The 61061-nt window shown below is 28.6% G+C and overlaps 1 protein-coding gene and 1 non-coding gene across 2 annotated transcripts; one reads left to right on the forward strand and one right to left on the reverse strand.

The window, feature by feature from the left end:
- Positions 1 to 15999: 15999 nt before the first annotated feature.
- trnai-aau (transfer RNA isoleucine (anticodon AAU)) lies at positions 16000 to 16073 on the forward strand. Its single transcript has one exon. It is a non-coding gene; the product is annotated as a tRNA-Ile (tRNA).
- A 17475-nt stretch (positions 16074 to 33548) lies between these two features.
- On the reverse strand, positions 33549 to 60458 carry LOC100202458 (dolichol-phosphate mannosyltransferase subunit 1). The gene is made up of 9 exons (XM_065820593.1): positions 60200 to 60458; positions 59755 to 59854; positions 43984 to 44017; positions 43828 to 43904; positions 38951 to 38976; positions 38067 to 38162; positions 37318 to 37386; positions 33813 to 33927; positions 33549 to 33718 (listed from the first exon to the last, which is right to left on the reverse strand). Exons 1-9 carry the CDS (start codon positions 60298 to 60300, stop codon positions 33614 to 33616), a joined length of 723 nt encoding a protein of 240 aa, XP_065676665.1. The 5' UTR covers positions 60301 to 60458; the 3' UTR covers positions 33549 to 33613.
- Between the last annotated feature and the right edge of the window lie 603 nt (positions 60459 to 61061).

Raw genomic sequence — 61061 nt, forward strand, 5'->3', positions numbered from 1 at the left:
CAACCTTTCTTACTTTTCCAGTATCTATATCTAAAGGCGAGATCTTTTAGCAAGCTGACTTTTGTCAAGAACTCTCTAAGAGCTCCCATGGGACAAGGTCGCCTTGAAGACTGTCTTATCCTTTCAATGGAAACAGATCTTGCAAAGAAAGCTAATTACGGTGTTGTAACTTCCAACTTTCCTGCTAGAAAAGCTCGTAAAGTCTTGGTATAACGTCATAAAAACTTGATAACAGATCCAGAAATTTTTTTTTTTTATTGTGATTAATTTTTTGATTTGTGAACTGTCTCAAATACAGAATTTGTAAAATACTTTGTGAATACAAGAATTAATAGCTTAATTTTTCTTATTATTTTTATTTTGGTAGTGTTTAGGGAGGGAGGGAGGTCCAGTAAATTTTTTTAATAATATACCACGGGCATCATGAAGTCTTTGTGCGCCCCTGTGTATATATAGGGTATAAGGAGGCAGTTTACAATAGAGGTAGTTTTGAATGGTTATAACACCGTTACGATACCACGAAATGTTCAAAAAATACAAACTTGTCAACCAAGTTAAATATATATGTCGATTGGAAATATTTTCACAGAAAAGTGTCACAAGATTTTTTTTTACTAAAGCGATTAGTAAAAAAATTAGATTAAAGCTTCTTTACAAACGTTTTATGATTTTTGATTTACAATCAAACTTACACTCCCAAATGATCAATTTTTTACATTTTCAGTGAAAGGGATATGTTCTGCGAGATAAGAAATTCAACGATAAAACATAAATTCTTCACAAAAATTTTGTGGAATGTTTCCTGAGATCAGAAAACATTCCACAAAATGAAAGAAAAAAAAAAATTCTTTATTATAAATTGTAATTTACAATTTATGCATTCTGATAACATATTACGATTTCTTATTTACATGTTGTGTTTCTCAATTACATTTTACGATTTCTTAATTGCTTGTTGTGTTTCTTAACTACGTATTACGATATCTAAATTACATTTTGTCTTTTTCAATTACATATTGCGATTTCTTAATTACAATTTTCATGTTCTCAATTACACCTTAAAAAGGTGTAGATAATCTTACCGTTGGATACCTTAATTTAATGGTTTATACAGTCACCATTGTTGGTGACCGTATAATTAAATTTTTCTCTTTTGATTAAATTTTTTTTTAATCAAAAGAGTTACTTATATTATTATTCAGATCTAAAATAATGCATGCAGTTGAATATTGCATTTGGAAACCGAATTGTTTCTTATTTAGAATTTTATTTTTAGTTAAATATTCGTATAATCTGTTATAAATTATTCGTTCAAGAAGCTTGGAGAAAGTCGAAAGTACGGAGATCTGTAGTTATTTAATAAGTATAATTCACCGCTTTTAAACATAGGTACAATTTTAGCTATTTTTAATTTTTCGGGTATAACACCTTATTTTTAATTTGTCTCTTATTTAACTACTTTTAATTTGTCGTGTATAACACCTATTTTAATTGATGACTTAAATATTTCGAATAGAGGTTTTTTTATTATTGTAAAGAAGTTTAATACTACATTGCTACAAATATCATCTGTATCTGATATATTTATTGGAAAATTAATAACAGAGTTATATCAATAGAAGTTTTTAATTTGATTATTTTTACGCTTGAACCAATATAACTTTTTTTTTTTTAACTGTTAATATTTAGCTCTAACTTTTAAGGGCATTTTCAAACAATTGGCGCGAACAGAAATTTATAGTATAATAAAGTCATTATAAAGAATGAAAGGTTTTTTATCTATACCAATTGGTACTTCAAAAACGCAAAACGCAGGGCGTTGAGGCCCAATACACAGCAATTAAAAATTTGTTAGATTCTTTTAATCTTTTCTATTTTTTCTATTCTTGGCTTTATTTTTTACGTTGTTACTTGATCCCATTTTATATTGCATAGACATTTAAATTTATGATGGCCATTTGCAGAGTGTTTCCATTTTTCTTCAAATACATTTTTTTAATGTTGTTTTGTTCTTATTGCTATTTTCATTTTTGTTTTGCTGATGTATTTTTCTTTACACTCGCATTCTATTAGATATACTCTGTGATAGCTATTTGATGTAAGTTTTGCTTTGTTGTGTTAAATTAACAAATATTTGAGATTCGCACTAGATTTAAAGTCTGTCTTCTAACCTGCATTCCTAAAGATTATTCAAAATTTTGGTGATAATATTGGGATCCGCGGTAGTAATAAAGTTGCTTAGATAAAATTGTTTCGCTGTTTGAGTGTCATTTTTATAACAACATTTGCAAGGTTTTGTAATTTTTTCTTTTCGTATCCATTTTCAGTAAACATATCTATTAGGAAATCGATTTCTTTATTTAAAAATTTTTCAGAGCAAATTGATAAAGCTCCATGAATAAACTCTTTAAATATTCCTTCTAAGATTTTTTGATCGTGGTTTGAATTGGGCTTAACCGTTTTCTTATTGCTTTTTTTCAATGTATGTTAAATTCATAAATAAGGTTGTTAGTTATTTGGATATCTTAAAAAATTAATATTTTGTTTTCATCTTCCAATTCAATTGTGTATTTAATGACATGATGTTGAGTATTTATTATTTGTTGAAAAATGGATGAGATTATCTTTATTTGTAAATCTTGCGTGGCTATCATCTACGTACCTCAAAAACAATTTTATTTTTGCAAATGAATTAGAATGAAGCGTCATTTCGATTGCTTTATTTTCAAAAAATTGCATGACCTTTTCCATAACTTGGTGTCCCAATGGTTGAAACAACATAGGGTATGATTTTTCTAGTTTCTAGAATCCAGCTTTCCTTCAATTAAGATACCTGTGTGTCTGCCTGGGAACTGATGGACATGGGGTGTCCAGTGATGTAGTCTCCAATTTTCGTCAATAGCATGAAAAGTTCAAGAGATATAGCTGTCCTGAGCTCTAGAAGTCCAAAGGTCAGAAATAAATGCAGCACTTTTTAGATTTGGCGTAATCTCCGTTATTATGCTCTTCATTCCAGGTTGAACTTCTCTTAACCGAATTGAAAGCTTTCTTGAATATGTTGTTCTGTGATGAAGGCTCAGTTTAGGGTTTGCAATGTCAAACAATTTCTTGAAACCTCTTCCTTCGACTGCTGAAAAGGATGCCAGATCAGTGCAAAAGTAATCCAGCATTGCAGAGTGAAACTGTTTTTGAATGGAATTGTCTTTGTCATATTTGGACTTTGTTTCAAGCATTTCGACCATGGTTCGTTGTTTCTTCTTAGGAGGAGGAAGAAGAGAGTCGTCAGTTTTTTCAGAATACTCAACGTAATCTTGGCTGTGTTTTTTTTCGAGGTGACGATGAAGCCCGCTTGTGTTTCCATCTTTTGTTTTCAAAGACTTTTTGCACGCCTTGCATTCAGCACCGTCACTTGTTTTTTGAAAATATCTCCAGATTTTGTTTTTTCTTGGTGACATTTTTGATTGTTGAAATGAGGCAAGAATATTTCTTTTCAATATGAACAATATGTGTCAAGTTGAATTCTACTGGTAAACTAATAAAATTAAGTCGAAAGTGCACCATTTTATACAAAAAGTTTTTGTATTTAAAATCTAATTAAAAATATAATTAAAATTTTAATTTGTTTTTGTCAAAAACAAATTAAATTTTAATTAGATTTATTACAATCACGGAGTCAAAATATTAATTAATTAAAAAAACAAATTATTAAGCATTTTTTAAATTATAACAATTTTTAATTTGGAAAATAATATAATTTTTAAGTCTCGTTCTACTTCTCGCGAGAATTTTCTATTTCTCGTTTCTCACGAGAAGTCCAATTTCTCACGAGAAACGAGAACGAGACGAGATCTCGCTCATGGTTACAAGATGTCGTCATTAAAAATATACAAGATCTCTACAAGATGTCGTCAATTTAAAATGATAAATGCCGACAAGATGTCGTCATTTAAAAAATATATGTATATATAAATATATTTCTGAAATAAGCTTTTTGTTGATATTTTTTTTGCTACGATTTGTCAAATATTTAAAGCCTGTGTATTTGATATAAATCATTTCAGGGCGGAAAAAGTTAAGTAGCTAAAATGAATAATTGAAATAAGTGGTTTTTAATGACTTCTGTTAAATGTTAAGTTAGAAATCTATACAACTCTATTTAAAGTATGCATATGTATATGTAATGCATATATATATATATATATATATATATATATATATATATATATATATATATATATATATATATATATATATATATATATATATATATATATATATATATGAATGTATGTATGTATATAAATTACTATTTTAGACATTCTCATATCTGATTTGGTCTATTTACGTGAAATCAGAATATAATAAACAAAGAAAATATTTCGATTACCTAGTTTCACTTTATTCAATTATCAGCATGCAAACCACTCGTAGGAATTTAGTTCTTCTTTTTGTAACTAATTTATTTATTCTTTTTTTGATGATCAATAACAGTCAGATTTATAAAAAAAAGAACTTAACTTTCAAAAATGCAAATCAAGCAAACGCATGCGAACCATATTCAAACTCACGCGAATGTTTTCGAGATCATTTTAAAACAGTTCTTTTAATTATTGTTTACAACTCACCTCTTTACAAATATTTGCCATTGCTTCAAAAACTATACGCGTATGGTTTTTTAAACATAAAATTTTGCGGACCAAAACACGCAACAGCACCTTCTTGGATATTAAAAAGTGTAACATCTAATGGATATTTTACGTACGAAGAATGCACTGCTCGAGCAATTAATATTTATCCTAATTATACAGGATATTTAGTGATAAATGATGATTTATTTTTAAACTACTTAAATTTACAAACCTATAACTTATCAAAAATTTGGGAAGGTCCACTTTTAACCAAAAGCACTGCTGAATTCTTAACACCAACGGAATGGTATTGGTGGCGAACTCCGTGGGGCGTAAAGAAATGTTTTAAAGCATTAAAAAATGTACGCTCACTAAATAAATACGATAATCTTCTGAAAAAAAGAAGCAGTAAACCTGAGAATGTTAATTGGTTAAATTACGCTTCTGGTCAAAATACATGCTACGGTGCAAGGTCTGACATTTACTATATTCCTGTCAAAATGGCGAAAAACTTTAGTGAGCTATCAAAAATTTTTAAAAAAGAAAACGTGTTCTTAGAAATTGCGGTACCAACGATTATAACAATTCTTTCTGATGACGTCTTAAGGTTAAACGGCGTTTACATGCCAAGAAATCTCAAACTAGATGCTACTTATAAAAGTGTTTTAAAAAGTTACCATTCAGATTTAGACTTTATACATCCCGTAAAAATGAACTATGCTAATGAATCTTTTGGGAACATACAGTTTTTGAAAAGTTACTTGTACAACGCCTCTGTAAGCATTAACTGTTAGTTATTTTAAATAATTCTTGGTTATTTCATTTATTCATCTTTAATGACTATATTTTGAAATACTTTTAAAAAAAAGAAATTTATATAAACACACTCTTTTTGTTTTTGTATTTTGTCATTTTTTATTTATATACATATATATGGCTTAAGTTATATTTTATTATAAAGTTATATGGTCCTGGCAACAAGATCATTAGATCTTCTATCAGATACCAAGTTTTTATTTAACCCAGTTCTTTCTTTTTTGTTATTCTTATTTTTATTTTTGTTGACATGGTGATTATATTCCTTACCATAATTTGTTAAAAGTTTAAATATTTGTAAATGTAAAACTTCATATTAAAAAAACAATAAACTTTCTAATCGTGAGATACAGTCGAGAGAAAACGTAAATGAGCGTTTTAGGTTGTGGAGATTCTAAAGTAAAAATTTCTCAATTCAAATACCCTCAGTTCTTGACTTATTGAACTTCGAAAAACTATTAAACGAACCACCGATTTTTTTCGATTTTTTGTCTTTACTTTGTCAAAAAAAATTTTTTTTTCCCTTTATGTAATGGGATTTTTAATTTCAAATGGTTTCAAAACAAATTTTTTTTTTAAAGTGTTAAACAAAGGAATCGTATTAATGTGTTGTTATCGTGTAAAAATATTGACTTTATTGAATTATAATCGATTTACACAGTAAAATAACATTTTACAATCTGATTCTCCATAAAATAGTCTTTTAAATTATTTATAAGCTTAAGAGCTTATGTTAAGTTGTTAAAAAGAGTTAAAAACTATTTGCTAATAGAATTTGATTTATTGAAATAAAAGTTTTCTTATAAGTCTGCTTCGTATTTGTCATAATCATCAACAGCATCATCGAAAACATCGTCAGCAACAGATTCAATGCTCTCCCACTTTGTTTAGTTACACTAATTTAAACAATTTAAAGTTGATTTTATATGCAAACAGAGTTTAGTTTCACAACCAGCTGTTAAGTTACACTTTATTAAGTTCCGTACACTTTTTAGCGTTAGTCAGGGTTAGCGCTGGGTTCATCAATTATTTAATGGTGACTCTTGCTTCACTAATTAACCTAAATTACTCATACGGTTAGTTGCATTTTGTTCATTATTTCTTTGCTCGGCAGCGTAGCGCTTTTGTTTCCGCTAGACTTAGATTTTCCACAGACCATTTCTATGGCATCTTATAGAAGTTTTTTTATTATTTTATTCAAAACAATATGTTATTAATGAATAATAACAAACAAATTATGTTGCTATGTCATGTACTGTCCATATTTTAAGTTCCGACATTTTATTTTAGCGACCTAATAATTCTTATCTCTCCAAATCATTGTAACACAAAATGCTTAAAACTGAATTGGTATTTTGATCATATTTTCTCATTACCACAGAAACACTGTACTTATAAAACAAATATTCTAAAAAGAGAAGCTTAGTTACCATTCTATGACTTATAAAATATTGCTAAATAATTACCCAGTCAACATTGATAAAGGTAGTATTTTGGTTGTTATCTGGGACCCATTTGGGATTCCTTTCGGGATCCTGCTTATTTTTAACATTGGTTTCCATCCTGTGCTCATATGGCTTAACCTGCCGAGTATTCTAAATGAGTTCCAACAAAATACCTTTTGATGAAACTGTAAGTAACCCATATAGATTTTCAACTAGAATCTATATGAGAAACTCTCTGGAAACCCGTCGGATTTTGGCTTGGTTCACATGCGGAACAATAAGGTTTAACCCGTACGAAAACCAATGCAAATATTGTAATTTAATATTGTATATTGCAAATATTGTATTTTAAATTGCCCAACATATAAATTATATAATTTCTTTTGTTTATTTCAAATTAAATAATCAATAAAAGTATATTTTTTTCGGAGAACTTATCAAAGAACTTAAACCATGCATTTTTTGTCTTCACGGTTGTCTCGCAACTTAAATGCTTTGAAATCGTTGTTTAAACTACTTCTTTGAGCACCACTTGATTGATCACTTGTGATCACCACTTGAATTTTGTTTCAATATAAGCTATAAAAAGTAACTAATTAAACTGTTAGTGTTGAATTTTACACATCATATTATGTTTGTATTTTAATATGTTATCAAATTTTAAGTAGCTTTGAAAAAATACATTTTCTCACAATATTTTAATTATGTGTAATAATTAGGGGGATTATTTTAACCAACCAATTATATTGCTAATCCTTTAAAAGGATTAAACATATACTCATATGAGTCACTGACTATTTATCATTATTATTTTTAATAAAACTGCAGACATATTATAATGGCCGACGCAAGGGCTATGCGAATTTCGGAGTCGCATAGGGCGCCGCGTTGACGTAGCCTATATTTTCCCCTTGTTTTTTGATTTAAAAAAAATAAACATAATTTTGATTTAAAAAAAAACAACTGAAATGTAATTTTTGACGTCCAACACGTGTACAAATACAGAGTTGTTTACATATTAGGGGCGCCAAAGTTTATATCCTAGACTGTACATTAGGGTACATTTTTGCTCAGCACTTTAAGAAAATAATAGTTATATAGAGGATAGCGTACAACTTGTACGCTAGGAGTAGAAGACGTCAGAAGAAAATTAACAGCCTCAAGATTTAAATGACATTTCTGTTGAAGCAGTAGAAGCTTTTTTTGTTTAAGAGCGCTTTAATTTAAAACCAAGTACCAATATGAGTACGTCAAGTTCACCGATTTTCATTAAAGTTTTATCCTTTTCTTGAAAAAATAAATTTTATACAAATACAGTTCACAGTTTTGTTTTAAAACAAGTTTATTTTGAGTGTACTGCAGAAAACTTTGTATTATTCTATAATTTTGGATTGCACTCCTGACGTAAGTTGTAAGGAAAAAATGACACTTGTAGTTCGGTTTGTCTATGCAGTATCAGGAAAAGAATAGAAAGCAAGGAAATATTTTCTTGGATTTTTTTCTCAGATATATTTAGGCAAGAATTGACATCTCGCTTGCTAAACAAGCTTTCAAGGAATCGCTTGTTAGACAAGCTACAAGAATATCCTAATAAAACTCTGCTGTTTGGTCACTTGGTATGGTGTCTTCAGGTGAAAACTGTTTATCTGCAGAATGCTTAGAAACTTATTAAAAATTAGGAGACTTATTTAGAGAACATGAGATTAGATTATGGAGTGTATAGTGTTATCACAGGTGTAATGAAACTGGCTGAAAAACTGGACATCGATCCAAAGTTCTTTGATGAAGTTGTGACCAGGCAACTTTTTATGAAGGTAAAGATGATCCTGTGAAGTCGGCGAAAGAGTCTTTCAAAATAATTTTTTTTTGTAATTTTAGACACTGCAATTAATTCTTTTTTAGAATGATTTTAACAGATGGGTAACCACATCAAACATTTCAAATTCCACTCTAACATAAAAAAAAGAAAAATGTGAAACAGCAATTAAAGAAAAGTGCAAAAACCTGCATTCCGCTTTGACAGCTGATGGCAAGTGTGACGTCAATTAAAATGAACTGTTTGTTGAAATTGTAATCTTAGCTTCAACGTTAATGAACAATAGCTGCCCCAAAACAAAAATGTCTTATACTACCGAAACCGTTCGGTTGACATCATTCCTGATGTGTATGTAGCATTGGAAATTTTGCTTACCCTCCCGGTATTAGTGGCATGTGGAGAAAGTAGTTTTTCTAAATTGAAGATTATCAAAAAGTACCTTTGATTAACCCTTATGAACGTCTAAGTGGATAGTCACATTAGCAGCTGAACACCAGTCTTAGTACTATTGAAACCGGTTCGTTTTTGATAGACTTTGCTAAACTTACGGCAAGAAAAGTTTGTTACTTGATGATATTTCATTGGTTTCTTTTTTTGTAAACTGCACAATAAAACTGCACAATATAACTGCACAATATAACTGCACAATATAACTGCACAATATAACTGCACAATATAACTGCACAGTATAACTGCACAATATAACTGCACAATGTAACTGCACAATATAACTGTAAAATATGTATTTGTTAGTTTCTTTGATCAAAAAAGTATTTTATGAAGCTAACAGTTCTCTAGTCAGTTTTTATGTAAAGTACGGTAAATATTTAATAGGATAATATATTTTTATTGTATTTTAGGGGTTTTAATAAACATGCGCAATCTACCAAAACACGTGATGTGATAAGTTATTAATATACATTCCATTATATTTTGATTTTATCATAATTACTGTCGTGAAAAGTTATAGATTTATTTATATAACCAACTTTACTAATATATTCGATTGTTAAGTTAAATCTTTAAGAAACAGTCACATTAACAATACTTTTCCAATTATTTAAAAACTTTGAAAATATCAAAACCTCAAAATATTCTTTTAGAATTTTCTAAGAATACACTTTTTTTTATATTAAGAGGCGCCAAATCTTAATCTCGCATACACCAAAAAAAGTACTTGAATTGGCCCTGCATATCATCAGTATCCAAATGACGGTCAGTGTGCAACTATTGCAAATCATCAGACATACTCCTAATAAGTATGCTACAAAATAATGTAAAAAACAAAAAATATCATTATGATTTATCATGATATCATGATACATGTTATTTTATATTGTTTAGCCCACTTGGAGCTTAACTTTAGAAAATCATTAAACCTTTTGGGCTTGAAGGTTTGTTATTTTATAATTTTCTTGTTTGAATAATATATATTACTAAATTTATTAACTATTTCAAGTAACTTTTTACAACTAGATGACTGTAACGAAGAATTAATACAAAGAACTCAGTGTTGGAAAGATAGAACTGTAGCAAAAGAGTTTAGGATTAAGGGTAAAGGAGCTGTAGCTCATATATGTTCATTCGAGATGTAGTTGTATAAAAGTTTCTTGAATATTGGCGTAGAAAATATACTTTTGGTTAATAAATATAAATGAATAAAAAATGTGGAAAAAAATGAAGTAGTTGAGAAAACATAGAGTGTGTTGATAAATCTATTATCTATGTTATCTTGGAGAAACAATTGAAGGGTGCAAGGGAAAAATAGGAATATCGGTTTTTGAAAATATTGAGATTTTTTTATTAACATGTTGTACAAATCATAAACTACCTTAAGTGTTAAATTTGAAGCAAATAAACAAAAATTAATGGTCTAATTTAGTGATAAGAAAAGGAAAAAACATAACGTACGGAAAGTCTTTGAAAACTAAATTTGATTTATCTCAGTTTGCAAAAAACTGACACCCCCTGTTCTTCCCTTGCACCCTTCAATTGTATGGTGCAGCAATCAGTTAGTGTAACAGAAAAAGTCTTATGGGAAAAAAAATGATAGGCCTGGGCCCAACAGCAAAAGGTACACTATTAAAGATTTTTTCTTTGCTTTAGCAAAGAAAAGTTATACCTTGATAGGAAAGGAAAAAACGTCAAGAAATATGGGCTTGTGCAAGAACAGAAACATGTATGCTAAAATAATGATAATGAATGGTAATAATGATGAATGCACAACCAAACGTTTAACTATTTGAAAAAACAAAAAAAAAGCTGAATGCTTTTATTATAACTAAGAGCTTATTATTTTTTAAAGCTATACTCTAAATTTAATCCAAATTTTATTTATTTATTTATTTTTTTCGATTAAACCTTTTTTTTTCTTCTTTTAATTTCATCTATATCTGCCAAGTTTTAAAATTATTTATTTTTCAGCTCTGTATAGAGTTAAAACCAACATCAAAGTTATATTGGTTAAATTTTTTACCTTTGGTTTTGACGACATTGAGTACAGTTGTTACGGTTTTTAAGTGTATAAATCACATAATTTTTGGGGATTGTTCATAAGAATATAAACATTTTGATGCTTAAAAGTAATTTAATACTAAAGTAGACTACTTTATCTTTTGTTATTATTTAAATCATTATACAACCTTTTCTAATTTTTACTTGTTTAACTATGTTTTCATTATATACTTAGTCAATAAAGTTGTCGCAGAACTTGTTAGAATTCATTATGCAGAACTTGTTTGATGATTATTCATTTTTACTTACTGTAGTCAAATTCAAGGTGTTTTGTTTTCATATACAATTCTTTTGTAAATTTTAGTCCAATCTACATTGCCTGCCACTGGTAAGTTTGCATATTGTAATTTTCGGCTACGTTTTTAGAAGCAGATATTTAAAAATGTATACTTTGGCTTTATTCATGTATTTTTAATCTCAAGTCGTCTCTTCAACGACTGTGGTTAATAAATTTAAAAGCTATTATTTTTTAATTTCTGGTAAGATTTATTGAATTCTTCTTACGCAAAAAAATATTTCAAAAAATTATTTCTAAAAAATATTTTTTTGAAATATTTTTTGGCGACACGTGTTTATTTTGTGTTTATTTAGTTAGATTAGTCGGTAGTTTTCAGAAATCGCATAACAAGTCATCTTGCTCAGGTCACGTGGCCAGGTTACATATGAACTTTTTATTTTAATTTTTATTTCAAAATTTTTTACTTGCAAACTAAAAGTTCATGCAAGCAATGAATCATTATGATAACATGAACATACTAACAAAGTATTACTGCTTCTTGACTGATAGTTTTGCAATAACTTAGGACTTTCAAAACGTTCACTATCTTGCCACGCGATCTCCTTTATATAAAATAATTTTATCTTGTTCATTTACTTTAAGAATTATGTTAAATTTTTTTCAAGTATTTTTTTTTTTGCCTTTCAATGAATGTTTTTTTTTTTTGCACTAATGCCTGTTCGCCCTTATGCCAATGTTTGCAAATTCTTTCGGTGCACTTATGTCAGTTCGTACTTATGCCGATTCGCACTTATTGCAATTGCTTTGCACAAATGCCAGTTCTTTTTTTTTTTTTTTTTCGAATTTTCATGCTATATTCTATACAATGTTTTTATCCGAAGATATTGTTGGCTTAACATAGGAACAGCCACAAATAGTCATTAAGACTAATCCAAAGTAGCGTCCGTTATTGACCAACATTTTTGCGTACAGAAGTACTACTCAAGCGCTGAGTTGGCGGTGGCTGGATTTGAACCCGTATCGTACAACAGTCCGGGTTAAGCATAAGATAGTTCAGTTCCAACTTAGCTATCTTAAAAATTTCTTTGTCGGGGGCTGACTGTAACTTTGTGATTTTCTTTGTTAACTTTCTTTGAAAACTTTCTTTGTTAACATTTTTTTGACTTTCACATCCTATACAACCTCTTAGACTAAAAAAGGTATTTCTTTAATGCTATTTTCATATGATGTTCCTAAGAAATTTTTTAAACTTATTGAGTATTTTTAATTGCAGTATCTTTAGAATTACACTTCTTTAAAAACACTTCTTTAAAAATTATAAAAAGGAGAGCCTACCTAATAAATTCCAGGGGAGGGGTTGACTAAAGAGAAGGAATTAAAAAAATATCTAACGTCTCTCCCCTCTCTCTCAAACCCCTTCCTCCTTTTCGTATATACAAAACGTTGCATGGCAAAATATAGCATAAAATTGAAAAAATAAAATAAAAACAAATAAGTAAAAATCTGGCCAGTAGCGAACCCAGCTTTAGCCAAAAACCAATGAGTTCCAAACCTAGTGCATGGGATAGTCCTAAAGCAGATAATGGCTCAAGATATGTCTTTTATAAAACGATATGTATTTTATGAAAACCTTTTTTTTTGAGTGAACATTTATAGTTGTGCTTAAAAAAAAGTAGTTTTGTAGTAAAAGTGCTTTAGCTTCCCATTGTAAAAAAGAGGGATGTCTTGCCTCATATTTGCCTTCCTATTGTAGTGCAGTATTACGTATTGTAAATCGTTTAAGAATTAAGACTATGTTATCCTGAAAGCATGCTTAAACGTTTTAAAAAGAACTTTGTATCTTTGCGATATCATAGTCTTTAGAAATGTAGATTTTATTTCTATGGTGAGATTAAACTAGATTAGAATCATTTGCAACTGTTTCCACAAACGCACAAAAGATTTTATATCGTTTTTGAAGATTAAAAAAATGATCTTCAAAAAAATTAAACGAATGCTCAAGAGCGAAATTACGAGATCTTAGTTTTTGCTTGATAAAAACAGTAACTAATGCGAAGAAATTTTTTTCATTTTTATAGAACCTAAGTGGTGAAAGGCGGTTTATGCTTCAAGTGGTTATTTAGACGAAGCTTTTCTGATTACGTATGCACCTAGTGGCGTAAGCGAAAGATCGTTTTTTGCTTTAAAACCATTGAAAATATATCTTCAATCAACAGCAACTAATAAACGCTTGAATTATATTATGGTATTACGTATTGATAAGAATCAACCCTAAAAATAAGGTCTCTTGTTAAATGTAAATCTCTCCTTCTTACCAAGAAAGGTTTATCCAGAGACGTATTTATGTTTTTGGCGCCCTGGGGGCACTGTTCCTTAAGGCGCCCTTTTTAAAGAAATATTATAATCAAAAGAGGTACACCAAATTTTTATTAATTGTAAAATAATATTGAAAAAACAAAACAAAAGAACTAATAAATATCTCTTTATTAAATAATCTATATTATATTATAAAAGTGCCGGGTTTGACGATATTAAACTTACAACTGTTTCTAAATCAATCTCAACTGATATCAATCGTTTACTAGTTTTGTTGAATCTTTCTAGCATATCACCCAATAATGTAGCCATTACAACTGTTTCAATACTGTCCAATTTTAAATGAAGTCCATTAGCTTCTGATCTTGTTAATGACTTTTTTGATTTATCATCTTGATAAAAGACAGCACATTAATTATTTCAATCCAACTTTTGTTCAAACTAATGCTTGCATCAGATCTTGATGACCACCTAATAGTCTATATCTAATAGTTTTTTAAGAGATTCATTTTCTGTTTTAATTAAATTTTTCTGAAGTATTTCCCATCTAAATGTAGAAGCACTGAATAATTTATAGATATTTTGAAGTAGAATGCTTTTTATTTTTTAATTAATTTGAATTTTCATGCTATATTTTTCTATATAATGTTCTTATATCCGAAGATATGGTTAGCTTTGCATATAAACAGCCACAAATAGTCATTAAGACTAATCCAAAGTAGTGTCCGGTATTGAGCAACATTTTTGCGTACCGAAGTACTACTCAATAAAAAATTGAGAATAAAAAACTCAGAAGCATTTCTACAACAGTCCACAGTAGGGTTAGAGCTATTTTAATTGTAATGAAAACAATAACAGTAACAATAATTATTGTTATTGTATTAACTTAATTTAGAAACAATAACAATACTTGTGATTTACAACTGTTGTAATCTGTAATACAATAATAATAAACATTGTATTGCAATTCATCTTTATAAAACAATAACAATATCTCCAAAAAAATATATTTTAATGACCCACTACAATAACAATAAACATTGTATTGTAATTCGTCTTTGTAATACAATAACAATATATTGTTTTGTAATAAAAGACATTAACATTTTTATTTAAGAAGAATTATTATGTTTAACTGTTTGTGTTAATAAAGTTAATTTTCATATATATTTTAAGTTCCTTTGCAGCATTAAAATCAAGAGGTAAAAATATAAGGGCTGAATAAAATAGTTTATGAATTTTATTTTTCATAATAGTAAGGCTATCATGAGACAGGCAATATTTTGCGGCCATTTAGAGCTTAGAAATACATAACAAGATAGGTGATGCGAAATCTAAATATGTAAAAAATAAAATTTGCAATATATTGCAAATCCGTAAATAAAAAATAGCAAAAATAATAGTAAGTTCGTCAGAGATGAATATAAATACGTTAAAATACGTTAGCTTTTCTACTTTAATGTAAAGTAATACACTATAATAGTTATTGTAATTGTTTTAATCAAAACATTACAATAGTTATTGTAATTTTATTTCATTAAAACAATACAATACAATAGTTTTCGAACTTTATTGAAGAACCAATACGGATGGAAAAAAATTAAGTTTTTTTTATTTCTACTACCATTTGTTGTATAAAATTATGCGCTATACACAAAATACAATTATAATGTTTATAAAGATGAGTTTCCAATGTTTACAATCTCGTTTTTCAAAACTATGCACGCGTACACTTGTAAGCAGAAAAAACAAATAATTGGAAACTTTGCCGTAAAAAACTTGGAGATTTAGTAGTTCTATGAGTAGGTCTATGATTTAAACATGATAATAATATAAAGATTTTCATGATAATGATATAAAATAACTATTTTACAATTTTTTAAGATTCTACCATTCTGACGGCTGGCGCCCGATCAAAACTTAGCGCCCGGAGTTAAAACCCCCTGGCCCTCCCTAAATACGTCTTCGGGTTTACCCTAACCCGATCTAATTTAATAAATGAGCAGGCGCAGTGGTTAGAGTTCTGGTTCAGAACCCAGAAGTCCGGGTTTCGATCCCGGCTCTACCCCAATTAGCAACATTGGTAAGGAAGGAGGCGTGAACTTCTAGTTAAATATTCTCCCGCGGTGCTCCGTGATAAGATCGTAAGGACCGGGAGCACCTAAAAAATAAAAAAAAATTTAATTTAATGCTAAGTTTTTATAAGCATTTATACATTATAAATATGGCCGGTTAGCTCAGTTGGTTAGAGCGTCGTGCTAATAACGCGAATGTCGTGGGTTCGATCCCCATACTGGCCAGTATTTTTAGATTAATTTTCTCGAAGTTAATTTTTCTGTAATATTTAGTTTTAATTTTTAACACTTCTTTTTTACAGTGCGTCATTAATGTTTCTTTTTCCGACTTAAATTTTATTTTATAAATTATTGTATTATTTGATAAACAGGCATCAAAGTCTATGGGGCATCACATATGCCTTAAAAAAAAATAATTTTAATGATAAAAATTTAGCTGATAAAATATTTAAAGGCTATACAAACTTATTGGAAAAATATTATTTAAAAGATTAAACTTTGTATATATTTAAAATAGGATAATTATTTCTTTAAAAGGTTTTTTCAAATTTTCCGTTTGAAAGCACGCCTTTTGTTTGCATAATTAAGTGAAGCGCGTATTTAGCATTTCAGTTGGCAAGTTTTAAAGTATAGTTAACAAAGTATAGTTTTTTTTGTGTCTCTAGTTGGCAAAAAAAACCTACGACACTCCCCACCAAATATGAGAGACCTCTTCGGGACGGCCCTGTCAATGGTTCCGAAAAAACATCATCACCTTAAAAAAAAAAAAAACGGTTGGATTTTGTAGTTGATTGTTACATTGACCAACAAATATATAAAAGTGATCTTTCTATACAAACTAGACCAATCTCTAACGATCCTGCACTATGGATATCAGTATTAATTTCCATAGTGACATAGTTTCCATAGTGACATAGACATGTCTGGTATTGCAATATCAGTCATGTCTGGTTCAATGTCGACATTGATCAAACGACTATATATAGTTTTTTTCGATCAATTTTGTTTTATACATGAACTGAAAAACTAGATGGATGTTAAGTTTGAGAATATTTATATATAAATATTCTCAAACTTGACATCCATTTAGTTTTTCAGTTCATGTATATAACAAATGTAATAAACACGATTTTGATATAAAACTGATTAAGTAAAATATTCTTCTCGGCAACAGTATTTAGAAAACATTTCCACAAAAAAAGGTCCGCGATTTTGAATTAAATAAGAACTCAGTTTTGAAAAATTAAATTATTTTATATTCAATTACCCGGTAAGTTTCAAAACTAAATTAAATAATTAATGACATTATTTATTATCATTTTTTTAAACTTTTTTTTTTTTTGAACTTTTTAGTTCATTCTTTTGCTTTTTTTTTTAATTTGTTTTTTGTTTTATTTAATTTATTTATGGTAGTACTTTTAATCAAGACGATTTTATTTTAATGTTAATATTTTTGTAATTATCTATCTAATTTCTTAGTTTATACTTTATACTCTTGGAAAAAGTTTTGTAAAAAATATATAATGTAACACGGTGCTCGACGATAAAACAAATTTATGGATGAAGTTTGGCATTTTTTTTCCGTAAGAAAAAATATTTTAGTCAGCGTAAAGCCTGTTGAATTTCTAAATGAAGTTTATGCAAAGGGGCTGCATTCAATATTTCCACAAGTGTATGTTTTACTTTGAATCTTTCTAACATTGCCTGTTTCAACATCTGAAGGTGAAAGATCTTTCAGCAAGTTAGTTATCATCAAAAATTATCTTCGTCCCACAATGGACCAGAAGCGGTTGTGCTACTTGATGATTTTTTCAATTGAATCACATTTAGCCAATAACGTTTCTTAGGAAGATGTTATTTCAAGTTTTGCCGCTAAGAAGTCCCGTCAGATGTCTACTAAGCATGGCTTACTTAAAGTATATACTTTAAGTAGGCCATATATTAAGACTTGGTTTTACCGTAGTTTGTTTTTGTGAAGCAAATTAAATGTGATTATTTAGGTTTTCTATAAAAGTAAACAAAATAGCTATATTACTTTATTTGCTATAAATCGTTATAAGACCTGAAGTATGAGTGGTGGAGTGAAGTATGACAGTGGCGTAGTGAAGTATGACAGTAGTGGATTAAGACCTTCCGGGGCCCGGGGCTATTTTTTATGGAGAAAAACTATTTAAATTTAGTTCTTAGATAAATATGTCAATAAAAAGATTGGGTGCTATGGGCGTAACTAAGTATACCTCTTAAGTCATAATCAATAAAATTAATTTTTAACTATTTATTGTTATTAAAACCATATTATGTTATACATGGCTGAAAAGTCAAATTTTATAAAAAGTTAGCTAATAAAATAAAAATAGATTTTTTTAATATAAATCGTTTTTTTCCATGCAACCACTATGTAACATAGAAGTTGGACATTAATAAATACTTCTAGAAATCTTTTTTATATAATGTATGAAGCGAACTAAACAAGTCTAAAAAAAATAAATCACCATTTTGTTCACTGATGCCATTTCTTAAGATTGATAGCAAGTTTTGATAAAGTATATACTTTATTTATCTAAAGTTGCTTTAGCGTCTTACCAGTTTATTGATGTAATTTATGTTGATTTCGCCAAAGTCTTTGATTCTGTAACTCACAACGGACATATTTTAAAATCTTTCGGAATAAACGGCAATCTTTTACAATGGATTAATTCCTTTTTTAGTAGGCAGAGAGCAGCGCGTTATAATTAAAAATACCAACTCTGTTTGAGTTGATTTTCTCAGTGGTGTTCCTCAAGATTATGTGACCGGCCCACTCCTTTTCATTTTCTACGCAAATGATCTTTCAAAACTTACTGAAACTTCTGGGATATTTGTCGATGATACTAAACTTTTTCTATTACCTTACCGCAGACTTATCTGTTGATCTGCAGGATCGTCTACGTATGATATAAGAGTCTACGCATGGTACGTCTACGCATATTATACAAATTATTTAACACTTGGTTACTTAAACATTTCAAAGTGCTGCGTTATTCGTTAGTATTATCAAACTAACCTTCATTGCGACCATTTATACAATGTTTGATTTATACTATAGTTAACCAAAGGGTTAACCACTGTATTAATCAACGCCTAAAAAGTTCTACTAAAGAGCGTGGTTTGGGAGTCATATTTACATCTTACCTCAGGTGGAGCACACATATTCAAACAGTTGATTCTATATCCTTACAAATTCTTCGTATGCTATTAAAAAAGACATCGACTTTCATTGATGAAAATATGGCTTTCAAGTTATATAAAGTGTTTATAAGACCACACCTTAAATATGGAGTGTCTATTTGAGCACCTTATTTAAAAACTGATGTAGTTTTGGTCGAATCTGTTCAACGCAAAACAACAAAGTTGGCTTCCAGTTTGAGACATCTTCAATAATGTGAAAGGTTAAGATGAATCTACCATTACTAGAGTTTCGGCACCTCCGATGCAACTTAATCCAACATTTAAAGTTAATACATTGTTTTGATAAAGTTTATGATATAAATCTACGAAAATTTAATAACTCCTTGTTAATAAATATTTTTTTTAGTCTTGTGGTTGCCATTCAAAAATATGGCGTGAGTATGTTCTAAACTGTCTTCCAAGAAACAATCAGTTAATGGATAAGCAAAATTCTGGAACGAACTACCTACTAACTGAGCAAACAACTTTCTACTCCACTGTAATTTCTAAAGTAAACTAGACTCCTGGTTGCGGAAAAAATTTGGTAAAAATATAAATAAAAATATATATGTAAATTTACAGCTACAACTATAATAAATAATAATAATAATAAAAAATAGAATAAGAATAATAATAAAAGGTAACTCAATTTTTTGTTGATTTTTAACAATTTTAATACATAATAAATAATAAATTAGGAAATATATTACAAACTAAAATATAAACTAAAATACAACAATACTTTGATGTTTTATAGTTTATATTGTTTTTATTATTTATCAAAATTTTTAAAACGTTGAAAAAACACTTATGTGTAACCTAAGATAACTTGTATTTTTTTTTTTGCGCCCCGAGGATTTGTATTGCTACAATTTCTTTTTTATTGTCGTTTCAACTAACGACAAATGAATTTGATAATGAAGGTAAGAATGTTCTATAAAGAATATACAGTTAAACTCCAGTGATTCAAACTTCTATAATTCGAAAGATCATTTAATTCGAACAAATTTTTCAGTCCCTTAAGATTTCAATATATAGGATTAAACTCTTACATTTCGAAAACTCTTGCTGTTCGAACATTTTTTGAGACCCCTTGAGGGTTCATATAACATGAGTTCAATAATAAACAAGAATGGCTTTAAGATATATGACTATTGGTATAATAAAGAATAATTTTGTATAAAATGAAAGGTATACGGAAAGAACAGCTGGAATGGCTTATCGACCTGTCACATATTACTGATATTAGAAGTTTTCTGAAAGTTTATCTATGGTAAATGTCTGTTTTTCCTCAAAATACTTAAACTTTAGCGTATGATGCTACAAAAGTTTCATTTTGTTTCTCTATCTTGATTTAGCAAAAATATGTTCCGTTTTAATTACAAGCTCTGCTTTAAGTTCCTAATACTTTCACAAAAGTTCAGACACAAACGCATAAACAATTTTTGGTAACTTGGTGCTGTTTTATATATTTTATTAAATGAGGATTTCAAAAATCATAGTGATTATGTCCTCTATGCCCGGTTTAATCAGTGCGACCGTGGCGCAGTGGTTAGAGCGCTTGCTTTATAAGCAGGAGACCAGGTTCAAAACGAGCTTTGGACATATTGTCGCGTCACGGTAAGGAAGAAGATGTGAACTTCCTAGTTAAATGCACGTCCGCGGTGCTCTGTGACAAGATCGTTAGGTCTTCTTGGGGCACCTAAATAACAACAACAAAGAAAAATTATGTCTAAAATTTTCTTTAGAATCAAAATTTTTCAAATCGAAGTAAAGTATCAAAATTTTTTTAATTCTTTCAAATAGTAAATTTAAAAATAGAAAAAAGTTCGTTTCTCATTGAGTTCATCTCAAATTTTATCGTCAGAAATTTAATTTTATTTACTTTTTAAACTTGAAAAAGGTTGATAGAGTTAAAGAAAGCAGCAGATCCAGGATTTTTTGGTGTTTAAGATAGCTTACTTCCAGACATGGAGCTAACTCTAAACATTTGTATGCTTATACTTATGTCAAATAATAAGGCTTTGCAAAAAATTGCGATGGCTGTGAAAAAAAAAGCCCTTTAACTTCTGTTACATTCATCGATAAATTTTAAGTTTTATAATATGATCTCTTAGCTTTCAAAAATTATGACCATATAAAGTTTAAACCCTCCTCAATTTTATGGGTTACAAACTTTATATGATCATAATTTTCGAACGCTGAGACATAATACTATGAAATGACTATAGCTATCTATATCTTAAACACAAAAAAATCCTTGATCCATCACTGAAAGAAAGAACAAAACAATTAGAAAAAAAATTTTTTTTTTATGGAAAGGTGTTACATGGCAGTGAAGTTGTAAACATTGTAAATTCTTCTTCTTTTTGTGTTAATATTGGACCTTTTGCTGATAAACAAACTGACATCTTTGATACGTGAAGTTCTTTATTTCACTAGGTTAAAGCTCTTCTCAACTTACTATCGTAAAATTGTACCCATATAAAAAAAAAAAGATGTGACACATTTTAAAATAATTGTCTGTTTTTATTTTGTAAAATTTTAAATGTTTGTTCAAAGTTTATATATCTAAAACACCTCTACATTTAATTACTTCTTCTAAATTAGTCAATAAAAAAAGAATCTATGATTTAAACTTCTAAACCATATGCACTATAGAACTCTATAGAATAATAAATATAGAACACTATAGAACTCTATAGAATAATAAATATAGAACACTATAGAACTCTATAGAATAATAAATATAGAACACTATAGAATTCTATAGAATAATAAATATAAAACACTATAGAACTCTATAGAATAATAAATATAGAACACTATAGAACTCTATAGAATAATAAATATAGAACACTATAGAACTCTATAGAATAATAAATATAGAACACTATAGAACTCTATAGAATAATAAATATAGAACACTATAGAACTCTATAGAATAATAAATATAAAACACTATAGAACTCTATAGAATAATAAATATAGAACACTATAGAACTCTATAGAATAATAAATATAAAACACTATAGAACTCTATAGAATAATAAATATAGAACACTATAGAACTCTATAGAATAATAAATATAGAACACTATAGAACTCTATAGAATAATAAATATAAAACACTATAGAACTCTATAGAATAATAAATATAGAACACTATAGAACTCTATAGAATAATAAATATAAAACACTATAGAACTCTATAGAATAATAAATATAGAACACTATAGAACTCTATAGAATAATAAATATAGAACACTATAGAACTCTATAGAATAATAAATATAGAACACTATAGAACTCTATAGAATAATAAATATAGAACACTATAGAACTCTATAGAATAATAAATATAAAACACTATAGAACTCTATAGAATAATAAATATAGAACACTATAGAACTCTATAGAATAATAAATATAGAACACTATAGAACTCTATAGAATAATAAATATAGAACACTATAGAACTCTATAGAATAATAAATATAGAACACTATAGAACTCTAGGAAAAGAACATATAGAGTTCAAAAATTTACAAATCTCATGAACATGCCAAAATAAATAACCCAAAAAAAAAATGATAAAAGAGATAAATTTGTTTTTAAAATAGCTTTTAAAATTACAGAGAAATTAGCAGGCTTGTTGTTGCAACTGATGTAAGACAACAGTAGCAAAATAAAAATGAGATTGGGGTATTAGTGTATCGCGGGATTGTGGATGGCAGCACAAAAAACTTTCCTCTTAAAATGGTGTGTTAAAAGAGCTTGCTAAAAGAGATCCACTTTTTTAGCTTGTTAAAAGAAATTCTACTGTTTATGCTCAGTGGAAAAAATTATATATTTGTAAAATAAACTTTATTGGTTTTGCAGTTGGAATGGAATGCGACGGATCTACACTAAATTTGTTTATAAAACAACCAATATTACAGAGAAACTAGCATTATCAAGTGATCAATTAAATAAGATAAATTAAATATGTTCACATTTTGGGTGATGAGATAGCAAAAGCTGCAATAGTGTAAAGGATGTTTATCCTTACACGCGACTAAACTCAAACGTGTTGTTCACTTTTAAAATCGTATTGGAACCCGACTTCAAAAATTGAAAAAAAAAAGAGAGAGAGAGAAATGACTTGAGGGTCATGGAAGATTGACAAATACAACGATTGATCGACTGCAAAACTTCTTTGGTTTGGCAATTTGACATACTGGTGATTTATCTGCTATGAAATCAGCAGTGTTTTTTTCTTTTTTTACGTTGCATCATCAAAAATTAACAACTGGCACTATCCATATTATATTATTCGAAAATTAACAACTAGCACTACACATATTACCGAACACGTGCAAGTAGTTGGTGTAAATTCAATAGCGACAAAATGAGTAAAACTAATACCTACAAGCCAGGTCTAAAATCAAAAAAATTTGTTCCATTTAAAATGCACATACAACTAATCTCAATGTGTCACCAAAGATTTATCATGCCATTTTAGGGGTTATAGCAATAACCGAAAAAAAATTTTTTTGCAAAAAATTTTATTTTTATTATATTGTTAGGGTAAACTGGGGTAAAGTGAACCGTTTTCGAAATTAATAAAAAATTATTTAGAAAAAAAATTCTACATCTTGCAGTTTTCAAAGTTTATACCATTTAAAGTATTAGGCATAACATGAAAAAAAAAATACTATTAATATAAAATATTAAATATAAACTATATAAAATTACTAAGATTAAAAATTATTATTACAATACTAAATATATATTCAAAAAAAAAACATGTTCACTAATTCACTTTACCCCCCCATATTGGGGTAAATTGAACTAGTTTATCTTTAACTCTTTTGTGTTTGTTATTTTTGATAAATTATTTTTTTTTATTTTGTATTTTGCCTTGCTGCTTGATCTTTCTTTTAAAGCCTTCATTTTCTTTGTCGTTTAATCTTTTAAACGCATCTTCTGAAGTAAGACACTCACTCCATAGCGTCTTTTTATTTTTTTCGTAGGTCGCTTGTTGTATGAACAAACATCACCCTTTGTGGCCATTAACTTTCCTTTCATTATTTCTCTTCTGATAATAATAGCTACATCTGATATTAATAGCTGATTTATTTTTTCATTGTTTAAGTCTTTTTCTACTAATATTGTAGTTTTCAGAGAATTGTATTTGTTTTTTGACTTCTTAATAAAAAAATGTTTACAAGTATTGTTTTGATCATTGCCATTGATGTTCAAAGTCATGTTTTGAGGAATGTTATTGTCACAAATATTTGTTTTCTAAGAAAAAGAGTGTTTATAGATTTCGGAAGGAGTTAACTTGTCTGATGATAACGCCGTTTGCTCAAGGGGGAAAATTCCAGTTTTGGTAATTGATTTTACTAAATGAACTGGCTTAAGAGAGGTATCATCAAGTTTTTTTAGTAAAGATAGAAAAATAGATTTCCCAACAACCTTCGGCCTTGACTCGGTATACCAGTTAGCCAAAATTTCACGCCATACATATTTAACTTGGCGAAAGACTTCCACATCAAGTGGCTATAGCAGATACAAACAGTGTGCTGGCAAACACAAAATAGTTACATAATTTTCAATTGCTTTTTTAACAGTTTCTAAAGAAATATGACTCATATGACCATCAAAGATAAGCACTTAGCTAAATTAGGTGCATATATTTGATTGTTTATCTACATAGAATAAGATTTTTTTTAAAATTTTTTGTTCTTTCTTTAAATGTTTTACAATATTATTCGTTTTACAATTATAATTATTTCAATAATATGATAGAATGATTAAAAGATTAATTAAGTTTGTAAGAGGAAGAACGCAGAATCTCGTAAAAGACCTTAAGGTCTTGTTGTCGAGAACCGCTTTGTTTTTCAACTACATCGTTACATTTATTGTGTTAAATATGTATATTCTCGTCGAAAGTAAAAATAAATAAACGTAAAAGATGTATAACAGTTCTATATGTAAGTACTAAGTATTGAATTTTAAAAGTTTTACATTATAAAAGTTAAAAATATAAGAGTATGTTATCAATAGATAAATTTATCTGTTTAAGTTTTCTTTTGAATGTGTTGTAATTCCACTCTTGAGTAAAATCAAAATATTTTAAACTATTTTGTTCCATAAAAAAGCTCCTCCAAAAGAGATACAAGATCTGTCAAAATTTGCATGCAAAAAAGGTTGTTGGATAAAATTTTCATTTGAAAGATAGTATTTGTTTTGTTTTTTTATGTGAGTATAAATTAAAAAAAGGTAAAGGGGAAGTGTTAGTTTTACATTTATACATAAAGCAAATAATATTACAGACATTAAGTTGGTATACATTAGGAATATTCATTTTAAGTAAAAGAGGCCTGGCATGAACGGTCTATAAAATTTATAAAACGTGATTATAAATTCTATAGATGTTGACGATAAAGAAGTTCTAATATACTTTTATTTACATCACCCCATGCAGTATAAGCATAATTAATATGGCAATGAATAAATGAGTAATATAATGAATTAAAGTATATTTAATTAAAAAAGCTCTTGATTTGTATAGCATTCCTATACTTCTAGCAATTTTATTAGTTAGATTTGTTAACACGATTTTATTATGTGAGATTTTCATCAATGCAAATACCCAAGAAAGTTGGGCGATAGTTATTGAGTTTATAAAGTTCACCTCCTTTACAGATTGGAGTAACACTAGCTATTTTAAGAGCATCTGGCAATATTGCTTGTTTTATTGAGTAACTAAAAATTTTAAAAAGAATATTTTTAATGATGTCATAAGAACCAATAACAATTTTTCCCATAATATCGTCTGGTCCAACCGCTTCATTAAGTTTAATCATTTTAGTAGGCGGATTCAAATTCTTCGAATATTGTTTCAAAAATATTTAGAGAAGAGTTTAATAAAGAGGAAATGTCACTTGCTAAATTAGTGACAATTGGGATATTTTTAGCTAAGTTTTGTGTGGTACGAAATACATTAATTTTGCTTGCTATTCTAATAGAATCATTAAGAGCTTGCCAATTATTTCAATAACTTTGGGCAGAGAGCACATTTTTATTTTATGATTACTGATGATTTCATACATTTCCATGTTTTTTTAGAATCATTTTTGTATTTTTCAAATAAGTTAGTGTAGTATTTGTAAGGTTTTTCTTTGTTTTTTAAATTGCTTTGCATAAGTTTTATAGAGTGTTTTATTTTCAATTGTTTTTAATTTTAGATATTTGATGTACAGTTTTTGTTTTATTTTTGAGGGTTTTCTTAAATCTTTTGTTATCCATGATGATTTAATACTTTTATTTGTTTTACAAATCTCTCATTTTGGAAAATTTGCATCGTAAATTTCATAAAATATTTAAAAAAATGAGTTGTACATTTTGTTTGGTTAAGAAATACTAAATAAGAGAAAGTTTTTATCGTTAATGATATTATGAATGTACAGATATGTGAATAAATATTATGAAAGTTTTTATGATTAATGATATTATGAATAAATAGATAAAGAAATTAATGAAAGTTTTAATCGTGTTTTTATGAATGAATAGATAAAGATTAATGAAGGTTTTTATCGTTAATGATATTATGAATGGATATGGATCTCAAATTAGATGCATATGTTTTCCTTCGAGATTTTTTTGTCTTAATGCAGTTTCTTGGCATTATTTCAATAAATTATATTTCTGGAATAAATTTCAAGAAAATTTCTACAGCAAATATTTATTTAAGCAGTAAACAATTTAGTTAAGTGATTACGATGTATATAAAGCGGAGAAAATAGAATTAGCCTCACCTTTATTTTTTGTTCTAATTTAACAAAAATTGCAGGTAAACAATTATGAAATCTACTTTATTTCTTGTTACTTCTACTACAACTAAAAAGTTTATAAATTGGTATGCTTAATTAATTCCAAATGGAAAAAAAAATTAAAAATATTCAATTTGTGGAGAAAATAGAATTAGCCTCATTAGCGTTATATACAAAAAATAAAGAAAATATTTTGTTTTTTTGCTCATTTAGTATTTAGTATAGCTTCCTGAATTTTTAATGACTTCAAATATGCGGTTTGACATACTAGTCACAAGATTTTGGATAGTTTCTATAGATATTTCATTCCAAGCTTCTCTGATACGAGTTTTCAGCTCCAAAGTGCATTCAAATTGCTTACCATTTTCATAAACCTTTCTAGAAAGTATTCCCCATAGATTTTCAATTGGGTTAAGGTCTGGACTACGTGCGGGCCATTCCATTACGTGAATATTTTTTTCTCTAAACCAAGCTTTTGTAAGCTTTGAATTATGGATAGTAGCATTATCTTGTTGGAAAGTGAAAGTTTCACCCATCAATTCCTCACCATGTTCAAGTAAACTTATTTCTAATAAGTCAATGTAGTCCTGTGAATTCATTTTTGTTGAAATCCATGCCAGTGGAAGTTTTCCAGCAAAGGAAAAAGCCCCCCAAACCATAACATTTCCACCCCCAAAGTTACGACTCATCCGAGTTTCTTTCTCTTTTCGAAGATCGTGCCAGTAATATTGATAGCCATCAGGACCATCTAGATTGAACTTTTTTTCATCACTGAAGAGAACTTGATGCCACTCTTCTTGCCAAGACATGTGTTCTTTCGCAAATTGTAATCTAACTTTTTTATGACGAGCAGTAAGTTTTGGTTTTGGTTTACGCTTTTTCCAAACTGTGTTTGGATCTTCATGTAAGATTTGTCTCACACGTTGAACAGATACAGGTAATTGTAAATCAGCACGAATTTGAGATGCAGTCATGTGCTGAGCAGCAGCACGACGTACAATAACTCGTTTAGTACGATTATCAATTTTACGTTTGCCACCACTTCCCTTATAGGCTCCATAATTAACGCCAATCTTGAAGTAATTGTTAACCACTTTTGGAGATCTTTTAATTTTCTTTGCAATTTCCCGATTAGATAAGCCTGTATCTTTGTATGCTTTGATTACTGCTAATTCTTCATTCGTTAAACGCTTACCACGTCCCATTTCAAATAAAGGTATCAAAAACCAAATGTTAAAAACTTTATGAGCACTGATTTCACAGTCTTTGTTTAACTTACAAATAATAATAAAAAACTAACTCACAAATGCGTATCACCAGATCAAAATATACAAGTAAACTGAAAATAACTATTGATGAGGCTAATTCTATTTGTTACCGCAAATATCAAGTATTATACATTTTATGGTTTTATCAAATGTTCCGCAATTTAATTATGCTATATTATAATCTAAAAAGTTGTTGTTTGTAACAGTAATTATATGTGTGTGGATACAAAAGTTGTACCGCACAAACTTGTTTACAGATTTACAAAATATTGGATCAGCACATGGTGAGGCTAATTCTATTTTCTCCGCTGTATATACAGTTCTACTAAAAGTATTTAATGAAAAAACATAACAAAAAAACTATTTCACCTGACCCCCATTAAACAGAAAAATGAAGGGTAAAGTGAACTAAATTGATTTACAAACTAAAATCTGTTTTATATCATGATAAAAACTACAACTTTTGCAAAGCTGCATTATATTATCTTCAAAATGTATATAAATAATATAACTGATATTCGCATTAACATCAACAAATCTTAAGTTTAGTAAAACCTATTGCAAAGTTTGATAACGTAATTGTAAAACTTCCACATCAAAACAAAAGCTATATTTTAAATTTAATTAAATTTTAAAACATATTAAAATGTCGCATTAAGCAAAAATAATGCTAAATTACTAAACAAAAGGTTTTTTAAAGGTGATAATTTTTTAATATAAAAAAATAGTTCACTTTACCTAAGTTTACCCTACTTTATGTCATAATTTGTTTTCTATTGTCTTTATTTAAAAATGGTCGTTGGTACCTCTCAATCTTAAGAAATCCAATTTTATTTTTTTATAGTATTTATTTTATAGATAATCTTTTTGAAATTTTCGCTATGTGCTCTTTTCTGTGAAAGACTTCTTCTACAAGAAATTAGCATTGCCCAATAATTTTAAACTGGAGTGATACTATGCATTTTTTTCTTAAGTGATGATTTTTCTTAACTTTAGAAGATATCTGATAATTAAAAAAAATTTATTGATTTCAGTGGTCACACAGACCGCTGAAATCAATAAATCAAGGCATATTTTAAGTTCTTCTGTGTGATTGCAGAAATCAAAAACCAGACTTTTTTTTGCCCAAATGTTTTTGTTCTATTACACAGTAGTACTACTTTGTTGGGTACTACCAGATTGCTGAAATCAAAAACCAGAGTTTTTTTTTGCCCAAATGTTTTTGTTCTATTACACAGTAAAACTACTTTTTTGAGTACGACCAGAATTGATAAGCAAGCGTTATGGTAATTTCATTACATATATTATGTTGTTACATATGTATAGTTATGAATGCACAATTATTTTACTTTTTATTTAATTTATCCTATGCATTGAGCTAAAATTACATCATCTATCGGAAGTCGGCAGAGGTATTGAGTCACCCTGCTTTATTTACCAACGTTACATATATGACCGAGCAAGCATCGATCTTTGGACCTCTTGACTCTAAAGCCAGTAGAGGGTAAAGAAAAAATTTGCTATTAAAAAAATAAAAAAAAGCGGAAGGGGCAGTGAAAAAATAAATTTTTTTGAGAACATGTACTTTTTATTGTAATTTTTAAATGTTAGATAATTAAATTTAGTTGAAATAATTTTTATAATATAAAATAGAAAACATTCAATATTCAAATATTTAAAATTTTACCGGTAATAAAAAATTGTAAATTACCGGTAATAAAGAATTGTAATAAAGAACCGATAGTTTTCTTTATTGAACATTAAAGCATGTTTATTTATTATATCTTTTTTATATATATATAACTATAAATAAAAAAAGGTTTTAAGCAAATAATCTGAACCAGTTCTCTATACAGTTCACACCCGTTAAAATGAATTGAAATAACTTACTACAGAGGTAGCCAGAATATTTTTTTACTTATAAAAAGTCGATAAGTTGCATAAAATTTGTATCAAATAAAAAAATGGCTACCATTCTAGTAACATGATTTAATCAATTAATGTTTATGGATTGAATTATTAAGCAAATTTATTTGCATATATCTCTGGGTTTTTTTTTTTTGCAAATTTCCCTGGTACACCAGGGGAAAAAAAATAAACTGTAAAATATTGTATAAAATGTTTCCCTTCGATGAAAATTTGTTTCAATGTAATGCTATAAGTATTTTTATTAAAAAAATATATTTTAAAACTCATAAAAAATCTATAATGGCGGGAAACAGAACAAAAAAAGCTGTATTTCAAAATTAGTGAAAGATTTATTGATTGAAGATTTACAGTGATAAAACAATCCGATTGACGCATGCGTTTTTAAAATTTTTTGAAAATTTCTTTTCATCACAAATTTATCTAAAAAATTGAAAACTTTACACTTCTTTATTAGCTTTATGGCAATAACTTTTTATCTAACCAAATTAAAATTAAAAAAACAAACATTTGTCGACCGGTGCATTAGTAATAAATAAACATTTCCTGAAAATTTCAGGTCATAAACTTGAATTTTACTTAAAATATCGTATGCAAAAATAGCAAGAAATAAATTAGAATGCATTATTTTTAAGTGTTAAAACTGCTGAAAACCATGTTGAGTAAAGAAGAAAGAACCATTATGTGACATTTAATTTTTAACCTTTATTTTTAATCAAAAGAAGAGAAAAATAACATTAACAGACTGTTTTTTAAATCAAATTTTGTAATATAGAAAGGTTTATCAAAACGAAACAACTATCAGCGAGTTTATTATGAATATTTTTAATACTATTCACAGTAACTAGTTTCTTAGCAGTGGAACTAGATGGAGCAACTGATAAAGGTAGAGAAAATAATGGATGAACAGTAGAATAATTTTTGTTTAGACGGCATCTATTCCATTTTTTATTTATTTTGTCTAGATTAGGGTTGCCAGATCTATGGTCGCCAAATGGAGGACATAGGAAAGCCAAAAGGAGGACAAAGGAGGACAAAGGAGGAAATACTTAATTTTAGTTATACCGTACAACAAATGGTATTTGAGATTTTGGGGCGCTAATAGCCACTTTTTTATTTAAGGAGGAGGGGGGGGGGGCTAGACTCCTACGCTCTAGTCACGGTTCTGACACCGGGTGAGAATAAACAACAAATGTAATATTCGTTATTGTTATATTAGAAAACGTTATATGAAATGCCAAAGTTGCTTCAGCTGCGTGGACTTTCTGCAAAATTTTTGAGTTTTATGATGAAAAAAGGACGTCAACTTATTCGATGACGTTGACACTTTGATTCGGTTTTTATGGCTGTTAACATGACGCTCTAAGTCAGTAGCTACTTTGTTAGCGACAGACAAGTAATTATTACAAACCGTACAACTTGTCTCATTCTAGTTACGCCCTTTAGCAAACCATAAATACTTATTTTTTATAGTGCTTGAGAGTTTGCGTTTTCTACTATGAAAACGCATGCATGAAAAAATAAAACGTCGAAAAAACTTTTAAAATTATACAATTTTAAGAATAGCTAAGTTTAAATAGGGAAATTACTTTAAAAGTAAAAAAGCATATTAAAAAAAAATTTAAAAACTCAAATTTATAAATAGTTTATAAATCTTTTTTTTCAAACGTTAAATATAACTTGAGAAAAATTTTTTTTTTTTTTTTTGAAAATTAACTTAACAGAACCTATAAAAATAAGGATCAAATATTATGTAATTATTTTTATTTTATTTATTTTTTGTGAAAAAGTTCAGAACCACAAAAAACTTTTTGTGCTAAATGCGGCGGAAACGTCTTTTTTTAATTTATTTTTACCTTTTTTGTTTAAATATTCTATTAATGACCTGAGTCATTACCAAAAAACCAATAAAAATGTTAAAAAAGTATTTAATTTCAAACAAAAAAAATCATTTCTTTTGAGCAGAAAAACTATTACCTATGAAGATCGTGTAAAAGTGGTGCATTTTCACCAAGGTAAAGCCGCTCGTGAAATTAGAAAAATAATAAAGCGATCACATAGTTCGGTGCTAACAATCATCAATAGATTCAAAGAGATGAAGTCTTACGTTGATTGTCATCGTTCTGGAAGACCAGGTTTGACAACACCCAATGATGATCGCCTCTTAATCAGGTTGGCAAAGAAAAATCGAACCATGCCGTCGCATGAAATAAGAAGGGAATGAAAGCGTTCAAATGGACGTCATTGGCATCACTTGTGCGTAGGAAACTAATAGCTAACAATATGTTATAAAAAAAAGCTTCGGTTATCGAGGTTGATAACCGAAACAACCAAATTATGATTCGCAGGCAGCCTTCAGAAAAATATAATCTTGATTGTATCGCTCAAAGAACAAAACAAGGTAGCGGGTCGGTTGGAATATGGTGCCGCATGACTTATTATGGTCTTGGTATGTTTAAATTATTTGATGGTCGACTCAACTCTATTTATTACTTCGATATTTTAAATATTAACTTGTTACCATTAATTGATGCACTTGAGCAAAGCGTTCTGTTCATTTTTCAGTAAGACAATGCACCATGTCACAGGGCTAAAATTGTCTCTGAATGGTTTTGAAAGCAAAAATATTGAGCGTCTAACTTGGCCACCAAATAGCCTAGATCTAAATTGCATTGAAAATCTTTGGAGTTGGCTTGATAAAGAGATTGACAAGAAAGCACCAAGGAGCCTTGAGGAGTTGCGCAATATTTTACCAACAATACTTGGAAATGTTCCCAAACATATTTTAGATAATTTAATAGACTCAATGCCAAATCGTATGAGTGCTTAAAAATTCATGGTAGAATTACGCTGTATTAGGTAAAATTATAGTTTTTTGTTCTGCGGCTTTTAACTTTTTCACAATTTTTTTTTAAATAAAAATTACCTATAAAACTTTAAATACATATTTTTTATTTGTTTAAAAGTTTTTGTCATTATTTTTTATTTCTATTTTGTTTGTCTATTTTCTAAAATTTATTATTAGTTTTTTACCAGAAAAATATATACGATAAAATAAATTAAGATTTGTTTTTTGGTGGTTCTTAAATTTTTCACAATACTGTGTGTATATATATATATATATATATATATATATATATATATATATATATATATATATATATATATATATATATATATATATATATATATATATATATATATATATATATATATATATATATAAAATATAAATTTATTAAAGATAATCCTAGAATTCGCATGAAAAAAAAAAGACCTTATGCATAATGAATTTACTCAAAATAATCCAATTAACAGATTTTGTAATAACTATTCTTATTAATAAGCTTTGCATTAAACTCGAGATAATAACTTATATTTCCTATTCAGATAATAATTTATACTTCCTACTCATTTTGCATTCAGCATCTCGCATTCAAAAACTGTATAAATTTTATTTAATCTATGCACCAAACATATTGCGGCATCATCAGATATGTATTTTATAAATCTTGAAAATGACACATATAAAACATAAGAAATATCAGGTAGTTGCAAACAGATATAAAAGTCCTTTAACAAACTGGTATATTTCGTTTCCACCTAGTTTTGATTCCCCATAGAACCGATCAACAAATGAAATTGGTACCTAAAGGAGATTAAATGAAAAGTAAAACAAACAAAAAATTGTAAATAAAAATAAATTGTCACTACCTAGAAAAAATAATCAAATTATAATATACCTCCCCAATAGTATAATTGAATTGACGTGCTCTAATAATCATCTCCATCTGAAAGATGTATCCTTTAGAAACACATGATGATACTAATCGAAGCAAGACATCTTTTTTGTACAGTCTAAAAATTATTTGTAAATATTTCGTCTTCAAAGAAAATTTGCACGTTTCATTATGAAATATTTATATATATTATATAAATATGGGCGGGACGAGTAATTTAAATATAATACTATAATTATTTTGTACTTTTACTTTTTTGAAATGATTGATTTTTATAACTTAGTTGAATTGATATTTACAGTGCACTCTAAAACTAAACCAACATATGAACTCCATATGTAAAACACATAGAAATCATAGAAACAGCATGTAATTTTTATTGAGAAACCTATCTGTTTTAAAAACACTAAAATCGTAAAAAATAAAAAAAAAATAAAAAAAAGTTTTTTTAAACTATTTTTGAAGACAATTAAAAAAATAAAAAACGTGAAAAAGTAAAATAATTTGCCTAAAAAAGTAAACTTTTGATGATACTTAAAAAAAGTTAACACCTTGCTAAAACCAATAGTTTATAAGATTATTTTAAAATCAGGCTAATAATATTAAAAATCGATAACATACTCTTTTGTTTTTTATAACTTCTATACAAAACGGCATTGATTCAATCCATATCTGAATTTACAATTTAGATATTTCATGTAACACTTGTTTAAATTGATCAGTATTCCAATTCCTTTCAGTCAAATGGCCTCGCCAATTGCTTTTAAGCGGTTCGATTAGGTTTTAGGTCCAGTGAGTTAGCTGGCCATTTAATTAAACTGATTTTTATTGAACCAGGTTTTAAATTGGTTGAATGTTTAGGGCCATTGTCTTTTTAAAAATGCCATCTTAAATGCTTACTACTTTATTAGGTATAGGCTTTTTTTTTAAAGTATTTATTTAATGCTGTTACGTATATTTCTATTTATTTTTAAATCTTTTTACTGTTCTATAAAATATTTGCATCGTAAATACAAAAACATATATTTATAGTTTGAAATCTTTTTCTAAATGGTTAACCACTTACTGCCATTTGCTATATATTTATGTGCATGAACATAAACGTAATTAATATTTTATGATGAAAATAACAATGAGAATTAACGTCAACCTATCCCCACCTTTATCAACCTCTTTACTGTGTTAAATGTGCTAAATGATTGGTGCATGTTATTTATTGTTAGAATTAGAAGATTGAATCCCTCGACTACTGTTGCAAATACTGGCCATATCATAAGTGCTTGTATTTTATTTGAATAGCAAATGGTAAAAAAAAAACTGTTGTCTTTACCATGTTACTATCACTTTTCGGAAATAAGGTTAAGAACGGTTTTTGAATGTGAAATGGGAAGAATAACTGCTTCTCAACAAGATCTTTTTAAAAAATGTCTAACATAAACTAATTAAAATACCAATTTTAAATTGAAAACAAAAATATAAAAAATAAAATAAGTAATGCTCCAATTTCTAAATGTCTTTTGAAGCAATTAATAATTGAAATTAATAACATCATAGAGATGATTATAAAAAACTGATTAAACTTTGCTTGATATATTTGAGACGTCTTCCATCACAGGTCATTAGTTTTTCAATTCTAGGAGTTTACCACCACACTAGATAACTAAAGAAATTTATTCTCTTAAAATATATATTTAAAATTAGATTTAAAATTATTAATTTTCATGTTTAACAAAAGATGAAGATCAGTCACAAAACCTAATGCAAGTAGTAGCTGAATGTTAAGCCAAACATCCTAGTATCATGTAAGTCACTTCAGGTTTTCGAAAGTCGCCTTAACAAAACCTTAAACAACTTAATTTTAATTTTAAATAAAATAGTTTTTGTTTTAGTAACTATCAAAAAAATTGATCTGAATGATAAACTTTCTCTCCTATTTTTCTTTTCCTAACTACACTACAATAAATAACTTGGTTCATATTTTTCTTATCATACTACAATAATACAAAAAATAACTTGATTAATATTTTACTTGAAAACACTACAATAATACAAATAAATAATTTGGGTAATGTTTCAACATTTGTAGAGCTAAAAGCTTAAATAATATAATTTACTTTCTATAACAATAAATTCTAAAGATTACAAATAGTTTTTGAATAATTAATCTATTATAATATTAATTTTCAAATAGTAATTTTGTTTATTATTTACTACTTTATTTATTCCATTTTTGCTTTGACTAGAGACTCCCAAATCTGATAAAAAAATGAATTTTTTTTTAGTTAATTCACCTCCTCAAGGCCGAGAAGACCACTACAGACGAGGAGGCTACTTATTTGTGGTTATAACCCTCTCTTAATCTCTATAACTCTGAAACACGAACCTTGATGAACAAGGCTGCTGCACGGAGAAACGAGTTGAACATGGCACTACCAGGGACATGGTGGGGATCAAACTCGCAACCTCTCGCTTATGAAGTGAGTGCTTTACCACTATACCACTACCGCATGTCTTGGAAACTATAAGTTGTAGTTGCAAATTAAACTATAAGTTGTAGTTGCAATATAAACTATAAGTTGTAGTTGCAAGTATAAGTTGCAATATATGATACAATTTGAAGGTATTAAACCAGGGAACAAAATGAGACCTGAACCATGTTTCTAGAATAAACCATTTTCAAATTATAAAGAAAAAACCATAAAATCACAATAAAGACTGAAACATCAATGAGTATTGTCAGATTGAGCTAAAACCTCACAATCTATGTGTGCACTCAAACAAAATTGTACAAGATAAAAGAACCCCTTAAATTAGCTCAATGCAAACAACGCTGAAGAAAAAAGAAAAAAAAAAAGGTCAAAAAGGTCTGATATGTTTTGAGTAAAACATTGTAAAAATGAATAGATTTTATATAAAAGTTTAAAAACATAACTATAAATAATTCAAAAACTTAAAAAAAGACTTATCAGTACAATACTGTCTAACATTCCTACAAAAATGAATTCATGTATGCTCAACTTATAAGCTCATCTTTTTACTGTTTCTGTAGTATTATTTACTATCTTCCAACAAATTTTTTTGATTCCATAACACTGTCTTCATTAATTTTATTGTTACTTATGAAAATCGATAGAGCATCTTTAAAATTTAAAATAAAAAAATAATTTTAACCTAGAGATATTTACGGATATATAAAAATAAAGGAATAATTTTAGTTTTTTTTTAGTGTAAGTTAAAAACTTTTTTTTTAACTTACACTAAAAAAATTGTGTAAGAATCTATGTATGACCCTTTTAGGTAGATACTTCTTGCTAAACTCTAACCTTTAGACAATGTATGTACTCAGACAATGTATGTACTTAGATAATGTATGCACTCAATATATGTATACCTGCATACGGCTATTTTACTAAGAAGCTATTAGTGACATTCTATAAAATAGTGAAATTTTATAAAATATAATAATTTTATCCATATCTTTTACATTGTTTAAAAAACTATTGTTTACCTAAAACTTCCAGTTAAATCTGATGCACCTGGACGTAACAGAATTTGAGTGACATAGTTAGCACCACGACTAAAAATAAAATATTTAGTTGTTGTCATTAATATTTGCTTAAACAAGCATAACAAATAAAAACTAGATAAAAAGAATACATATATATAAAAGAGGCAAAAACATGTTGAAAATAAAAAGCATAAAATAAATAAATATCAATATCTTTGAGCATGTATATATTACATGAACATGAATATTTAGTTTAAACTTTAGCATTTAGTTGAAGCTGTAACATTAAGTAGAAACCATAACATTAAAATTAAAAAAAAATTATTACAAAATGTAAAAGAAAATATAATAGAGTCCTGGTAAAAAAAAAAAAATAAAACAAGAAACTTAATTGAAAAACATAAGAAAAAATTATTGAAAAATCTGAAAAGTTTAAAACTTAAACTATGAAGAAAAAAAGTTTAACAGTCTTATGCACGAGGGAATTCAATTAAGAAGTGTGAGTGAAGCAAAATGAGGCTCTTTGATTAAAATGCAAGCAAAGTTCCTTAACTATGAATGTAATCAAAAAGTCTTGAATCCAAAGGAAATATATTCATCAAGTATGCATGATAAAATTAAAAATCTCATCTTGTTAATTAACTTATTATAACCAAGAAATTCTTAAAACTGAAGTATTTTTACTATTATCTGAAATTATTGAACTTTATTTTAAAATCAAAAGGTAACCATAGCAACAACTGTAGTACCTTATAAGTTTTCTTTTAAAATCCCAACCATAGACACCACCATCACCTGCATATCTTGTACCAGATACAACATCGTAATTATGCTTAGCTTGCAGACTAAAAATTGTTTATTTAGTTTAAACTTTCAAATTTAATTCAAACTTCAGTAAATCTTTTTAAATTACCATGCAGAGGCAGCAATAGGATTACAACCATAAACAAAATAAAAAAAAATGTAACATTTAATCAAAAATACAGACAATCTATTATGCCACTAATTGCACACGAATGATGTGAGTACCAATTATGTCTTGTCCAATAAAAAAAAACATATGGTTGAAATTTTTATATTATTATTTAAATTAAGTAATGTTAGAATGTTGGATGCTTTAGTTTAAATAATTTGAATTCAAATCATCAATCAAAAATGAAATTTGAATCAAACTCTTATTTCGTTTTTGATTTTAACAGCTTACAAGGCAACAGCAAAAATTTATTAGCAAAATAAATGACTTTTAATCCATTAAATGTGTCACAATTATAAACTATATTAAGAAATAAAAAATCATTTTTTACATAACAACAAATTTCCAAAAAAATATCTATAAAAAAGTTAAAAATCAATTGATCGTAAGCCACTAATTTTTTGTGTTGGATTAGTAAATTTTGCCTTTCAATTGGAATATTATAAAACACAACAGCTGTAAACCACATGATTTAAGGCTTGCAAAAAAAATAATTGATGTGTTTTGTCTGATAAAGTATATTCTTATGTCTGATAAAGTATATTGTTATGCCTGATAAAGCATATTTTTATGTCTGATAAAGATGATCTGATAATGATTATGTCTGATATTGTTTAAATTTTAGAAAGTAGTAAAATAATATAAATGTGAAACACTTACTCAATGAATTTTGGAATGAATTTTGGCTAAAAGAAAAACTAATAAAATACAATGAATTGGCTATAAATATAAATTTATAAGTAAAAAAATAATATTAATAAATGTAAATGTAGATTAAAACAAATAAATGTATATACATCATACAATATATCTTTAGAAAGCTAACTCTAATCTTTTCAAGAAATTTCTTAATATTCAGCAGCTAATAAAAAATGTCCTGAAGCATAAATAAGTCTTCCTGTATTTCAATTTTTTTTCAATTGTCAAAGTTCAACTTGACTTTTAAAAAAACAGAAATTGTTTATAATAATTGAAATTTTTTAGAAAGTGTTGAGCATTGTAACCAGCTTTCTGAGTGCACTAACCATTAGTATTTATGACAGAAAGATGCTTATCGTCAATTGAATGTATAAAAAACATTAATTTTAGTTAGTTTTTATCACCAAATAATGTGACATTAATGGTAATAACATAGCGTTGTGACAAATAAGGTACCAAAACTTTTATTCTTAAAAGTAGTTTAAGAATAAAAGTTTTATTATATATAGGTAGTAGAAGGTAAATTATGGTAGGTTTGAATTTATTCAGGGGAAGGAGGTGTGTGTGTGAGTGTGCGTGTGTGTGTATGTGTGTGTGTGCTAAATGAAATATGGTACACCTACACTACCGTCCATAATTATTCGAATGGTCATATTTTTAATATTAGATATCAAAATTTTTTTGTTTTTTTGTTTATTCTGATTCACTCCCAACAAGACTGCAAGCAACCACTACTAAGTTGAGAGTTACTAGAAGAAAAAAAAAGAGTTATAGAGAAAGAAAACCATTGACAGAAGACTTGAAAAGTTGAAGGTTGTGTGAGTCAGGAAAACATGAAGATGGGAGAGAGTTCCAAAGTGTTAAAATTCGACGGAATAAAAACTAGACGAACAAAAGTTTTTAGAGCATGCAGTAAACAAATAAAACTTTGCTGAACGACAAGTCAAACAAGAATGAGTTTCAGTTGATGGAACTAGAGATGATAGCTTTTTTGAGAGCACCATGCAACTTTACGATGATGGGAAAGAGGCTCAAGCTTAGTAGATAAAGTGGTTCCAACTATGTTTACAATGTGTTTTTAGACCTTGCCTAGAAGAGAAAGAGCACCATTAGAAGAACCAGCCCAAATATGACAACAATATTCCATACAGTTCTGCCCTGTAAAAGATTTGTAAAGCTAGATAATGTAATCAGAAGTAAGAAAATGGCAAGCACAATAAAGAGAAGCAACCTTAGCGGATACTAATTTAGCAATCTATAGTATATGTTTTCCATGTAAGGTCAGTAGTAAATGATAATCCAAGAAGAAGTAAAGAAGAGGACTTGACTGAGAGGGTTGCCATTCATTAAAATAGGAATGTCGACAGTATTGCAATAAATGTTTGCAGTAAATAACTAAGTTTTGTTGGAGTTAGAATTTACAAGCCACTGCTAGCCCTAATCTGTTACAGAAGTGAGATCAGATTCAAGATCAGCTGCCTGTTCTAAGCAATTAAAAAAAAAGAAGACTTTTTGTCAAGACAGGAATATAAAGTTAAGTCATCAGAAAAAAAAAACTACTTTAGATGTAAGGTTATCAGAGAGACCATTAATGTAGATAGAAAACAATACAGGCCCAAGGATAGAACCTTGAGGTACCCCAAAAGTTACTGGAAATGAAGAAGAGCGTGGGCCTTTAAGAAGAACTTTAATAAAGCAGTTAGAAAGAAACGATTTGATAATCTCAAAAACTTTCTCAGATACACATATAAGCTTAGGGAGAAAACCAGCATGCCAAACTTTGAAAGTTTGGCATGCTGTTTGAAAGTTTTAGATATGTCAAGAGCAATAGATCTAGTCTCTCCGCCTCCATTTAATGCACAATAAAATCTTTCAGTCATAGTAGTTAGCAAGTCGGCCGTAGAGCAAGAGGATCAAAAACCATATTGATTGTCTGACAGTAAGTTATTTAACTCAAGATGGGATGTGAGAAATTTGTTGATCAAAGACTCAAAGAACTTGCTAATAACAGAAAGAAGACAATAATTGGAGGGGTCAAAATGTTCACCTGACTTTTCTAAAATTTGAACAGCAGACGCCATTTTTCAGCAGGTAGAAAAACAAGACTCAGTCAAGCATTTATTAAATAGTTTAGAGAGAATTGAAGAGAGTTCTGGAAAACACTTTTGTAAGACTATGACTGGACCACAAGCCATAAAAAAGATCAATTGAGATTCGATTTTAGTATTAGAAGCTGGAGTGATTTGTCTGTGAAATGTCTAACAATGTTTGTGAAATATCTAACAATGGGTTAACCTGTTTAATTAGAATGGAAGGAAGAGAATGACGACAAGATTTACGAGTCGAATAAGAAGTAAAGTTTTTTGCAAAGTTCTAATTGAGAGAGGCAATAAGATCAGACCCATGAATGAGAGATGGAACATTAGACTAACCCTTGCTAACAACGCTGTTGAAGATTTTCAACAGTCTCTAGAGCCTAACTTCTGAGATAAGATACGAGATTTAGCAAACTGAGAATAATAGAGCTCAGCATCAGACAGCACCTTTTACATTGATTTCATGCAACAATAAAAAGCGATTTGCTCTCTAGAGAGTTATTCTTCTAAAAAAGATGAAAAAATGATTACGATTACATATAGCAGCTGCACAAGAAGGTGGAAACCGTGGAGTAGAATGAGGGTTGACTTGGAACCAACGAGAAGGAATAAAAGCATCACATAGGAGGCATTATTAGCTGAGAGAGAAAATAGATTTTTTTTTTCAATATCTTCACTTCCAACTAGGCTGCAAGCAACCACTATTAGAGTTTGAAGTTATTGGAACAGAAAAGATGAAATTTATAGAACAAATTAACGATTAACAGACGACTTAAAAGATTGCAAATTATATGAAACAGGAAAACACGATGAAGGAAGCGATTTCCAAATGAATGATTTTCGAGGAAAAAAACTAGATGAATAAGAATTTTTGGAGCACTTAGGAACAGTCACAGTAAAAGGATGAGGCTTATTTGAATGACGATTAACATGAGAATGAATGAACACTACACCCACCATGTTTACCAGTCGATAATACACACTGTTTTATCATACATTCAACGATTTCTTTTTAAGACAAACAATCTTCTCTTAAAACCAAAGATTTAAAAGATTTAGACACATTGGTCCAATGTTTACAATCATTGATGGTACATTTTGTATGTAGTTTTAAATTTAAATTTTAAATTATCATATAATGAAAAAGAACCGCAAAAAAAGAGTTAAATTAAAGCATTTTTAAAAATAGTTAATATCATTCGAATAATTATGAACCGTAGTGTATATATCATTTGTATAAGGTGTACCAATAATACCAAAATTTAAATTTTTAAAATTCTAAACAAACAACTTTTTTAGTATTGTGTTGTTTTTATGCACTTTTTCTTAAAAATTTATATAAGAAAAACAAACTACAAATTATATCGTGCAAATCAGTGTTTGCCCAATAATAACTGGGACTGATTGCACAAAGTTTTTGTTTGGGTGTTTTATTTGTTGCACAACTTGCACAACATCGTCTGTTGTTTCTTTTAATTGGCAAGTGTTTTGACAACATTTTTGGTGAACCTGGAAGCTGTCCAGATTTTTCTGATTGTTTCAATGCTGTCATTTTCAAATCTACTTCAATTAATTTTTCTGCCAATAAAACTTGAAAAGACTTCAACACATGACTTTTTTCTAATGAGATCATAGTGTGTCCAAACCATAGCGAAAGGTTTAAAGCAAACAGAAAAAATTTGAAATCCAAAATTTCCAGAGTATTACGAATTCTATTTATTAAATTGTTTTTAAAAAGTTATTTTTAGCATGTTTTTATGTCATACTGTGATCTGAAATTGGTAAATAGAAACCACAAGTCAAGTTTTATCAGCTTTAATGATCCAGAGCAATATCTTAGGGATCACCTATTAATTAGGCAATGATAAACTTATTTAAAAAATAGAACTTTTTATTTTATTGTAAACAAAATAAAAATGAGGTCATTGTATATACAATTGCTATCAAAGTATCACTTTGGTAAACATATTTGCTGAACTTTGTTTGGCTTAAAATTCTCCAACCACTGCAAGTCTCAAGCTGTCACAGAAGAGAGATCACACTTATGATTGACACTCTGTTCTAAATGATCAAAAAGTTATGTTTTTTGTTTAAAAAAGGTGTCATCAGCAAATTAAATTTAAAAGGTGATTAACATAAATGCAGAAGGACACAGGATCAAAGATGGAACCTTCTGCTACTCAAAAAAGTTACTGGAGATAAAGGAAATCGTTGCCCATCAATAACAACTTCAATATTAGTATTAGTAAAAAATGGTTTAATAATCTAAAAACTCTCCCAAACATATCATATATCATACAATCAGATCTATCATACAATGTGAGTTAATAAAGAAGACCAGTAAGTTTCACTTCAAAATGTTATACATAAAATTATTCTTTATATAATTTATAAACTAATGTTATAACAATAATGTAATAATAAAATGAAACTGTAAACCAATTACTTTTTTAACATAAAAACTGATCATAACACAGATCAACAAAATAATTTTTTTCTGGTGCAGAGCAAACAATGCATTTTTCAGAGAGCATATCTCATTTTGATTAAATATGCAATTTTTCACCATCATGTCAAGTAGTAAAATCGTAATTGATAAAATTGTAAAACGATATTTGACTTCAAATCTTTAGCATTTGGGATAAAATCCTTAATATTGCCCAAAATATTATATATTAAGAAAAATATTATATATTAAGAAAAGATTAAATGCCAAAATTAAAAATGAAATAAAAAAAATACATGATGTGATAAATCTGCGTCCATAATAATGATAAAGTCTCCTGTTGCAAATTGCATCCCATGAATATAAGCAGTACCTAAATTTTTTTAAAGAATTTTTAATTTAAAAAAAAAAAGTTTTGCAAGTATTTAAAACAAAAAAATTTAATAACTCACCTAAGCCTAGCTTTTTTGCTCTTGGTTTTAAAAGCTAAAATAGAAAAAATATATATGTCAAAAAAAAAATATATATATATATATACATATACATATATATATATATATATATATATATATATATATATATATATATATATATATATATATATATATATATATATATACAATTTCCAAAATTGCATAATCAGCATCTTTTTTGCTGGTGCTCGGTCATCGGCAATGAACATAATATAATCATAAAGAAAAAGTCAAAAACAAAAAACTGCTTCCCCAAATCCTTAACATCAGTGATGTATGTACTGCATGTTCTCCTTTACAGTAAGTCAATGTATGTAAACTCCACTATATGTTCTCCCTAATGGTCATTCGAAGTATGTACATCAAAACAACAATAAAAATTGTTGAATATACGAATTCAGCACAACACGATGCATGTATGTTTGTAAATATGTGTATGTAAGTATTCATGTATGTATTGTATGTATGTATATATGTATGTATATATATATATATATATATATATATATATATATATATATATATATATATATATATATATATATATATATATATATATATATATATATATATATATATATATATATATATTAGGGATATGACTTTTTAATTTTTTTTCAAATAAAATGTTTCCTGTATCATAAATCGATGAACTTTTACCTAAAATCATGAAAAAAGGCCCAAATAGCTTTCTGCAACAAAAAAAGGTCACCCCCAAAATAAAAATTTGATTTACCATTTTTATACATTCATTTTTGACCGATGTTTTAATCTTAAGCTTAATTCTCAGCTTAATTCTATTTATTTCATTATTTTGTTATGAATTTATAAATATAACGCCACACGTTACCATGGCAACGAAACGGCCGTGTGCCGGCAAATACTTGGAATTGTTATGTGATGACGTCATTGTGTTACCACGGTGATATAGACGACTGTAACAGACTGTAGAAGATTATAGAACTTAGTAGAACATTCTGGAAGCTCTAAATAATTATATAAGCGAGCTGCTGTCAGAGCTCAGTGTTGATAATGTGAATAGTTCTATGAAGTACTCTGCGTGTAACTGAGCTAATAAGGAACTACTGTAGCGAACTAAAGACGCTGTAAGTGTACGAAGTATAAGTAGTTGTAGCATTATCGTTAGGATACGGACTGGATTATCGAACTGTTATCAACATTGACTGGATTATCGAACTATAATTGGATTACTATACAGTTAAAGTATTTTATTAATTAAACGACTTTATTAAACGGATATTTACGCTCAGCTATCCGTAAAGTCGTAACAATATTATATGATGTCTCACAAGAAAAGTCATACCACAGTAACAAAGAACAAGAAGACTTGGACTAAAAATTTGGTGAGATTTCAAGAGTCACACAGAAGAAGAGGAAGCGTGGCTGTAGAAGAACATTCACTCGATGAAAAATCCAGAATACCACTTCAATTGCAGATCGTAGGAAGATACCAGTTTCTCGGAGCATATGTTAAAGGAAGAAAAGAACGAATAGACCAAATTTCTAAGGAAATTACAAAATTGTGGGACAATAAACTGAATTTTCCACGTGTGTCTGATCAAGTGATAAGAGCAAAGCTTATGAAGGTGCTGAAGGTCTATGATGAATGTGTCAAGCGTGGAAAATATGATGTTCTCAATGCATTATTTGACATCACGAAAGTGAATGGCCAGTGGTTATCCTCGGAAGATAAACGTCTATACCACCTACAAAAAGAAAGTAAAGGACAGGTGGGGTACTCAACAGGACAAGTGGCAAGTAAAGAAACCATTCACCCTTCCAAGAGAAGGAAAGTCCAGTCTGGAACAGCAATACCTTCCACATCACAAGTCCTGTCTACCACAGACAGTGGTACTGAATCTGAAAACTGCAAAAGTAAGAGTGAAGATGATGAAGACGACGACGGTGATAAAGACGATGATGAGGACACTCAGAAAAAAACTAGAAAGCACTACAAAAGTAAATTTGCTGTAAGTATGGTTACATCAAGTGGAGTTTCCACAAAGAAAGCTGCTAAAATATGCAATGTATTATCACAACAAGGTATTGATATTCCAACTCCAAGTCAATCAGCAATTTACAAGTCCATATTCAAAGAGGCAGGTAAATTAAAAAAAGAAATGATACAACAACTTAAAATGGAACAGTGGTCCTTACACTTTGACGGCAAACGAATAGATGATAAGGAATATCAGGTAGTTGTACTTCAGAATGAAAGAACTGACGTGAAACTTGATGCACTGCGTTTAAAAGATGGCAAAGCTGAAACTGTTGCTGAAAAAATTGCCAAACTTATTGATGAATACAATTTGTGGAATTCAATTAAGATGATCATTACTGATACAACAAACGTCAATACTGGGAAGAGAAATGGAGTTGTTGTGAAGTTGCAACGTATGTTTAAATTAAAGGGTGTCACAATACCACAATTTATCGGTTGTCAGCATCACGTACTAGACAGGATTCTCCGTCTGGTGATGGACGAAGAACTTGGGGGTGATACCAAATCTCCAAACATTGAATACCCATTTGTGTCTGAACTGTTGAATAAGTATGATGAACTGAAGGATAAGTTTGTGAATGGAACTGTAGAAATTCTTGATAAATCAGGGTGGAGAGACGATATGAAGTTTTTGTACCATTTAACAAGAGTGTTTAGGTTCTATGAAGAACAAAGAAACTTCCCTCTGATTCACTTTCAGAACATTCCTAATATGAGCAATGCCAGATGGAACTCAAGAGCCATTCTCGCCATTCTGGCGTTCATTCTTATGCCTGAAGCGAGAAAGAATTTGGAGAAGGTTTGCAGGTTCATTTCATATGAGTGGGCAGAACATTGGTTTAGTAGTCAAAAGTACAATGACAATGACTTCAAGAATTTATCTGATGTATTGAAGCCTTACAAAAAGGCATTGCAGTCATTCAAAAATCACTGGAAGAAAGAGCCATCCGTCATCGACATACCACGAAGTAATCAGATAGCTGAACGTGCAATCAAGGTGATGCAAGACCTGTATGCTTCCTGCAGAAAGAAAGACAAACTGCAACTTCGATTCATTCTAAGTAATAAGCGCTAGACTCTTTATGAGACGTGAGCATCATGTGACCCATGTACTAAACACAGTAGGCCTATAGACACAGACAGTTATGTATATTGTTGTACTAGACGCTTTGATACTGTTAATTTTGTAATACTTGTATAATTATATATCACATAATGTTTTTTGTTATATCACAGTACATGTTGCATAAATAAATAAAATAACAACAGGAGTATGACTCTTACAACATCTTCAGCCTTTAATATTCATTTACTGTACAAAAGTGTACCTATTGAAAATTCGATTTTTTGGTTTTGGGGTGACCTTTTTTCAAAATATGTCAAAATGAAACATCTATTCGTTCTTTTTACATAAAAGTTCATTGAATTACGATACAGGCCTAGTAGGTTGCAAAAAAGTCATATCCCTAATATATATATATATATATTTATATGTATATTTATATATATATATTTATATGTATATTTATATATATATATATATAAATAATACATATATATATATATATATATATATATATATATATATATATATATATATATATATATATATATATATATATATATATATATATATATATATATTTATATGTACATGAAAAATTATGTGTAAAATTAAAATTTTTTAAACTAGACCACGGTACAGGAAAAGAGACTACAAAACAGTGCATTAGCTGATAATTGAATGAAATTTAACAGTAAAACAGTAAAAAGTAAAACATTAAAAAGTAAATGTTTTGAAAAAAACTGCATCAAGTTTTTGGAACTTGTTGTGGTGTCCTTTAGTTAGTGACCAGGGTTGAAATTTGACTAGGACCAGAGGTGGGTTTGATAAAATACAGCTGGGGCCGGGCTTGTGACTGGGGCTGCATAAACATATAAAGTATATTTTTTTTACTCAAAATTCATGTTATATTTTGTATATATATACATGCATATACAAACATCATTATGATAAAAATGATTATCATAATCATCATTATCATGATCATGATCATCATTATCATCATTTCTCTAATATAAACAATCTAGAGTACGTTCTTTTCTTAACTAAAGCTCATTCATACAATACATAAGGCACTCTCTTTAAGTTTACTTACTTCTACCACTCATTTTCTCCTGAAGCTGCTACCTCTCTACATGCTATCTAAATCACTTTAATCTTCTCTAACAAATGCTGTTTGATACTAAGTTTTTTTTTTAAATCTGTCTAAGATTATGCTTTCTTTTCTTGTCTTAATCAAGTCACACCACAAATCCATCTGATCATCTTCTCTTGAATAGTTAGTATAGAATAGGTTATTTTTCTAGATATAGAATAGGTTATTTTTCTAATAGTCATTATTAAATCATATCTTTTTTGCAGAACAGTTTTTCTTAAGAACAAATGTCCTTTTATTATTGCAAGAAGCCAATATAAAAAAGTCCTGTATGATGTTAAACTCTGATATTCTCAGTTTACTAAATCTTGTATCTTATCTCAGATGTTAGGTTCTAGAGACTTTTGGAAAGTCTTCAGCAGTGTCCTTAACTAAAGTAAGTCTAACACTTAGTCTCTTATTCATGGATCTGATCTATTTACTTCTCCTGAGAAAAGGGCAGAATTATTTATAAAGAAATTTTCATCCAACTTGAATCTTGAATCTAGTCATATTCTTCATTTCTAACCAGATAAACAGATTAACCCATTGTTAAACAAATTACTCTGGCTTTCAATGCGTAAGTTAATTCTCATTTAAACACTTCTACAGTTCAGCTTCAAACAAGATTTCCATCAGTCTTAAAAAAGTGTTCTTCAGAACTCTCTTCGATTTTTGCTAAACTAGTAAAAAATTATTAAAACTATTAAAACTATCAAAAATTGCTAAAAAAGTGGTTCCGATTTTTAAAAGCTCTAAAAAACACTTTGACCTCTCTAAATATTCTACAGTTAGTCTTCACTCTGTTATTATTTTCTTTATATAAAGTTTTTGAGATTATCAAATCATTTCTTTCTAAGTACAGTATTAAACATGTTCTTGAAGGTCTGCACTCTTCTTCATTTCGAGTAATTTAAAGGGTACCACAAGGTTCTATCTTTGCTCCTGTATTGTTTTCTATCTACAATAACAATCTTCATGAAAATTGTAAAGTAAAACTTTGTTATTTGCGGACAAACAGTAACTGTGTTTTTATATATACATGGCAAATATATATAATGAATTTACAAAGATGGCTCACATATAAAAGATGTTATATATTGTTATTTTTCTAATAGTCATGTTTTGTTAACGATACAACAATGACGGTTTGATTTGACTTTAAATGATCTAGACAATGCAGAAGCATGAACTGTTTTTTTCAGCTTCCGCACAATCAAAGAAATTAAAAGATGAGATAAACGGTAGCTATGAGATAACAGCTCTATTTCTGGCAAAAGCAGGCATTGAAGTAGTGAAACAGATTTCCTTAATGGTATATCCAGAAGAATTAGAAAATATGATGTTTGATGATATTAAAACTGTTGTTATGTCCCATTTGAAACCTCAAAAACAACTAATCATTGCTGAAAGAGTTTGATTTTTAGCATTAAAACAACAAAGCAATGAAAACATCATACCATATGCACAAGGATTATATGAAGCTTCACGTTTTTGCAACTTCGAAAAATTGGGAAAAGATGGCCAAAGTGCAGAAGATGATTTCAAATGAGATTGATTGATGACCTCCAATCTTCTGATCAGAGAATTAAAGCTCTAGAAATGCTACAGAGTGGAGAGTTGCCTAAACTAGGATCATGTGTTGATTTTATCAGGCAACTTGAACAAATATTCTCTTTTAGTATACAAAGCAACATTGAAAACAATGTAGACCTCCCTTCAGTTAACTATATCTATAAAAAAAATGCAAATATTGTGGCCTTCAACACCTACCTAGGAAGTGCCCAGCATTTGGGAAAAGTTATAAAAAACATGGAAAATTGAACCACTTTAAAAGCATATGAAAAGCAAACTTTAAGTATGAAAGAAAAGTAGAAAAAATAGGGAACAATGATGCTAGTGTATATTCCCTGAACATGAATGATACAAACTCAGAGGTTTATGTAAGAATAAATGATTACAATATAAATATGCAAGTTGATACCGGATGTCAGGTCACAATCATTACAAAAATTTTATCTCTGTCTGAAACAATTTGATGGTACAATTATTAAAGTCCTAGGCAAATTTGAGGCAACTTTGTATACTGAATCGAAAATGAATATTGTATGAATTACTGTTGCAGACTATGCAAAAAATCATGGTTTAATTGGCATGAATGTATTAAATGTTAATGCAACAAAATTAGTTAACAATATAGAACCTATTGTTCATGGGCGTCTAATTAATTACAAAGCAAATATACTGTTAAAAAATGGCATAAAACCAACTTATTTTGAACATTGACTTCTTCCTATTCACATAAGACCACTAGTAATAGATAAACTCAATGAAATGATACAGCAAGGTTTGCTCTAAAGGTTTCCTCCTGGAGGAATCAAGTGGTGACACTTGTGGTTGTTAGAAAAATAGATGGAGATTTACGCAAAAGGCAGATTACAAAATAGATGTTAACCAAAAGATATGCTCAGATTCATACTCTCAGATTCATAAAAAGGCAGGAATGAAATATTTTGCTAAAATTGATCTCAAGGGAGCTTTTCATCAAATTAGGATGGACAAAGAGGCACAAGAAAAAACAACACGCCAGCCAAGAACCAAGAGGCCGTATATCCAGTTTTAACTTTTTGTCTGTTTATTACTAAAAAATGTTCTCTATGATGAAATCTGTGTTTTGAGTGATTCTAGTCACAAAAATCATATAACTTAGAGTTATATTAAAAGAACCAGAAGGCCAAAAAAGTGATGACTTATATTATCACATGGCCATATGTCATTTGACCAATCAGATTAGACAAGACTTTGTTTACGCTGTTAAACAACTGCTAAAACTCTATTTGTTATCAATAAAATGGCGTACTATGAAATTACTGATGAAGTCTCACAAAGGTACGAATATAAATATAAAGTTCTCTAAGTTATAAAATCACGAATTGTTTAGACTTGTCGATGCTTAATACTTAATTCTATATATTTAATATATTGTAATTGTTAATATTGTTATTATTATTATATATATATTATATTATATATAATATTTAACATATCCCTATATATTATATATAATATTTAATAATTTAGAAACTTAAAGGAACAAGATATTTACATTCAATTACAACATAATTTTCAATTCAACTACTCTGAATTTATCTCTGTTATTCAATCACGCCATATTGATAAAAATGGTGATTTCCTTAATCAAACTGATTCAAACAGAGATGCTAGAGAAATTGGCAGAAAACACAGGAGAACTGGAAAAAATCTTACATGCAAACAAAAACAAGACTCTAACTCCTGGAAAAAAGAAATAAGAAAAAAACTTAGACAGAGTGGTCAGCAATACATAGCCTCAAACAGTTAAATACAACGGGGGAAATTTATAAAAGACTGTAAGAGAGACCACAATGTTATATTTAATGTAATACACACAATGTTATATTTAATGTAAAAAAGTTAGCATTGTTGATCAAGAAACGCACAAACAAGACTGGATTTTAAATGATTAAGAAAAGCGACTTTTTTACTCCCAAACTACAATTGTAGAGAACAAAAAAAAGTTTTGTTTGGCTGAAAATTCAGAATTGAAAATAAAAACAGTTATTCATATTACTTTATTGTTTCTGATGAACTAATACGTGTTTGAAAAGAATCTTATCCATGTACTCTAGATATTGAAGAAAAAAGAATTAGAAATTACCATTTAACAAAAAACAAAACAACAGGAACACCTCAACAGAATAAAAGAAGTAAAGTACCTAGTCAAACTGTCCCAAATTACATTAAAGGTTCTGTACGTAAGCATTTTCAAAGCATTCCCAGAGCTGACAGTCACTTTTGTCGCAAAAGTATAAGCAAAGAGTACATTCAAGAAAATCTAAATATGACCATTTTGTATGAGAAATATTGTGAAAGATGTGTTTCTGACAATGTTATTCCTGCAAAAAAAAGTATGTATAGATCAATACTTAACACAGAGTTTAACATTGAAGTTCATAAACTAAAAAAAAATAGATGTGATAAATGTGAATGTATGAAAATGAATCCTTCCCCTAACTCAAATGAAAAAACAGAACATAAAATTCACATAAAAAACGAAGGTGAAACTAATGAAGAGTGTAATCATGATAAAAGCAAGTGTGTTATTTGCTTTGATATGGAAAATGTTTTCAGCCTACCAACAGCAAATGTTTCCAACTTTACAAATGAAAGTTGACTGTTTTTCATTTGACTGCACAATGCTCAATATAAAAAAAAAATTATAATGCAGTCTGGTCAGAACTTACTAGTGGCCAAACAGGAAATGATATAGCTAGTGCTCTTCTTGTTATATTTGATCAAATAGTTGCAGATCAATTTTAGGTAACTAAAACTTGTTTATGGAGCAACTCTTGTGTACCACAGAATCAAAATAGTTTTATGACGATTGCTTTAAAAATTTTCATGCAAAATCATCCACAAATTAAAACAATCATTGAAAAATTTTGTGAGCAAGGACATAGTGTTATCCAGGAGATAGACAGTTTACATCGTATTATTGAAAGAAATATGGAAGTAGCTGAAGTTTACAGTCCAATTAGCCTTGTCAGAATTCTAAAATACATACCTTAAAAGAATCCAATCAAGTTGATTCAAATTAAAAAAGAGCAGTTGATGGACTTTCAAACCATTGCTAAGAATTATTCATTGCTTAAAATTGTTCTATATGCTAAAGTAAAGATACTTAAATACTCAGCAGATAAGCGATGGGGTGTTGAATACAAAACTGAGTTTAGTTCTGAATGGAAGTTGGAAAATATTTTAAACGATAACACCAGACACCAAATTTCAAATAATAAAAAAAACAAAAAAAAAGCAAATGATATAAAGTTTATGCAATCGAAGGTGCTTAAAAAAAAAAAAATCTCAAAAGAAAAAGTAAAAGATCTAAAATCAATGTTAAAATTCATGCCACTTCAAAACAAAGAATATATGTCATCGGTCTTACAAACATTCACCTAGTGTTTAATGTTAACTGTTATCAATTTTTGTTTTCGGCAATTTTCAGTTCTATTGACAACTTGATTCTGCATCAATTATTTTTGAAGTTTTCTTATAAACTTTCGATCAAATAAAAAAAATTATTTTATAAATTTTAATTTGCAGGCTGTTGTATTTCACAAAAATTGTAACCAACAAAATTAAGTATATATATTTTTTTAAATTCTGAAACTAAATTTGTATTATTTATTATTTTTATAGTGTTTGCATTAACATAACTGACCCTAGCAAACAAAAAAATATGTTTTGCAATCTTTTTTGATTTTATGCTTTTCAAAACTGCATTAAAATGTTAAAAAAATAATTTACCATGAAGGGCTAACAACTAGAAAACAGGGTAAAAATAGAGTGCAGGTCTCACCGACACTTAGGGCTTCTGAAAAAACAGCTGTTTTAATGTTTTATAATTTTCAAAAACAACTGTTAACAGGTGTTTTTGAAATTTGCATCCCCCCCCCCCCCATCATCCTTTTATTACCCCCACCCTCTTTGTATTAAGCGGGCAAAATTTTAAAAGCGAGTAAAATTTTTTCCAATAATATGTATCCTAACATAAACTATATTTATTTAAATATAAGTATTTCAAACATTTTTTACATTTAGTATTTCAAAAATACAAGAGATGATAATGACTTATCTGAAAGGCATGATCTTATTTTTGTACAAAAGTTGGCACACACGGAGAATACCCTTTCAACATCAGTAGATGTGGGCTTAATTGTTAATAACGCATTATAAAGCTTTGTAAGTTTTCTGTATAGAGTAAATTCAGCTTTTAACCACCTGAAATTGTCCTGTCCAGAAGGCACTACTGGTGATTAGTAAATGACCGGGGCCAGGTTTGATAACACATAGCCGCAACCGGGGATGAGTTTATGATCAGTGCTGCATTAATATTGATATTTTTTATTGAAATTTATGATATGAGTTATAATTAAAAACAATACTTTTATAGGATCTATCAATATAAATGCAACCCGGGTCATAAACCCGGCCGGGGCTGCATTAAAATTGATAGATCCTATAAAATATTGTTTTTTAATAAAATTCATATCATAAATTTTAATTAAAGATAACATTTTTATAGGATCTATCAATATTAATGCAGCCCTGATCATTAACCTGGCCCTGGTCATGGCTATGTGTTATCAAACCTAGCCCCGGCCATAGCCCCAGCCATTTACTAATCACCAGTAGTGCCTTCTGGACAGGACAATTTCAGGTGGTTAAAAACTGAATTTACTCTATACAGAAAACTTACAAAGCTTTATAATGCGTTATTAACAATTAAGCCCACATCTACTGATGTTGAAAGGGTATTCTCCGTGTGTGCCAACTTTTGTACAAAAATAAGATCATGCCTTTCAGATAAGTCATTATCATCTCTTGTATTTTTGAAATACTAAATGTAAAAAATGTTTGAAATACTTATATTTAAATAAATATAGTTTATGTTAGGATACATATTATTGGAAAAAATTTTACTCGCTTTTAAAATTTTGCCCCCTTAATACAAGGAGGGTGGGGGTAATAAAAAAGAGCAGTTGATGGACTTTCAAACCATTGCTAAGAATTATCCATTGCTTAAAATTGTTCCATATGCTAAAGTAAAGATACTTAAATACTCAGCAGATAAGCGATGGGGTGTTGAATACAAAACTGAGTTTAGTTCTGAATGGAAGTTGGAAAATATTTTAAACGATTTGATGTATTTTATCAGTTTGCGTGAGTTCTAATGTTAATTATTGTAGTCAATATAATTTTTGCAATCATCATTTATAAATTCAAAATTGGTGCCTTCAAAAGAATCATTTTCATTGTTATCACCATCACAGGGGTTGCCTAAATCTTCAATATCATGTGTTTTTGTATAAAGTGTATCACATACTCCAAGATGTATACCATGATTAAGACGAAATTGATCAAAAACATCTAAATTTCGAATATATTTCTTGTTTACAGATGCTCTTTGGTTGCATCACGAGTAGATGCAACCAAATCTTTTTTGATCAAAATTTCAAACACATTTAGATGTTGTTTCATTATTTCAATCATATCAAGCGCACTGCATGAACCCAAAATTCGAATCAACTGTTTTATACGTGAAATTGTCAGTTTTATCATGAATATTAACTCCAAAATATCTTCATCCTCTTAAAGTAGTAACCTCATCGACAGCCATGCTAAACTTCACTTCATTGGCTACTTTTAATTTTATGGTGTCAATCTTTATTTTTTTGCTTTTCATCGAAATCTTTGATCAAAAGTTTCATTACATCACTTTCGTTAGTGGGGAGTTTAAATCCATTTCGAGCTATTGACTAGCGAATGTATTTATTTCTGGTTATAGCTTGAACTGAAATGCCATTTGTAGCCAAATCAGAATCAATATTTTGAAGCTTATTTAGCGCAAAGAAGTCGCCAACAATTTTTTGTCTTTTCTTGCTTGCTCTCTCATCTGTTAGTAGGATTGATTCTGTTGCCTTATCTAAACATTTTACTTTTTAAGGTAGTTGTTTATCATAAACAAATACCTTAAAAAATCACTTAAAAAGTCCATGACTTTTTAAGTGATTTTTTAAGGTAGTTGTAGAATTTCCTGAGCATTTTATTATTTTTAACGCTGACACTGTCCTTGCAACTCTTTTGTAATTAGATTTTTCCGTTTTGTTGCGCATATCCAGATTGACATTGCTAATAATATGAATAGAAAGTAAGGATATTAAGAAGCCATTTTACCCACCGTTAAAAACTAATTCATAACTAGTAACTACGCACTTATTTTTAAGTCAATATAAATAAGGAACTGGTGCTAGAAGTCCTATTTATAACTCTAAAGAAATTCTTAAGAAACCTTTAAGAAACTTTTAGTACTAGATTAATAAAAAAGAACTATTAAAATAGGGAACTCCTTAGTACTTGCATGTGTGCTTAGTTTTTTTTTATAAAAAATGATAACTACTGAACAAAAGTTATTTATTCAAGTTACTTATTATCCTATATTTTAAACTATTTATTAAACTGTTATTGAAGAATAAATCAAATTAAATTACCATTTAAATTGCTGTAATAAACATGTTGTTATATTGTTAATAAAGAAACTTTTCTCTAAGCAATTGTTAATTTTCAAAATATTCAACTTTATGGTTTCAAAACTCATAATAATATTGAAATAGAATTTAATCGTTATGTGAATGCATAAAAAAAGTTCCAGTTTTTAATTTTTGTCGCTTTAATTTCAACAAAAAAAACAATAAAAAAAGTCATTTAAAAAACAACTGTTTGCTGTTTTTGTTTTTTTGTAAAAAAACAGCTATTTTACTGTTACTGTTAAACAGTGTTCAGAGACCCTACCAACACTTGAAAAGCAATTTAATTCCAATTTTAAAAAATTGCTCAAAACACGGAGGGGACGTTTATTATAAAAATATATATCAGTCATGATAAGAATAAAAGCTTTAAGTGTAATTAAGCTTTAAAAATCATTGACCTTTAAAAAATATCGAAAATTTTGATTTGTCAAATTTAGGCTTATCTTTGTTTCCTACCATTGTATAAAACTTATGTAAGCGTACTAAATTCTATTGAATTATAATACAGCAGTTGTTTGAAAATGCGTATTTGAAGGCAAGTCACTATAGAATTATATTGTTTATTTGTTTTATGTAAAAAATTCCCATCCATATTTTTATTAAGACCCTCCTCCCCCCACTCCTCCTCCCCCCACTCCTCCTCCCCCCCCCTCTTTCCTGTTTATTCAATCTGAACTAAAACTCCTACACCCCCCACCCCCTTGTATTAATCATCCAAGAGTAATCATATAAACTGCTTTCTGAAAAACTTTATTAAAGTTTAAAGAAATGCAAACCAGCAGGCTGCATGTCTACAACTAGGTTCAGTTTGCAACATTTTTAGATTGAAACTACGCTTTCAAACAAATTTGTATTACTTCTAATAAAAATAAGACTAATTTACTATTATTATTATTAGACTTGAAAATATAAATATTTTACAAAAAGATCAACTGTCAGTACTTGTACCCTAAAATTTGAAAATAGAATTACTCATGGAACATAAAATAATGTTTGTTTATTTTCTTATGATTTTACAGTTGGTTTTTGGTTATTTTATTAACTGTTAATAAATTTTTACTTATTTAATTTGCGAACTCTTTTTATTAATGTTTTTAAACAATAAAGAGTTTTTTTTGTTATTTTTCAGTTACCGATAACATATTCGTGATCATAATTTATTTTCATAAATTAAACGAACCTCATTAAAACTTTACGTTATTGAATTAACAATAAACAAAAAATCTTATTAATAAAATATTTACATCAAAATAAATCGTGCATTTTTTAAACTATTATGACTAAAAATAAATTTTATGTTTAAAAGGAATTTATATATTTAAATCCTTAAGATAAAACTTAAAACACTTTATTTTTTTTAACTAATTTTTAACAACAACAAAAAAATATTATGAAACAAACTGTTTCTTTAACAAAAAATCTATTAGTTTACAATTGCGGTTAAATGCTTTTACTTACGACTTTATTTCTTCTGAATAAACGTCACGTTAACGACAATGTAAAGATAATTTAAATATTCTAAAAGATAAAAGTTTTTGTGTAGCGCAAAACTGTTGAACGCGTAGGCAAATTGCCTTTTCGCAAGCAAAATGCGAGCTGCGTAACGCTTCTTAACAAGGCCTGGCATTTGACTATGATATAAGTTATAAAAAAAGGAGAAAACATTCTTTATGCAGATGCATTATTGAGATTGTCTTTTCTATCACAAGATGAAGAAAAGGACCAAGAAAACTTTATACACTTAAAGGAGTCAAACATTGTGAATCTTGAGCAGATAAAATAAAATGATAGAGATGGATATCAAAACCAGAATTAACAATAATTGGAGCAGGTGCTCTGTGGCAAAAAGATCTTATAAATTTAATAGGAATAAATTGACTATTGAAAAGGGAATTGTATGTAATGATAATCTTATTGTACCTCCTAAAATGCGGTAGTGGTGTAGCGGTAGAGCATTTGCCTCATAAGCCAGAAGTTCCAAGTTCGATCCCCACCATGCCCCTGGTAGTACCGCTCTCAACATGTTTCTCTGCGTAGCTGCCTTGTTCATCAAGGTTCATATTTCCGAGTTATAGAGTTGAGAGAGGGTTGTAATCACAACTAAAGTAGCCTCCTTGACTGTAGTGGCCTTCATAGCCTTGAGAAGGTGACTTGAAACCAAAATAAAAAAATAAAAACAATGAGAAGGAAGTTCATCAAACCAGCCCATGATGATATAAAGTGTTTTTTCGAGAAATGGAGCTCCAGATGTTTTGGTATCCAATAATGCTGCAGAATTTCATGATACCACTTTGGATCAGTGGCTGAAGAAAATAGGTTGCTTACCTTATAAGATCCCACCCTACCATCCTCAATCTAATGGAGCAGCTGAAAGAATGGTAGAGACATTAATAGAAATGGGTTTAAAAGCTTATTCACCAGAAAAAGGTTTATTATATGGATATATAAGCAGAATGCTTTTAAGTTACAGAATAATACCTAATGAAGAAAGATCAAAGAGTCCTTCAGAGATGATGAGGAGACAGTTAAGATTTCCTGAAAGCAATACCTTATGGTATTACCAAAAACCAGATTTAAAACCTGAACCCGCTTCATCTATCTCACAGGCTGGACAAAACACGACAATCATATTGAGGAATAACTCTTCAGATACATTAGCACACAATGACCAAATAAACAAACGCCTAACTGAGCCTAATATAGTTATGAATAATGAAGATAGTATCGATAGTATCATCAATAATGAGTAGGGATGCAAAGTCCCAAAAAGGACTCCAGGTTTAAAAGTCACAAAGACATTACTTCTTCCAGTTTTTGGTATCCAGAGGCTCTAAAAATATTTTTAAAATTTTATATTTTTGGTATTTGTTTTTAAGCCCGAAGTCTCATTATCTTTAGGTATAATGAGACTTCGGGCTTAAAAACAATAAGTTCCGGGAAAAGGACTCCGGGCTTAAAAACAATAAGTTCCAAGTCATTAAATCTCAGGAATTTTTTTCTTAAGGCAGATCATAAGTCAACAAACATACTTAGAGCTTCTGGACACTACAGACCTGAAAAAAATTCATAGTTGATTGCAAAAAATACATATTTACTTGTCATCTAGTTGCTATGCATTAAAAAAAGTCTTTATAGTTTAAAAAAGATGTTGTACATAGTAATATACATTTGTATTGTATAATATTTATGTATAGAATTGCAGTATACATTATACAATATATAGTATCATAAGTTTCATAAATGTTAAAATTTTAGGTAGTGTGTCTATTTTGAAATTTTGTAAGTTGCATAAGTAGAGCACAAATAAATTATACATAAAATATAAATAGTCTATTTGCATATTAAAAAAAAAAAGGATTATACTAAATATTAATATAATTAATGCTTGAAAAATACTTACAATTCTATTTTCCCCATAAATGCTTATTAATTGTTTTGCAACATTTTGAGTTCCATCTGGACTTCCATCATCAACTATGATAATTTCATAGTCTATATTACTGAAAGAAAAAAATATATACACAAATAAGTTTTTAGCGTTCAACTTTAAAAAATACAAATTAGTGCAATAAAATGTTTACTTTTAAATTAATGTGTAATTTATTTGTTGTTGATTTTGCTATTTTTATTGTAACTGCTATGATTGATATTGTTTATCGTAGTTGTACAATATGTTTTTATCCGGTTTAAAAGTTTTGATAGCAAAATATGTTAAATCGCTTTAATTTTTGAAGACTTCAAATCTCTTAATGTATTAAAATTTTTATAAATAATAATTATGACAAATATGTGCAAATACAATAAAATAAACACTATAAAGTACACACACGTAAAAATGAACATACTTTTCTGAAAATGTTTTCACAAGTAACCAAATTATAAGTGGCAGGTTGTCCTTCTCATTATAAGTTGGAAGCAATACGGTATATTTTGACCGAAAAGCCATCTTTGATTGCACAAGTTGGCTTTGTAAAATTAATATTTGTCGGTAATAAAATTTGTTAGAAAATTATAAAAAATTGATAACTAAACAATTATATTATCATAATGCATTAGTATAAAAATATAAATAACGTAATTCGAATAAAAAAGCCAATTGCAGATGAAAATATAAATAGGCGGCATTTTTTAAAGCATAACTTAAAACCACCTTAGGTTTCCATAACAACTTACATACTTTCACAGTTTCAAGAGGTTAAATAAATTGGGGCCAGATGTCCTGTTCTGTATATGCATATCAACGTGTTTAAAATAGTTATACAGAACAGGAGGCCTTTAAAAAGACTTATACCGAGCAGTAGGCCTTTAAACCAAGGTGCGATGCAAAATATGCTTCAATTTTGTTTGTACGACCATCATAATCAACCGATCAAATCAAGGACGAAATTGGTCCTTGATCAAATATATCAAATTACAAAAGAATATTTAGCAATAAAAAGACAAAATAAAATAAAGAACTGATTAACAACTTTTTAAAAGTTAAAAAAATTATTTTTTAATTGAAAAAATTATTTTTTTTTTTAGTTTTTTTTTAAAGAACTTAAGTTATTATCTTGGTAGATAATTTTAATAATATTTTAAACAATGTTGTTCCATAAAACTGGTTCATTTCGAATGAAGGAGGTTTGACATAGGCATAACGGTCCCGGAAATTAATAAGCCGTTAAAAATGCTTTGGTTCAAGTACTTTTACTTGTACGCTGCTTT

Source organism: Hydra vulgaris, chromosome 15 (assembly GCF_038396675.1).
Source record: "Hydra vulgaris chromosome 15, alternate assembly HydraT2T_AEP".
In the NCBI taxonomy this organism is placed as follows: Eukaryota; Metazoa; Cnidaria; class Hydrozoa; order Anthoathecata; family Hydridae; genus Hydra; species Hydra vulgaris.

What these genes read in the sequence shown, in the direction of transcription:
- LOC100202458 (XM_065820593.1), bottom strand. Translation starts at nt 60,300, where the DNA reads ATGGCTTTTCGGTCAAAATATACCGTATTGCTTCCAACTTATAATGAG. An exon ending in TTCATTCCAAAATTCATTGA is followed by an intron (nt 38,163 to 38,950) that starts GTAAGTGTTTCA and finishes AACAATTTTTAG; the next exon opens with TCTGCAAGCTAAGCATAATT. An exon ending in TCAATTATACTATTGGGGAG is followed by an intron (nt 33,719 to 33,812) that starts GTATATTATAAT and finishes AATCTCCTTTAG; the next exon opens with GTACCAATTTCATTTGTTGA.